The sequence below is a fragment of the Cupressus sempervirens genome, chromosome 4 (genome assembly GCF_028749045.1).
Source record: "Cupressus sempervirens isolate cs-2001-9-10 chromosome 4, ASM2874904v1, whole genome shotgun sequence".
Taxonomy (NCBI): domain Eukaryota; kingdom Viridiplantae; phylum Streptophyta; class Pinopsida; order Cupressales; family Cupressaceae; genus Cupressus; species Cupressus sempervirens.
The window spans coordinates 98,315,574-98,387,662 of NC_143121.1; the positions used below are offsets into that span (position 1 = coordinate 98,315,574).

The following is a 72,089-nucleotide window of genomic DNA, read 5'->3' on the forward strand; positions in this document are numbered from 1 at the left end:
TAAGTTCAATATATTCAAGAATAGAGTTGAGAATGAATCTAGTATGAAGATTAAATTTTTAAGATCAGATAGAGGAGGAGAATTTACTTCAAATGAATTTAACATATTTTGTGAAGAAAATCGAATAAAAATATAGTTGTTAGCTCTAGGAACTCATGAATAGAATGATATAGAAGAGAGAAGAAAAAAGTCAATTATAGAAGAAACAAGAGCTATGTTAGTTGAGAATGATGTATCTAAGATGTTCAGGAGAGAAGCTGTGAATATAGCAATCTACACTATGAACAAAGTGCAAGTCAGGAAAAACACAAACAAGACCTCTTATGAATTGTGGTTGGTCACTCACCTATAGTTAAGTATTTCAAAAAAATTGGTAGTAAGTGTTATATCAAAAGAGATGATCATATTGGTAAGTTTTTTGCTAGAAGTGATGAAGGTGTGTTTCTTGGTTTTTCATTGAAAAGAAAGGCTTATAGATGTTATAACCTAAGAACTATGACTATTATGGAAAGTGCAAATGTGAGAATTGATGATAACTTTAGGATACAAGAGAGAATAGTTGTTTACAATTCATATGATGATGTTTTTATAAGCCAAGGAATGATGAAGTATTCCTTAAAAATAACAATGATTTGCAGAATGAAGGAGAAATAAGGTAGGAAAAAATCTCATAACCTTTAGTAGAGCTATACGTTGAGATAGCAACTCCTACTTAATGAAAGAATATGATAAATAATCATCAATCTGAGCAGATCATCAGAAGAAAAGATAAAGATTTGATGAGAAGAAGCGAAGTCAATGAAGAACTATGTTTGATATCGCAAGTTGATATATATATATATAATAGAAGTCTCATGCTACAACTATTTGGTCATGAAGTGTGTCCAAAGTAATATAATTTATTATAAATCATTCATGTTATTACAATTATCTATAAGGATTTTTCTCATTTTCTCCTAAAGTGTAAAAGTAGTACAATGATGATAATCTAACATTAATAACAAATGCCAAAATTCTAGCTATTTAAATTATACAAAATTAAATGTAGCTAACTTTAATAGATTTTATTGAAGTAAATAATCCAACATATGGAATAGTAGAAATCTAATTATCTAATAGATAAGTTGGAAATGTATGTTAGGGATTAAATTATTCTTAGATATATTTTATAATATTCAAATTATTGACATTATACACTATTAATTACAAAATTTTAAATTTATAAAAATAATAATTTTTTTTTATTACTATATGGAAAAATAAAACATAAACTAAACATTCTATTTAACACTAACTTTTTTAAAACTTGGTGTTTAAATTTTTAGCATTCAACATGTTCTCATTCCTAAAATAAATTATATTTACTCAAGGCCTCCTATTTTTATTCAAAAGTGTAAGGAATTTAAGGAATTTTATATAATAAGTATTTCATATGATTTTTATAATTATGTATTATATAATTCAATTGTTAATCTAATTAATGAATTCTATTAAAAAAATTAACTTCCTATTCTTGTATAAGCTCATCCTCAACTATCGTGTGGTGCTTTGAGAAATTCACTTCTATAAGACCCAAAGAATATGAGCCAATCAAGTAAAAGTATAATGTTTTTTTATGATTTTAATAAGTAAAAATCTAATACAAAAAAAATTCTAAAACTTAAAATCTACAATAAAAAACAAAAATGCTAACATCTAATTGGTTGAATGAGAATAGATTAGTCACTACTAGGACCTAGAGTCCCGCCTTTTCTAGGAAATCATATATAACTTTATGTTTTGTACAAAATTGAAGATGTTTATGGTTTTATGATTTGCATTAGTATATGGTTGTGTTGATTTTGAGAGCATTTAATCTTGTTGTTTTGATTTGAAAGTCATCTTTGGGTGTTTTGAAGTGGTCATTTTTTCCTTGTCTATAGATGTACCTAATTATTTTCATGATGGAATGGGGATTTATAAATAGGTTTGGAAGATATGAAGACAAGTGGTACTGAATTTTTAAAAATATTAACTTAGCTAGAAAATTATAAAGAAAATGATGTTTAAAGTTTTTTTCAAATTATTTAGAGAGCCCTAGCCTTGTGTTCTACCAATTCATTTTTTTTTTTGATGAAAAATTTCAGCCCATTTGTCGATTTATGTGTGTCATCCTTGCGTAGGGGCCATGCTAAAGAGACCCAATTGATATTTTTAAAATAAAACGAAAAAATAGATTAGCAAATAATTGTTATAAATTCTAGAGAGTGAATTAGTTTTCCCTTAAATATATTAATTTCAATTTGAAGTTTAAATATAACGATAAAAGAACAAATTGGTATCATATTTATGATTATAAATATATTACATTAATTTAAATATTTTATATTTATTGATTAACAATTTTTAAAAAATCATCTAATTTAATTACTTAATTCACATTTGATTCATTTAGAATAAAAAGATAATAACCTAATTTAATTATTTAAGCTTAGATGGTATTCGACTTGCATGATGTCTCATAGTGAAGCAAACAAATTACAAATGTCAGATTTCCTTTTTTTTCCATCATACAATCTCCCAATATTCTCAATTCACATTTCACTGATAGTATCAATTAAGTTTAATATTCAAACTATAATTAACCTAGAGAATACTTGAACTTCTGGTGATTCTATTTTTCTTGACATTATCAAAGTCTTGGGTTGCGATTTCATACAAATTTACCCTTCTAATGTCTAGAAATGAAGGCAGATTCCTTAAATTTTTGACTCCCTACACCATTTGTTCTTGTCTGTGATTTATAGCTTGAAGATTACAACCATAGACATCATTGAAACTCCTCGTCCTAATTTTCCACAAATTTTCAAGTCTAGGGATCCTAACTCTTGAGAGGCATTCATGCAGAATATTTCTTTTAGAAAATTGGAACTAAAGTTTTTGCATAGGAGAGTACATGGAAATAATTTTATAAAGCCCTAAATATTCTTTTTTTTGTTTAGAACATCTCCAATTCTTAGTCAATCCAATTATTGAGGGCTAACAAATAAAAAATTTTCAGAGACTTACAATGGTGTGTCAAACTGCAATTGACTCTATCACACCATGAGTAGTCAAGTAGGTCAAAACTTCTCAACAACTTTGTGGAAGACTACTTAAACATCACAGACTAAGCTTCATTCCAACACTAAAAGCGTTAAATAGTCAAAGTTGACTTATCTTTTCCAAGATTAGTTTTCTCCTTAGTGTGTGATGTTTAAAGGTGGCCACTAGGTGGTAGGTTAGAGAGACAATCAATTTGCTAGACAAAAGATCCTCTATTGGATTAGTCAGCGGGATGGTCAAACTAGGCTTTACTTGGACAATAGCCTATCCAATAGAGAATTGGTTTCAATCATGCACCGTGTTCTAAGTTTTTGGGCCATTCAAAAATCTAGTCCTCAGCCAAAAACAAAAACAAAATATCTAAGATAGATTGCATTTAGACAAAATCTATGTTATATAATGCACATGAACACTATGTTTGGTTCAACTAGGCAACAACTTTGCCATTATAAGCCATAGGTAAAATTTCCGCTTTGATACATAGAAATTGGTAGAGCATTTTCCAAAGATTTGTAAAGCCCTTCTCATAATGATGCCAAAGCCAAATTCAATCTCTTTAAAAATACACTAGTCTACATGATAAACCATAATCATGTACTTCTCTATGTCTCCTTATAGCCATGAAAATTATATTGAGTGTGATGTAAAAAATGTCTAGTGGTAGATGGTTAAAGATTTTATACTAATAATAGCTTGATTCTAGTGTTTGCGCAAATCTAGAAAAATCTCAAGTTGCAATGACTAGGCCCATGGAGGTTTCTAGAAAAAAATTTCCCTAATTTTTAGGGTCACAAAAATCAATTTTATCCCTAGCAAAATTGTTGTTAACCAATCAAAAAATTGGACTTGCTGATTAACAATTAATTAAAAAATAAAGTAATTTTTAAACTTTATAGTAAGTTTATAAGTTCCCTAATTTTTATCATAAATATTAATTGTAAAGAGCATTGTGAAACATTAGTTCACTATCTGTATATAGACAAGGACTAAATAGCATTAGAAATAAACTATTTAAAAATTTCATAATAGTTAGTTCATGAAACATTATAATAGTTAAAACTTTCAGATGAAATAACAAAGAAAATGGATCGTTAGACATTAAGCTTTCTTTTTGTACCTCCCTTTTTATGGGTCATTGTTGGATTATTTTTTAAACTTGTGAGTATTTATTTTTAAGTGTTAAATTCATATTATGTTCTAGGAAATAAAAACCAGTCCCAAGAATAATGTTATGATTTGTTGACTTTATTAAAAGTTTATATGCTTTCAATTGCCATTAATATGCTTCTTACTTCCATGTGGATTATTAAAATGGGAATGGTTTGCACTCAAGTAATAGAAAACTAGTTGAGTATCCTATTAGATACCCCTTGCAACCCTTGCTCTTGGAATAAGGTGACTCAACTTTATCGTGATTTACTATTTTATTTATTATTATTAAAATGATGCTAAATGAAGATAAAATCTTCCACAAGGATGGACATGGAGAAGAAAATATAATATTTTCCTTCATTCTATGATTTATTGTCTTTCCTCTTTTTTTTAATGCAAGAGTTCTACATAAAGGAAGATTTTAAAATAATGTGTAGATGCATTCAATGTACACAATTTAGAAAGTGTTTCCTCTTGTATGAAAACTCTATGAATAAAAGAAATTGTTGTAGAGAATTATGAGGTAGAGAGAATTATTTGAAGAGCATCATTATTCTATTGGAAGTATTCTAGATTGAGATATCACAACTAATTTCTATAAGAGAGTTGCGACTCTAAAGATTACAATGTAACTTTTTTGCTGGTAATACAATTAGGTCTAGATGTTGAGTGGTGGGTTTCTTTCTAAAAGGGTTTCACGTGTATATCTTGTGGTATGTGTTTAATCTATTTCCTCTATGTGTTTATTAGTTTACTATATTCTAAGGTTTTGAGATAAATTTTAACATCAACTCTCCTATTAGATTTAGCATTTGGAAGCATTTCCATACTTTGGCTTCCTTTCAATTGGTATAAAGGTTTGGTCAACTTTGTTATTGTTGTTGGGTAGAATAGTTTTTTGTGTTGATCTAGTTTTAGTGTGAGTTTTGTAGAGGAGTTATTTTTTCATAATCTTATTGTGGGTAAGATATGATAAGTGTATCCAACAGAGTAGTGATGGATAAGTTTAATGAAAAAAAAATTGAGTTGTGAAAAATTAAAATGGAGGAGATGCTTGTAGATGAAGATCTATGGGGTACAATTTCTTCAATGATGTTAGGATAAACCATGGATAGAAATAAAAACTACATGCAAATATAACCAAATACAAAAAATATTAGATCACACATAAATGAACACAAGGCACCAAGATTTAACATGGTTCACCCAATCCCTGAGCTATGTCCACCAAATAGCAAGTCCGATCTTATTACAATCCAGTGATTACAACTTGATTATAATTTGTAATCCCTTACAGCTCAATATCGCCGCAAGAACCAATTTTGCATCACAAAATAATGAAAAAATACCCAACCCTAAACCCTTTTATACAAGTATTAAACTGCTTTAAGGTTATAACATGTCAGCCATAATTAGCCATAACTTTAGTGGAGAATCTACGAATGGAAAATAGTACCAAAAAAATTTCTACGAATGGTGAATAGGAACCCCACTAATTATGAAGTATGTATAGTACTTTCTTGATCACTCACCACAATCTAACAATCTCCCACTTGGGGACTGATTAGGCTCCACACTAAACAACAATCTCCCACTTGCAGACTGATCCTGTAGCAATACCACTACCACATGGGGCATCCACTGGATCAAACCACCCTGTACTCTACTATTCTTTTATTCATGTTCAGTCTAAAAGAGCAACCGAAGCTGAAGAGGAGTTTAGCTTGTACCTTGTTACAACCTTTGTCAACATATCTATCGGATTGTCATTGGTATGTATCTTCTCCAGCTTTAACTGTCCATCCTCCAAAATTGACTGAATGAAATTGTATCGCAACTGTATGTGTTTGGTCTTAGAATGCAGAGCTAAATTCTTTGCAAGATGAATGGCGCTCTGACTATCTGTGAACAAATAATTATCCTTTTGAGGATGTCCCAATTCTTCCAAGAAGAACTAAAGCCATATCATCTCCTTGGCTGCCTCTGTAGCAGCAACATACTTTTCCTTTGGAGTGGATAGAGCATTAATCTTCTATAACCTAGAAACCCAGCTCATGGCTGCCCCACCAATAGTAAAGACATAATCTATAGTACTCTACCTGGTATCAATATCCCTTGCCAAATCTAAGTCAACATAGCCCTGTAAATCAGTAGTAGAGCCCCCAAAGTGTAAACACTTATTAGATGTTCCTCTCAAATATCTGAGAATCCACTTGACAGCATTCCAATGCTCAAATCTTGGATGACTCATATACCTACTAATGACTCCCACTGCATGGGCAATATCTGGCCTAGTGCATACCATAGCATACATCAAGCTTCCTACAGCTGAAACATAGGGTACCTTGGACATCTTATCCTCTTCTTCCTATGTCTTAGGACACATCTCCTTAGTCAATTTCAAATGACCAGGTAAAGGTGTGCTGACAGCTTTAGCATTCTCCATAGAGAAACATTGCAACACCTTCTCAACATAATCAACCTGAGATAGTGACAATGTTATGTTCTTCCTATCTCTACAAATCTTCATACCAAGGATTTGTTTTGCTGCCCCAAATCCTTCATAGAAAATGCATGTGCTAATTGGCATTTCAGTCCCTTAATATGATCCATGTTAAACCCAACTACAAGCATATCATCAACATTTAAACATAAAATAATGTAGATATCATCATCCAACCTCTTAAAATAAACACAATAATCTGAATGACACCTGTTATAGCCATGCTCACGCATAAACCTATCAAATTTTAGATACCATTGCTGAGGTGCTTGCTTCATGCCATATAAACTTTTCTTCAATTTGCACACTAAGTTCTCCTTACCTTTGACCTCAAATCCCTATGGTTGAGCCATGTAGATTTATTCATCCAAATCACCATGAAGGAAGGCTATTTTAACATCCAGCTACTCTAAATGCAAATCTTCAGTAGCCACAAGACTTAAAACAATATGGATCTAGAAGCCATTTTAACAATAGGAGAAAATATCTCATCAAAGAAAATTCCCTTTTTTTGTGCAAATCCTTTTACAACTAACCTGGCCTTAAATCTTTTCTTACCTCCTTCCTCTTCTTTCAACCTATAAACCCACTTATTTTGTAAAGCCTTTTTACCTATAGGCAACTTGTACAAATCCCATGTCTTATTCTTTAGCAAAGAGTCCATTTCATCTTTCATTGCAAACTCCCACTAAATCTTAGTATCCACCTGCACAGCTTCATCATAACTTTCAGGTTCACCAGCATCAATAAGTAAAATAGAGTGCAAAGAGGGAGAAAATCTTTCTGGAGGTCTAATTTGCATCGTTGATCGTCTAACATTCACCGATGTGTGTGGTATTTGTTGTTACATTTGTTGCAGATCATGAGGAATGGTTGGAACAACAGCTTTTGGAGTATCATCCAGCACTACATAATCATCTTCTTTCTTCTCATGTTGCTGCAACAGATCTTTGTACTTCTAACAATTTTATGATTTTTAAAATCCCAAATCCTATAACCAAATTCATTAATTCCATATCCAACAAACACACATTTCTTTGATTTTTCTTCTAGCTTGGTTCTATTTTCAGAGTCTATATGAGGAAAAGCTTCACAACCGAAGGTCTTGAGAAAAGAATAACTCACCTTCTTACCAATCCATGTCTCCTCTAGAATACCACAGCCTAAAGGAGTAGAGCAACCTCTATTAATCAAATATACTGCAGTATTGATAGCCTCTGCCCACATGTGTAAGGGCAACCCAGCATGCAACCTCATTATCCTTGCATGCTCCATTATAGTCCCGTTCATACGATTAGCCACTCCATTTTCCTGTGGAGTCCTTGGAATAGTTTTATGTCTATGAATACCATTAGAGGAGCAATAATCTTCAAATTCATGACTACAATACTCACCACCATTATCAGATCTGAGATAGTTTAATTTCTTACCAGTCTCATTTTCAACCAAGCATTTCCATTTCTTAAAAGTTTGAAATACATCAGATTTATGTCTAAGAAAATAAACCCATACTTTTCTAGTTGCATCATCAATAAATGTAACATAATAATGAGAGCCACCAAGGGAAGATACTTGAGCTTTTCCCCATACATCTGTATGCACAAGCTCTAATTTCTCCTTTTTGTTTTCCTTCCCAGTCTTTACAAAACTCACTCTCTTTTGTTTTCCATACACACAACTTTCACAAAAATCCATATTAACACATTTCAGACCTGGTAAAACTTTCTTTGAATGAAGTACTTTCATAACTTTCTCACTCATGTGCCCAAGTCTGTTGTGCCATAGTGCTATATCAAAATCTATAGCAGTTAGTTGTTCTCCCTACTCAACTATAGCAATTGTTCCTGAACATTCATTTTCTTCTAAAACAATCAAAGTAGAAGGAACAATATGACCTGTACAAAGATATAAGGTGCCTACTTTCACACCTTTTGCTACTACAAGGGAACCTTTTGAAACCTTCCAATTTTTATCATTAAAAGTAACTACACAACCCTCATCACTGAGTTGTCCTGTTGAAATTAAATTCCTACTCAGCCTTGGAACATGTCTTACCTCATGTAGTAGCCAATGATTCCCATTTTGCAACTTAATCTTAATTTTTCCCTTTCCAACAATTTGACAGGGTTCAGTATCCCCCAAATAAACAAGCCCAAAATCCCCTTGGACATAATCAATGAAATAACCTCTATGAGATGTAGCATGAAATGAAGTACCAGAATCTAAAACCCATGAATCATCTACACTTTCTAAAGACAAAAGCAAAGCATCCTCTTTGGATTTGTTACTTACCACATTTTCCTCCTTGTCTCCATCTGATTTATCTCCTTAATTTTTCTTTTGATTCCAGCAATCTTTCTTTTTGTGCCCTAGTTTCCCACAGTACTATCAATCGTTTGGTCCTCTCAATTGAGACCTCCTCCCCTTTGACTTTCCTCTTGATTTCCCATGATTTTTAGAGTTACTTCCTCTCTCAATCATTCTGCCCCTACTTTTTGCATTCAAAGCACTTCCTAATGTAGATCCACCTGAGGATTTCCTACAAGCTTCCTCACCCAAAACAACACCAATCGCATCATCATATTTTAGGGTACTAGATCCTGGAATAGAATTACTCATCACCATTACCAAGCCATTCCAGCTTTCAGGCAAAGAACACAAAATCAAGAGAGCCCTCATTTCTTCATCAAAATTGATACCCATAAAAGATAACTAACTAGTAATAGTATTAAACTCATTTAAATGATCTACAATAGATCCACCTTCTACCATTTTCATATTAAATAAATGCTTCATGAGAAATACCTTGTTTGAAGCAAAGGGCTTTTCATATAGTGTCGCTAGGGTTTTCATCAAATCTTCTGTCATCTTTGCTTTTGTAATATTAAATGCCACCGATGGTGCCAAGCATAACAGAATGCTTCTGAGTGCCTTTATGTCCAAAAGATCCCATTCAGCCTTTGACATAGTTCCCTGATTCTTGGCTTTGCCTTCCAACGGCTTCCATAAATCCTTTTGTCATAGATAGTCTTTCATTTGCATCTTCCATAACTGGAAGTTCTACCTATTAAACCTGTCAACCCTCAACTTAACTTCATCTACCATTGCTCCCACTCAACCATGAGATTCCCACTCAAATGTGAAACTTTCCTGCAGAGGATAACTGAAAAACAACTAGGCTCTGATACCACTTGTTAGGATAAACCACAGACAGAAATAAAAACTACATGCAAATATAACTAATAACAAAAAATATTAGATCACATAGAAATGAACACAAGGCACCAAGATTTAATGTGGTTCACCCAATCCCTAGGCTACGTCCACCAAATAGCAAGTCTGATCTTATTACAATCCAGTGATTACAACCTGATTACAATCCATAATCCCTTATAGCTCAGTATCGCTACAAGAACCAATTTTGCATCACAACATAATGAAAAAATACCCAAACTTAAACCCTTTTATACAAGTATTAAACCGCTTTCGAGTTATAACATGTCAGCCATAACTTTAGTGGCAAATCTATGAATGGTGAATAGTACCAAAAAAAAATTTACAAATGGCGAATAGGAACCCCACTAATTATGAAGTATGTATAGTACTTTCCTAATCAGTCACCACAATCTAACAATCTCCCACTTGGGGACTAATCAGGCTCCACACTAAACAACAAATGAAACTACAAACTACATTGTAAGAAGATTGGGATCAAAGTAAGTATGATCTTGAAAGGTTGGCTTGAAAGAAATTTGATTAGAGTTCAAGTTGGAACTTGACCAAAGGAGGTTTCTTGAGACAAGATCAAGAAATTAAGCAGAAGCATGGGTGATGTGGATAGCCAATTTGATGTGTAGCAGCCCCAAACTTAGCATTATGATAGAGAAAAGAGTAAAAGTGTGACTCTAAAATACAAGGACATGTTAATAGATTATGAAGTGAGACTGGAAGTATTGGAAAATTCTAACATAGGGGAAAGGTGTGAAGATAGATGGACTGAAGTGCTAGATAAACTCAATGATTAGATGTACTCTTTGAATGAATAAGTTTGTGTCCAAGTAAAGAGTGTCAATAGATCTATTATGCGTTTTTGCAAGGAGACATGAAAGATTCTATGACAATAAGGATTAGTTCCTATGATGGTGAACACACTGACACAATACTAAATACCTTCTTCTGGGATGTAGAAGACTATCCATCATGCACACCAAACTTAGGTGATGATGCTTAAGTCAAGGAGGTGGTGACACATTTGATTGAGAGTGCAATTTTTTCGTGGTGAACTCATTAGGTAGATGATTGTGTAAGAAAGCCTATGAAGTTAATCAATACTTGGGTAGATTTGAATAAGATGTTGCATGATCAATTCAAGCTATAGAACTCAAATTGGATCATCCAAACATGCTTTGATGATTCAAAGCTGCTAATAGTATCTGTGAATATGTGAATGCATTCTATGTTCTGGACTTAGAGTGCACCAAACTCAACGATTTTGAGAATCTATAAATTTTAAACAAGGGACTGCATCCTTAGAACAAAGATGAACAAAAATACCAAAATGCACAAATTCTAGTTGAAGCTATCATAGTTGTAGATAGCTTGCTTGATTACAAGAAGAAAATTGCAAAATTATTTGGAGAAGCCTAGAGTGGAAACCATGTGAAACATTTCTGCCAAAATGACAAGAAGGGTGGTACCTCTTTGAAGCAAGATAGTGATAAAAAAGGCAAGAAGAGCATTGACAAGTCAAATGATGGAGACAAATCTAAGAAGGATCATTGTCTTGCTAGGAAGAAGAAATATTATGATCTAGATTATTTTATTTGTAACAGGACTAATCACTATGCACGAGAATGTCTAGATTGGAGTAGAATCAATGCACTATTGGTTGATGAAAGGATATGCCTAGGATGAGCACCTTGTAGCTCCTTAACTCAATGCATGGTTCTGTATGTACACATGGATGATAAGTATGGGATTTTCTATGTTGAGACATTCTTTTCCCAAAAAGAAAATGATGGTGATGGTTGATTTAGGGGTAACACATAGGTCTTCATATTGGTTGGGCAAGCTATGAAGCTTGGCCTAAAAATGGAACCAATGTATACTCATTTCAAAGTTGTTATAATGCCTGCATAGAAGGTGATAGGTGAGATCATGAAGGAGCACATTTTTATTGGGACTTGGAAGAGTGTTGTAGACATCATTTCCATTTAGATTGGTGAATTTGATCTCATCATTGGATAGGTACTTCTATGTAATGCAACTATAGAAATTATGTTGCACATGTGATGTGTTTGGTACTTAATCTAGGAAGACCTTGTTTGATCCCGATGGTGAAGAACAAGAATTTGGAATGGGTACTTAGCACACTGAGTGCAAAGTAGGTTTTTCAAGAGTAGCCAAGATGATTTGTACTTAGCCACATTTCTTGGAGGATGGGATAAAGAAGGGTCATCTAGGACTTCAAATAACTTCACTATCCAAGATGTTTTGCAAGAGTACACATATATCATACCTAAAAAACTTCCTATAGTACTACCATCATAGAGACATGTGGACTATAGGATTGAGTTGGAGGCTAGGTCAAGGTTGCATAAAAATTCTCCTTACCATCTTTGAGGACTTGAGATGATTGATCTAAAGAGATAGTTGATAGGGATTATTGAGGTAGGATACTTGTGTTTGTCTAGATTTCCCTATGGTGTCCCAGTGTTTTCTTAGTGCAAGAAGGAAGGGAAACTTAGGTTGTGTGTTGACTCTGAATCTTTTTACAAGTTGAGAATAAAGAACAATTATTCACTCTCCCTCATTGTAGATAGTTTCAACTACTTGTTGGATGCATGAGTGTTCACTAAATTGCACTTGACACATGGATACTAGGTCAAATCTAGAGAAGCTAACAATATTTAGTGATTGTGATCCACTTAATAATGTTTATGAGGTGAGGCAGTTCCTTGATCTATCTGACTACTACTGGAAGTTCCTAGTAGGATATTCCAAGATAGTGAGACCTCTCACTAGCTTACTAAATAAGGGAAATTTTTGGAAATGGGGAGACAAGCAACAACATGCATTTGATATATTGAAGGAGAAGTTGATTGATGAGCTAGACTTAGCCTTGCTAATATATAAAAATATATTTGAAGAGAAGGACATGTTGAACCTTAGTGAAACTTCCATGAAATATGGTATGATATTTTCCTAAAGTCTTTGGAAGGTAAAGAGCACAAGTAGTAATGAAGTGGTTGTAATTCTATAGCTTGGGGAACCTTAGAACAAACAAGCTAACAATCACATCTCTAATATTTATATTGGTTGGGTTCTATTTAGATAGATGATAGGAGGCTCATCATGCCTATAAATTGATTTTAGAATTGAACACCATCTTTCTAACCTAATAGACATATTTTTGAGGAGGGAATCTTAGATAGATGAGAGCATTGATGATTATTTTCTTTGAGGTATTATATGATTCTTGGCTATGGTGCAAGCATATAATCTATAGGATGCACAAAAGCCTTAACACTTTTGGCTAGTTCCTTAGAGGCCCTTGATTGATGTATTGGGATTGTCAAGGTTATACAAGATCCTTTGAGAAATAAACTTCCAAAAATGGTTGTGTTTCTTTCTCATGAATTCATGTGTAAGTCTAGGTGGTCATTTTATGAATCATTAGTAAAACATGGAGAAGTATACTTGGATGATGTGATGATCATTTTTTGATAGGAAGTGATCAATTTGACCCAACCTAAGAGAAGTGTAAGCATGAGATTGAATAGTTCTCATATCATGGAGCATGGCATTGAGGATGAAAAAGATGTTTCTATTGTAGCTAAACTTCAAGATCCATATGTAGAAAAGTTAAAGATTTTTCCTCATGATGTAGACAAAGCTAACATACCTTTGGAACATCATGAGGCAACTTGGTAATATCTCATCACAATATTGTGATGATCATGTAGAAACTTTTTCAAGCTTCATTGGTTTCAATGATGGAATTTGTGAAGGTGTTGTCTTGGTGGCATGGGATCATCACAATTTCATTAAATTTGCAGACCCAATTCACTTTGGAGAGAGTTCAATTATTTCTAACATGGATGGGTGTAGAGGAGCATCAAAGATCTTGGCACATTATGATGGTCATGAAGATACACCTAGTCAACTATTAAGGGACACACATGTTTTCTTGATGGAAGCAACACCAAAAGAGGATGAATTGGCTTGTGGCATTGATGATGAGATTACGTTCCTTTAGAGAAGGAACATATCCTTGTATAAATAAAGCATACATGTTTGACCTCCTAGTCCAAGGAATACATTCTCAAACATCAAGGGAACTACCACTAATTTAGTGGGGGAGGATGTGAGTGTTGATATTACAGTCAAATAATTTGTATATTAGTAACTTAACACTTAGTCAATTGGTTTCATTGCTACTGAGGTGTACAGTTACTATTGATCTTATCATTCTTCTAACAATGTTAACCAAGTGTTTCATTTGATACTGAGTTGAACAGTTAGATTTTAGTTCATGTTGAGCTTCATAGTACCTACAGAGCATCTGAGATAGGTTGTAGTTCTTTCTGAGTGATTGCTCCTAATAGGGCAAGTCATTAGAAGTGACCAATTATAAGTCTTAACAAGAAAAAATTATACTACAGTACTAAAGCTTGTGGGTATCATCCCCACCCCAATTTTACTTTCTATTTGGAAGGTTTCTGGGTAACCATATCTTATGTCCAAGTGTTATGAATGTTTTATTACTTTTGTTATTTCATGCATGCAACTAGATCAGATTATGTGATGATGATTTAATTGGTGAATTAAGTTTAGAGATTTTATTGGTTTCTAATTCACCCCTCATCTCTTAGTAACCTAGGCTACCTTATATTTCCAACAATTGTTATTAGAGTGTTTGGCTCTCAAATTAGAAGTTTAATAGCTTGAGAAAAGATCAAAGGCAATGGAGGTATACATGCTATAAAAGGTTATTGAAAATGAGAAGTTGGATCTAGAATTGACCATTGGAAATCTCAAAAAAGCAAAGGAGCATCTCTCTGAATCATTGCAAAGAAGGAAGGAACTAGTAGTACAACTAAATGACAATGTCTATATTAATGAAAGAGTTGAAGACTCATGACAAGAGAAAAGTTTAGATGAAGCTAATACAACAATTAAAAACCTACTTGAGAAGAATCTCAATCTTCAAGAAGAATTTAGAAAGCTAAAAAGAGAGTAGAAAATCCAATTAGTCAAGATGTGTGAAAACTTGGAACAAATGGAAAAAGTCAAAGAAGAGAAGATATTTCTTATTGAAAGGATAGAAGAAAAAGATAATGAAATCCATCAACTACCCCTTTAGAAACCAGATGTTATTGATCAACTCAGTGGCATAAATGAAGAGCTCATGAACCTAAGATCAGAAAATGAAAAACTACAGAATGATCTTAGCATTGAAAAGAAAACCAATGAGAGGATGATGAAATCTCAAGAAAGGATGAACGAAATGGATAAGAAAATTCAATCAAGACATAAAGGTAAAGCTAGATTAGGATATATAGATGAAGGTGAATCATCTCAGGAAGGAGCTCAAAAGAATAAAACACCTACTCACAATCATCATGGTAAGATAGGTCATACATCAAATAAGTGTTGGAACAATGGTAAGTCAACGTTCAGTGGAAAGTGCTACAATTGCAATAAACCAAGACACCGAGAAAGTGAATGCAAAGAGAAATCTAAGTTTGAAGGAAAGTGTTTCAATTGCAACGAACAAGGACATAAATCATCAGAATGCAAGATCAAGAAGTTGAAGGCATCAAAAAAAATTGTGAAAGTAATATTTGTTTTGGATTATAATACATGGTGTAGATGTCACTATTGTGGTGAGTTTGGGCACATTGGGGCAAATTGCATAAAACATAATATGAGGAAAAGAGACACTACAAAGAGATATTTTATTTGTACAGAACTTGGACATCATTCAAAAAACTATAAGAAATGAGGAAGATTTGAAGATGAAAAGAAAGCAAAGGCTAACAATATCATAAAATGAATGAGGCAGCAATCGGTGAAAAAATCTCTAGAGAATACAAGCCAAAGTTTAGAAATTATTGACACCCAAGTTAATGAGTTGGGAGGCACAATAATTTCAACTTAGACATCCATGGAGATTATTGGAACTATGATTCAAAATATGACATCTCACATAAGTTCTAGTGAGAAAGAAAACAATCTATATCAACATTTAAGATGCATGAGAATCACCAAGCTATGATGACAGTTGAAGAACTTGCCAAGCAAGGTCGAGTTGCACATATTTACCAAGTTCTTTCAAGAATTAAAGAACTAATATAGTGCAAGACAAACTGTCACCAAGAAAACATTTGTATGATGCATTAATGGAAATTGTAAAGATTGAATTTCGTTAAAAGGAGGAAATTGAATGTTTATTTCACCACAAATTTTTAGAGCACAGTGTGAAAGAGTAGTTTTAGAGCCCCCTAGAAATTCAAGCAATTATTGTTGAAGATTTCTCCCATGTTCAAAAACCTACCAAGCGATGGCATCTTCTAGTAGCAAGATAAAGAAAGGTTATGAGATGTTGGTTCATGGAATTGATTGCAAAGCCCCCAAGTTCAAACTAAGTTTAGCATTTGCAGAAGCACTTGACCCTGCTCAAGTGCAATCTCTAATTCTGCAAAAGGTACTTCTTGTACATGAAATTCGTTCATTTTATCATTGTTCTATTCAAGAGCTAGGAACCTTGGAGATGAACGAGGCATACAATGAGTTATGTGTGGATGGTGTTTTGAAACCTGAGCATAAACATTTGGAAATGAAGGGTTTGATACATATTTTACATATATTGAGGGATTTCCAAGTAAAGTGGACCATATTCATCTTGAATCAAGTCCATGACATGTAGTTATGGTCGGATCACCCTATTGTGATAACGAAGAAGATGATACACATAATCACTAGGTTGTCAATGTTGAACAAAGTGAAGACCATGAAAACCCTAGGTCAAGTTAATTTTGGTAAGAGGATTCTTGCCAAGTGGGATGGTAGAAGAATGAAACTAAGTGGAGTTACTAACATGGAAATAAAGTTTTGCATTCATTTAATTGTGGAAAAAATCAATAGCTCAAACTGGTTAAATAACATCTCATGTGAACCATTTGACCTAACATAAAAGGTGGTAAAGAACAATTTATCCTTCAACCTTGTTGAGTTGTAGCTAAGCCAATTAAGTGAGAATATGGACAACATCTGAGTCTTGAAGAGAAATCCATGTAAGTTTTTTTCTCTTTTGACATGTTTATTCTTCTATATTCAAAAGTTTTTCCCTTTAAAAGGAACAATGGTGTGGAAACAAGATACACTAGTGTTATATCATATAAATGAATTTATAGTAGAGATAGGATAAAATTTGATAGTATAATGGATAACTATTTTGAGACCTTCAAAGAGAAAATGCAAAGAAGATATAGGATACCAAGTAAACTAGTAGAAGACTATGAGCAGGATATCTATTTTCTAGTCAACTATGACAAGGTCTACATCCAAGTGGTTAGGCCTAGGGTGGCATGGGTATAGCCTTTGGAATATGAAATTTACATAGATAAAACCAAGGAAATAATTGAGGCTCTCCTGAAAGATCTAGTAGATCCCAAGGCTCCATATTTTGGAACCTATAAGGAAGAAAAGAAAGAATTAAACTTGAAATTAAGCTACCCCAAGTAGTAAATAGAAGAAGAAAGAGGACAGAGAAAATGATGAAGAATACCAAAGCATTAAGCTCTCCTCTAACATTGAATAAGGGAAAAGGTGATGATATTGAAGAAGAAGAGGGAGAAGAAGAGAGAGGAGAGGAAGTAGAACCTGAAGAAGAGAAGCATCACAAGAAGAAAGGGAAGGTCATCATAACAAAACCTATAAAGTCTTCCTCTGTTATGTTCACTAGAAGAATGTCATGCCCAAAAATATTCAAGGCAAAACACACTACAATTTTTTTTATTTTTTTTGAAATATAAATTAATCATATTACTGTTATTATTATTATTATTATTAGGGTTAAACCTTATTAGTTATATCTGATTCAACGTCTATTCGACTAGCCTTTCAAATTGCTCAAAGTTACTTATGCCTCTTCCATTATATTATTGAAATGCAATGGTTATGAATGAAATAAATGATTACCTTGAGTTACTTAATTATACATTTCTTTATCACTCGAGAATCCTTAATTGTAGGAGTTGACATCATAATAGGTTCTTAAATACGAATCAATTCCTTAACTTAAGTGTGATTGAAAGCTAAATTCTAAGTCTTAATACTATAGCCCTAACCATTCTTCCCAATCTAATGTAATAATCTAACCATCCTGAAAAATGTTATAAAGTCATCTTATACCAATTATATGGATCAATTTGCTATAACATAAGTTCTATTGAAATCATGATGTACCATATTTTCCTACGACTATCCAATATCGATCTTTGCTCATTTAGCAAGGTGGATCCTAGGACTTAAAATGTTCATATCTTAGCCCAAGATTACGTTACTATAATTTTCACATTTTAATATTTTATCACACCTAAAGCATTTCCAATATATTTAATTATCATAACTTAACCAAGTGATTTTTTGGCATTCTAGATCCAACTCTCCCTAACACACGAATTCATATGAAAATTTTAATCACTGTACTCCTAACATTTTCTACTAACTATTCCTAAGCCATACTATAAACTACCCCTTACATCTTACTTAACCACTAGCCACTAACCACAATAAAATTAATAACATCTAAACCACACTTTTTAATTTACTATACCTAACCACTTACAAATAAAATTTTACACATAAATATGCTAACCCTACTAAACTCATTTAACTCCTAACTAATCTAAAACTTAACACATATATATTACTAATTCTAAAATCCTAATTACTTTACATCTACACACTACACCCTTTCCCAAATGACCTCAACTTAAGTGGGTGCCTATGGAGAGGGTCCCATCATTAACATGGTGGCATGCTCTTCCCAAGTGCCCAACTCCAAGGAAATACGGAAGTTTTCAAGGTAAAAAGGATGCTTGACAAGTGTCAGCCATAAGGGAGTTCCCTTTATACAACATCATACTCTTCCTAAAGGATGGCATTAGAGTTTTAGAAGTTTTTCGCTTTGCTAGGGTTTTCTTGCTTCATGCGAACTTTCAATTTTTTGCGTACGGCCCTTCACTTGCACTCCCCTTCTGTCGGCACTTGTCATACCGCATTTAATGCGGGAGCTTTAGGTTAGGATATAATGGCTCCGGCCAGCAGTGAACCAATTGTTTCTAGTATTCACGCTGCTGCTTCAGACTACCATGGCCTTGCCACCAAACAAACACCCGCGCAAGTTTGTCCTGAAGGTCTTCCACGAGGTAATCCTAATATTTTCCTTCCTTTGCAAGAATTTGATGCTGCATGTGACTAGTTAGAATAACATACCTTGATAGGGTATTTTGTTGGTAGGACTCCCCCTGAAGCTATGCTCAAAGAATGGGTTAACAAAAGCTGGACTCCTCACGGAGTCCGCCTTGATGCTGTGTAAAACCTTACCAAAGGTTTTTTTTTATTTTGCTTTGGTAACCTGTATCAAGAAGATGCCATTTTTACCAACGGCCCTTGGTCTGTGCATTCCTCTCTGCTTATTTTTTAGAAATGGTCCTGAGACTTCTCTGTCTCGGATGATAAAAAGCTTAGGGTTCCTATTTGGGTCGAATTCTCAGGTCTACCCTTTCCCTACTGGCCTTTTATTGAGTCTATTGCCCAAGCCCTTGGCAAAGTTGTTACCAAGGAGCTAGAGAAATTTTTTATGCTCACCCTCAGCGGCGTGTTTGCATTGAAGTTGATCTTTCTAAAGATCTCAAGGATTCTGTGGAAATCCAGATTGGCGCTCAAACCTTCTCACAGAAAGTGCTTTATTTGAACCTACCTAACACCTATTATAGGTGCTAGTCTATGGAACACAAGATCAGGGATTGCCCTTTGGCTATGCCTAGGGTCAAACCCTAGCCTAAAGCAATGCCTGTCAAATAGGTCGAAGGAAAAAAAGAAGAATGGGTTACTCTTGGGTGCAAGGGCAAGCCTGCCTTGAATCCTTTGGCCCCCAAGCCATCCTATGTGGTAGTTACTGCGATTCCTCCTGTTTCCACCAAAGTGTCTGCGCCTGCTAGCGTGGAGACGCCAGTGGCTTCCATTACACTTGTTTCAATTTTGTAGGTTTCAAACCCTACGGGTTCGCAGGGGATTAAGGTGACCGCCAGGACCTTGTCCTTGATTGGGGCTTGTTCTCCTCTTGTAGTCTCTTCCATAGTAACACCAACAACAAGGCATTCTATCAGTCCTCTTGGATGTGTGGAGATATCAGGGGTAAAATGATAGGCTGTAAGTTCAGAGGATTTCCCATCTGACTTCCACCTGATTTCTACCTTTTTGTAGAATAGTTACTCCTCTCTGGAGGACGAAGATGGTATGGAAGAGTTCTCATGAACTTCCTCTCTTGGAATGTTTGAGGTCTTACAGACCTCCCTAGAAAGTACTATGTCCGGGATACCCGTCATAGACTTGGGAATTTAGATTTTCTTTGCTTGCAAGAAGTTAAGATTTTTGGTTTCATGCTTTCTGCTACATGCCGTGTCATTTGGCAGGATAGCATCATGTTTTCTTCTTAGCATGAAGCTGGCCGAGGTGTAGTTACTCTCCTGTCACCTCGCCTTCATTCTACTATTATCTCGCACAGTTCTGACCCCACTCACCGTATTATTTAGCTTTTGCTTTCCATTAACAATCATTCTTTTGGAGTCATTAATGTTTATGCTTCCAATGATGCTGTGGAAAGGGCACAAATGTGGGTTTGGCTTGCTGCCAACTACTTGGGTCCTGTGTGGGGACTTCAATATGGTTGAAGTGGCCTCTAACAAAGATGGCATTTTGCCTTTCCGTTGGACAGCTGGGGAAAGAGAAGCCTGGTTTTACATGCATCATAAATTGGGCCTTTTTGATCCCAATACTAGCTGCCGTCATGATAGTGGGGCCTAGCACACTTGGTCCAATTTTTGAGCCGGTCCTGACTGCATATTGAAACGTCTTGATTGTGCTATGATCTCGGCGCAATCTTTTTTTTCCTTTTCTAAAGATCGTGATCTACCTGTCATTCCCCTGATAGATGTGACGTTGTTAGACCACTATCCCATTTCTTTTGGCATTTTTTGGCAAACAGTTATCCCCAAAGTGGCCAAGCCTCAATTCTTCCTCAACACATCTGTGTTGTTGCATGCTTCCACCATCTCCCACATACAATGTGTATGGAATTTATAACCACGTCCACATTACCATCGAGGTTGGATTCAATGGTGGAATGATGTCATTACCAGAATGGCTCAATTTTTGGGCATCTGCAGGCGTTAGCTGGCAATTTTTAGAAAACAGTCTTATGAAGCCAACACCCTTGCCCTCAAAAAAGCCTCTGAAGCTCTCACCTTCAACCCCTTTGATGTGGATCTTCAAATTCAGCTTGCCAAGCTTCGCCATGAAAAGAAAATTGCTAATAACTATGCTGCCTGAGGAGCTCAAATCAAAGCCCATCTCCACTGGTTGGAGGTTGGCGACAAAGCCTCGAAGGAGTTCTTCCAGGCTCTCCGAGCCCATCATACCAATGTTGGGATTAAAAAGATAAAATAGGGAACTGATGTTCTTTCCAGTCTGCCTGGCATCCTACAAGCTTTTCTTCTTCACTATGAGAACGTCTTTGCTTCACAGGGCCATTTGGTTGCTCAGGAGGAGGCTCTCAAAAAGTGTATTACTGTTACTCCAAACTGCCTCGCGGTTGAGCAATGCACTTTCTGTGAGCAACTTCTTTCCCTCTGAGACCTTAAAGAGGTAGTTTACTCCATGGCAGATGACAAATCCCCTGGGTGTGATGGATTTCGCTGTGAATTTTACAAACATCTTTGGGAGAAAATTGGTCCTGATCTGCACAAAGTCTATCTTGAAGCATACCATTCTAAAAGCTTAGGAGCGATCATAAATAAAGGCAATATTAAATTCATACCTAAAGCCAGTGATCCTAAGGACATCTGCAACTGGAGGCCCATCACCCTCCTAAATGTGTCTTATAAGATCATTGCTAAGGCGCTCTCTCTCAAAATCTGTCATATGCTTCCTCTAATTGTGCGGCTTGAACAAACTGGCTTCATCAAATCCAGATATATTCTTGACAACATCATTGTTGTCTGGGAAGGTATGAAATGGGCTCATAAGTCCAAGCAGTAGGCTATCTTTTTAAAGATAGAATTTTCTAAAGCCTATGATCGCATTGAATGGCCTTTCATTTTGGCTATGCTTCAGGCTCTGGGTTTTGGTCCCAATTTTCTTCAGTCCGTGGAGATGCTCTTTGGTGATGCTAATTCTTGCATCACCATCAATAATTCGCAATCTAAAGCTTTTGGACTTTTTCGTTCCATCAAACAAGGTTGTTTGCTAGCTCCAGCGCTTTATGTCCTTATTGCTGAAGGTTTTGGTTATTTACTTGCTCACTCTATGTCTTCAGGATTGGTCTGTGGCATTTCCTTGCCTAATTCTTCCTCCTAGTTAGTCAATGGGCATTTTGCTAATGATTCTTTTCTTACTCTTCTTGAAGATAAAGAAAACATAAAGAAATGCTTTAATTTGTCTGGACATTTTTTGTCAAGCCTCTGGCTCTGCCATTCAATGGCATAAAATGCTCTGCTATCGACAATCTTTCTTGCCAACTCCACCTTGGTTCAGACAATTCCAATGGAAATGGGTTACTCATGGAGAAATCTTTCACTTTCTTGGCATTCCCTTTGCTTTCCAGGCTTCCCCTATGGAACTTTGGAATGCTATGCTTACAAAGATTAACAAAAAGCTTTATTATTGGATCACTAAGCCGCTTTCTCTTGCTGGTAAATTCCAGATTTGTTCTAAGATTTTGGCTACCACCCATGTGTATCATTCTTCTTGTTGGGCTCCCTCCAAAGCTTCCTATCTCAAATTAGAATGTTTGCTCAGAGATTTTTTTTTGGCCTCTACTTCTGACCATCATGGTTTTCATAAAGTTGCTTGGGATTTCTGTTGTCTCCCAAGGGAATCTGGGGGTCTCAACCTACTTTCCACTCGAAAGCAGGGCCTTGCCCTCTGTCCTAAATGGATCATCAAAGCTATTTTTGGAGATGAAGCCTGGAAAATTCTTGTTAGGCATTGCATCTCTTCAGGCTTCCTTGCTAACAGTCCGGCGTGGAAGGGGATTGGTTTTCAAACCCTTCTCACTATGCATGAACCAGTGGTCATACAGGGCTCTTTTGTTATTAAGAGCATCTGGAAAGCCTGGGAAGCTGTTAAACCTTGGCTTCATTGGGCTGGTGATGAGTTTCACAATGGGTTGTCCTTAAATCAACAGAACATTTGGTGGTCTCCCCTGTTTGCCTTCCAGGGTGCTCCTCTTGCCAAGACTCAAGGTGCTCTTTGTTTCTTTAAACATGGCATCTGCACTACCAAGGACATTTTTTCAAGAGTCACCATGAATTTCAGGTCATGGGAGGATATGCAAGTTCAATACCGCCTTGTTCATGCCAATTGCAAGACTTATGACCTTCTGTTGTCTTCCATCCCTGTGCACTTACTTCATAAAGTGGGGATTCAGTCTATTCGTCCTTGGTGGTATGATTAGAAGTGGTTTCCTGCCACTCCATTTACCAATTATAAGCCTACTATGGGATATAGATGGCTTTCACCCCACCTTCCAATGGTGGACACGCTTAATTAACGGTGGCATTTGCACTCTTCACTTTCTCAATGGAGAAAATGGTTCGACACCATTTGGAGTGCCATTACAGAACCTAAGATTGCACACTTTGCTTGGTGCCTTGCCTTCCAAGGTCTTCCCCTAGGGCCTCAGCTCAAGAACATTCGGGTTCCTGATCCTAGATGCCCCTTCTATGGCCAACCTAAGTCCTTTTTGCATATTTTTTGGTTTTGCAAGCATGCTCAGAAATATTGGCACTGGATTCATGATTTTTTCAAGCCTTTTAGGCTCGAACCTTTTTCATGGCACATGATCCTGCTGGGTGATTCCTCCAGATTTCCTCAGAAGTTCTCCTAGATTTGGCATACTTTTAGGATGGGAATTTTGTTTTCTCTATGGAAAGATAGGAATGCATTTTTATTCACTCACAGTTTTTTGGATGTTAACATTGCAATGTACACTAAGGCATGCATTTGTAACAATGTCATTATCCAGATACAGGTGCAAGCTAATAAAGTTGCCCTAGAGGTTGCACACTTATAGGAATTGTTAAATCATTGGGGCAATACTCCTTGTACCATTTCTAGAGTGCCTCTGAATGCCTCCTCGTCTCGCAGTCACCATTCCCGACGCCAATCCTTTGGCTGCCATTCACACACGCCATGCTCCCAGGGTCCCCGCCACCACTCTCCCAGTGGTGGTCATGGCAGTTGGAGGCACTACTCCACTTCCCCACCACATCGTGGTTTTGGCTGGTCCCCAGCTCCCCCCCTGGGTGGGCTTCTGGCCGGTCTCTGGCTCCTCCCCCTGGACGGGCACACCCTGGCAAGTTTCCTCAGCTAGCCTTGGCAATTTCTCCTCTACAGCTAGACAAGAAGGATGCGGAGACTGTGACTATCCCAGACCCTGCTGATGCTGCTGACGGGTGGACTGTTCCAAGTCTGCCTCACAATCCCACCGATGCATGGGGATTTCCTGATAAAGATGATCCTCCTCCCTCTGTTGGTATTGCCTTGGCAGCTTAAAATTATTATTATTTTTTTTTATTTTTATGAATAGTTTATAGTTTCTAGCTGAGGCCATGTTGTTTATTTCGACTTCGGCTGTTTGAACTCATTCGTGGGGTGATCCCGTATCCCCTAACCCCTTTTTTGTGAATTGTAATCTTAGTAAATTTTATTAATTGAAAATTACTATTCATCAAAATAAATAAACAAAGGATGGCATTAAAAGGGGGACAACCTATCCCACCGAGTTCCTATGCCCAAGTCGTTAGCACATTTCGTGGAAAGATGGTTGCTTGTTAACTTTAACTTTTCCATGGGTTTTAGCAAGCATTAATATGCCTAATCCTTATCAGCATGTGGCGCCTCTTTTATGAACTTTCAAACCTATTTATGTTTATTTTATTGAGTATTTTTTATTTTACTATTTCTCATTGCATAAAGGACTGCTTGGTTCTTGGCGCTTGTCCAATGTCTTATCATGGGCAAGTGTTCAAGTTTATCCTATGTTTAGAAAGGGTTACGGTTATAATGTGAATTTATATTATTATTATTTTTGTATATATATTTTCTTTTTAATTTTATTAATATGTAAAAAAAAAATTAATTAAGATGTAGATGTGACTTAGGGGTCACATGATTCAATTAGTACCATACTGTCACTTAGGACAGATATTGCTAAGAAAGTTTGTCCAGGATATATTTATTTATTTATTTATAAGATACTTCATTTTTGTAGGACAACCTAGAATTCTAAAGAATATTCTACTAATATTTTATTTCTCTGTATTTGGGAAGGATTTATTTTCCTTCCCCATACATTTTCTAGAGGGGAAAAATGTAGACCTACAACAATATGTCTTGTAGATTTGCATTATATGTTTTCTTTCACAACCAATCCTCATTCCAAACTATAATGGGGTTTAGTTGATGGCTCTTCTACTTAGTAAGTGTATTAAACTTTGGAAACTAAAGGAAATGATATTAATGCAATCAACAAAACCACTTTCTTTTCGACATTATTGGGTGCACACAGGAATTGTATGAAATCAACGAAGTTTTTAATTTGTACAATAACAACCAGTGGTAATACTTTATCTATGAAATATTACTATCTATTAGCCATCTACATACAAACTTTCCTCATAACATATCAATTTAACATAAAAGAGTTTCTTATAAAATTAACATTCCACTAAAAAAAAGAATGTGCAAGCAGGACAAGAGAATGGATATCAGTGTCGATTTCATCAATAAAATTTACAAAAAAGATTGTTTAATTAGCAAGGTGTATACATTCCCTAAATTTTCTTCACATTTACCAAATGATAGCAATGATACCAATGTAAATCTGCAACTTATACCAATGGTTTCATTACACAAAACTCCAAATGATCATTACTTTACAATGAAACATATGTGTACAAGATTCACAATACACCTTTTCCCTTGCTCATATAGTAACAAAGTATACCCTTTTACATCAAATTGGAGCAACACAAGAGACTCTCAAATTATGTACATTGAGATAACATAAACATTGAGCTATCTTTACACATTTGGAACTTCTCACTTGACAAGGTTGAAACCCTAAAACTTCATGGCATGAATCTTCACAACCTGCACAAAACACACAAAATAGGAACCATGGAGGGTCACCTCCCAACCTAGGCTTCTTTGAAGCCACCCACCGAGTAGGGGAAACAAGAACCAAATAGGTTACACACATACATCACAAAATTTTGCATGAATACACAACACAAACACAAATCAACACCCTTCCATGGCTTGCACAATGATTCACCATTGGAATCATAAAATGTTGGGTGAAGGTGGGCTCTTCAAGGAGGAGAAATTCTAACAACATAAATATCATATTGCCAATGCATTTTGCCTCTCAAGGCCACCACAACATAAACAACATATTGCCACTACATTGCCTCTCAAGGCCTTCAAAAACAACCATCTTCTCCTCATCCACCAAACCTCCTTATACCTCCCAAACAACAATATTTCATGGCCATGATGGAGCCCATGCTCCATGATAATAACAAACCTCATCATGAGGTAAAAAAAAAAGATTTCTTTTCTCACCTGCAATGTCAAGCCCAACTTGTGCCCTTCACCCAATGCTTCTCTACCCTCCCAAGGTTGAGTGAAGCCTTCACACCCATAATCACAATCAACTCTCACATTCAAACAAGAAACAACAACAAAAAAAAACCAAGAAAGGATCTCCAAAAGCACAAAACACATTCACTTCTTCCCAACACAATGACAAGCTCATAACACAAGATTGACAATGCAATGCATACTCCATTAATAACTTTTCACACTTGCAAATTTTCTTATCCATAGTAAATAAAAGGAATAAAAGAACATTTTTAAGTCACCAACCTTGGTCCAAGCTAGGGTAAGGATAGTTGTAGAAGAGCTGCCTTTAATCTCCCTCCAAAACTTAGTTATCTCTAAAATTAGAGAGTGGGTGAACAACCTACTAACTTGTCACCTCCCACATCAAGCCTCCCTTTCTTACATTGTTGGTCCTCTAAAATAAGAAGGTTGACCAAGTGGGGTTGTGAGGGTTCTATCATGGAAAAACTCCCAATTTCGAATTGGTCTAAGTTAGCTTTGTTTAAGGGGTTTCCAAACTAGGAAAACATTAAAATAATTAAATTTAGGCCCCTAACCTACTATACTACCATTAGGGTGGCTTTTTAACAATAAAATAACACCTTAGAATCCCATTTAGACCCCCTAAACTCCTTGTCAAGTTTGAATTCGAATTCCTACATGATGTGCCCATCCAACACTCTCTCCCAAATGGGAGTACTTAAGCATTAATATGAAAAGAAGGAAGAGGACCAAGATGAGTAACCTTGAGACCAACAATATAGGTGACATGTCATCAATACATAGACTATACAAGTGTCAAGTGACACACATAAATAAAAATACATTAAATTTTCCTTGGCATGCCCTTAATGCACCTAGGTTAAGATTAAACATATTCACAAGCAAGCAAGAAATCATGCAGTTATGAAGAAAGTTACTTTCACAATGAGGCTTTTGAATCTTCCATAGATTTGCCTTGGTTAAATTATGTTCTCAAAATTTTGGAACTAGTTTCCCCCAAGAATTTCCATGGTTCCACTTCCTGCACATTCAACTCGAGCATCAGTAGTCCAAGGAGGTTACATAAATAAATACCATAATTTGCATAGAATTTCTAATGTTACATAATATTAAATTCAAATAAATTATTCAAAATGTAAGAATAGCAAGATCTACATATTACAAATTATCAAAATCAAATCAACATCTATCTGCGTATCACATTAAATCATCATGATCAGATTAACCTTTATCTTCATAACAAATTATCATTTATCTACATTTAAATCATAAATCAACATGTAAAAATATTACATCCTACAATATCCATTCCTATCATAGTAGTCAAATTCATTAGTCATCAATATGATTTATCAACAAATCGAGCCTGATGTAAAAGTGTGTCAAGTGCTATTATGGGATCAAGGTGGAGCCTTGCACCACATTTTATCCTTTTAGATCAATTATTCCTCACGAAATTACTTAAAATAGTCAATCATCATAGAGAGGTAAGCACAAAAGGGTTAGGAGTATAACTCATAGAAACACTTAACTAGCTAGGATGTGACATAATGATATCAACATATGTTCGAATTCAATCATTAAGAAATACATCCTATGTTTCCAATATACTTTGAATAATAAACACTAGCATTTTATTACCATCCAATATTCTTACCTTGCAAACACTTCTTCATCTAATGGAATTTCTATATACAATTTTTAATGATCTTTCTTGTCCAAGTAACCATATGCATATTCATACAAGTAAACATTATCTACAAAAATTTTAGCATTTGGTTACCATCTTTATATTATTAATTCATAGCTTTCATAATGGTATAAATCACACCTTTCTAAGGAAACTCCCTCATGAACTCATATGTATCTGGAAATGACTATAGAGTACCTAAAATCTAATGGCATCTCATCATCATAGTATGGGTTCAATTGCCATTCCCCAAAACATTTATTCGGAGATAAATCGATTAGGATAATGTTCATAACACACATAAACCTAAGTGGAGAATATAGTTTTTTAAAAAAAATATATGTTTGATCATTACATACACATAAAATTAGGTCCTTAGAGCATTTTATAATTACAAACACTACTAAAATAAGACATTTTCCTTCTAAGTCTTGAATATCCAAATCTCGAATATCTAAAAAGCAAGTAGCCTTACCATTTCTTTAAATTTTCTAATTGAAATGATTTAGAACAGGAAATAGAAATCATTAATCTAATCAATTAGGTCCTAATGTGCGGGTCATCGAAAAGCATATATTAGAATGATAAGCCTTATAGTCTCAAAAGTGTGCGAAGATGTTGAACTAGAAGTATCACAATACAAATGTGTCATCTATGCCATGACGGTCCGGTTGAAGCCTCACAAAGAACATCAAGATAAGGAAAAAAGCTAAAATTGGGTGATGATGAAGATGAAGATGAAGCAAAGTAAATCATATTTTAGAAGAATGCCCCTACCTTTGAAGAAAATTGGAAAATACTAGAAGAAGGAGGAGGTATGCAATCTTTCAAATATGATACTAGGAGTGCAACAAAGAAGAAACAAATAGAAGATGCCCTAGTGGTAAAGATGGAAAAAATGGAAGTATTCTCGTGATGAGTTGGTCAAACAAGCCCTTGATAAATTTTGAAAGCTATAACACCAATATGGGAAAATGCACTAAAAAATGGCAAAGGACATTAGATATAAGACTTTAAGCCATCCAATGCCTAATCTACCAAAAAAGGAAGTGAAGGAATCTTTAAAAATGAATGAGAAAAATCTCACACTAAAATTCAATGCATTACTGATCAAATCTATGGTAAAATCAAATACTATTGCATGGAAAAATATCTATGGGTTGCACAAACCCAATGATCAAGTTGTGCAGATTGATGAAAAAGATGATGAAGAAGATGCTGAAAAAGATAATGAGGAATTTGATAACATAGAAGATGATTCTGATGAGGAACAAAACCAAGAAGCTACAGGAGGAAATCTTCTTGAGATTTAGAGCATTCAAGAAATTGATCTACAGAGAAGATAGTAGAAGAGGATGTGACCTCCCTTCCTCATTCTCTGAGAAAAGCATTAGTGCAACCTATCTTAGAGAAGGCTTCTATTGTGTTAGTTGGGGTAAAAAATGCATTACCAAGCACCCAAAAAATCACTAGAGCAACATTACCAAGTGTAAAGATGAGTGAACTTTCCATCACTGCATCTACTAAGTAGCATGCTTAGATCATTCCAACATATGGCTTGACCAATCAAAAGCATGGTATTCCTGTTGTTAGTGTTATTTCTACTATTCCTACATTTTTTGTTGTTCCTACCTTTTCAACTATTGTTTTGATATCAAGTGTGTCTATAATAAGTGCAATGACAATTGATGTCAAGCCTCAATCAAGCATAAAAGTTAAGAGCAAAGAAAAAAAAATTGTTTCTTCTATTCTAATAAAAAAGGACAAAGAAGAAGAAATTGATTTGAATGAGGTAATTTTTATTCCAAATTGGGATACCTTTGACCTCAGTCCTGAAGAAATGGATACCCTAGGTGAGTTATGGAAAAAGAGGGCTAAGCATAAAAAGCTTAGAGAAGAAAAGAAAAAGAAAAATTAAGTACTTAAAGATACCAAGAGTATATTTATTGATGCTCCAACTATTGGGGTTGATGAGAAGTAACCTATTTTGGATCAACTAGATAAATTTGTTCACAAATTCAATGAGGAGTCAAATGGGCAAAAAAAAAATCTATAGAGGGTATAGAGAAATTTTGGAAATAGAGTTTTCAAGCAAGTAGCATAGAAGATAAATATTAACCAAGTAGAATTATTGACTACTCTTGCTACACTTGAAGTATATGTTAATAATGTTATTAATTTATTTTTAAAGTTAAGTGATACATTTATCTCTACTAAGGATATAAAAGATAAATTTTCCAAGATAGATAAGGATGTAAAGGCAAGTTCCCAACAATTGTCACTTGATCCTAGTTGTAGCTCTGCACATTTTTTGAAGATCATGTACTTGATAGATCTTCAAGAAAAATAATAGAGGGAAGAAGCTAGGACTAGGGCCACACTTGTAGATATTCAAGGCATGATCCTTCCCAACATGGATGCACTAAAAAAGCATATTGCACATGAAAAGACTGGTCCATGATAATAACTTCTCCATAGCAAACAACATGATGGAACTTTTAGCAAAAGTTCAAATAGCCTTCCATGCATCTAAGGTATTGCAAGATAATTGGAACAAGACCATGGAAATCATTTTGAAGGTACACAATGATTTCTTCTCACATTTTGGTAGTCACTTGTAAAAATTTTGCACCTTTCGCATTTATGTCAAAAATGGGGAGAAGATAAGATAATTTGAAAAGGGGGAGAAGATTATTTGTATAGAAGGAGACTATTATCATATTCTAGATATATGTATAGGGAAGAGATATATGTACGGGGGAGTACTGATATGAAAGGAAACACATGTAAAGACAATAGAAAATATCTTCACAAAAGAAATTTTGAAAAATAAAAGAAAATATAGTAAGAGGTTACCGAGCTACAACAATAGACAACTGTCAAAACTAAGTTGTAGATCTAGATAATTGATAAAGGGAGTTTTTACTTGTAATTTTGAGAATTTAGATTAAGTTTTTTTGTCACTAGTGCCAAAAGAGGAGATTGTTGATCTTATGGTCAAATCATTTGTTTATAATTGACTTGACACTATGTTAGTTAGTTTCATTGCTACTAAGCTCTATAGTTTTTATTGAGCTTATCATCCTTTTAGGAGTGTTAACCAAGTATTTTAGTTGATAACAAACTAAACAGACAGATTGCAGTTCACACCAAGCTTCATAGTATCTACCAAGCATCAGAGAAAATTGGAGTTCTTTCCAAGTTCTACAATGTCTACTAAGTTTCAAAGGAAATGTACAGTATTACCTAAGTGTAGTAGATTCTACCAAGTGTTTCAATATAATTGATGAAGATCATAGTGTTAATCGAGTTCTATAGACTTAACCAAGTATATTAGTGTTTACCAAGCTCATAATTTTATTGAAGTGAATTCAATGTTGACTGAGCTATGTAGTATCAACCGAGTGATTCAATATCTACCAAGTTTCTCATTTTTTACCAAGTCATATAGTGCTAACCAAGTTCCTTCTACTCAAAGTCATCACTATGGACTAAGCTTCAAAGGCTAACCAAGTGCTAAAGTTTTCTAAGTGTTGACAATGTTTGTGAAGTGTCAAAACATCACTGAGTTGTCTTTTGAACCCAAGTTACAATAGTGGGTTGACTTTGTGAATTATTATGAAATTGATATTATGGGTATCATACCCACCCCAAACTTACTTTCTGTTTGGAAGGTTTCTGGATCACCATATCTTCTTTCAAAGTGTTATGAATTTTTTATTTCTCTCGTTCTTTCATGCATGTACCTAGATCAAATCATGTGGTAATGATTTAATTGGTGTATTAATTTTAGAGATTTTATTGCTTCTTGTTTCACCCCTCCCCTCTTAGTAATCTAGCCTACCTTATATTTCCAATAGTAAGGGGTCTACACTTTGAGTCAATTGGGTAGGCTCATTTAACCTTGTTGGTGTACCATTTGGGAAAGTTTCTTGTTTATGCAGGAAGACTAGGATATCATATTTGACCAGGTTCCAAGATGTGAGGCTGATGTGGATGTTTTTAGAGAAAGGATGATTGGGTCCCATGGTGGGGTTCCTATTCTTTATAGCATAGGCTATTGGGTGCACTTCATTAGAGGCATGTAACTATTGTTTTACCAAAATGATAAACTATGAAAATCTTAAGAACTTAATTGTCAAAACTATTTTATTCAATTAAAAAAAGTGATATTTGTTTACTTGTGATAAAATTTCTGGACTATTAAATCATTATCAAATTTATAAGAGTAATTGTTAAAGTCATTTTAATCAATTAAGAAGAGTGATCTATCTTTACCTTTGTGAAGAAATCTAGTCTAATGAACATTTATCATTTATTGTACTGTCATACGCATTACTATTGCATTCAGTTTGCCTAAAGTTCAATTAAGTTTAACCAATCACAAAACTTTTTCTTTTCTTTTTAAATAATAATAGTTTTTACAAAGTCTATATATATATAAAATAAAAAACTATTTATTTGCACTTTTATTGGTTCAAATTGTTGGCATAAATAAGTATTTACTTATTACACTTACTTAAGTTTACTTAGGTTAATGCATTATTTTATTTTTGAGACACTTAGGAGTTTTTGCACTCTTGTGAGTTGTCATGATGACATCACAGGGGTCCGCACCTCTTTTAAGCACATGTTGTCTACAACACAGGAATCTTCTACATGCATATGACACTTTGTCATTCTTATCCATTCATCTAGGATGTTGGATAAGATGCTTAGTTGTCTTATCTCCTGGTTGTTTCTAGAGATATTCTAGGTGCTTCTTGAGAAGCCTTTATATATAGGCACTCCTAGTGTACTCTTAATCATGGCATACTGAATATATCATCATTCAGATCATACTCTCTCTCTTGGTCTACAATTGTGCTTGTGTTTGAGTTCTTAGTTCCTAGGTGAATTTTTTTCTTAGGCAAATCCTTACATGGTATCAGAGCTTGGAGACTTTCTCATCACATAGTCATTTGAGACCACACTTGCTTTAGCACCTCAGCCCAAATTCGGAATACTATAGAAATTGAGAGCATCCAGAGCTAGATCTAACCTCACCATTGCATCTGGAATGCTAAATTGGTGAAAATCGATTATAAACACAGCTACCTTGGCCCAAGGTTGATCGTGAGGCAAAATCTTTTTTACAAATCGGAACTCAGAGGCCCTGATTTGTTGGTCGGGTATGCTCATTTATAGATCTTGTTAATTTATTTTTGGATCTATATTAATTTTCTCTGCATTTTTGCTACAAATTTTTGAATTTTTTTTTCCCTTCGGGCACCCCAGCGGAGAAAATCTTTTAACAGACCTGGGTAGTGACACCTCGAATCTGCCATTTGGAGGAATTTATTATGTGTTCGCAAGGGAATTTTATTAAATCCACAAGTATTATAGTGCCCGTACTGCACAACCTGACAACCTTCATCACAAGTTCTAGCGACTAAATATCCCAAATTCGGCAGATGGAAATACTTTCTCAGGGTCTAAATCACCTGGTGGTAGCGAGCACAATAGACTCTGGCCATTTGCAATTTTCTAGCAGTGCTGCCAATGAAATCCAGCACCACACATTCATGAATCCAGCGATGCGCAACATTTTCAACCTTTGTGTCATTTTTCAGTAGCAGCAGGTATATTTCGACAATGTGGTCAACTTCCTGGTGAACAATACCTCTCACCTGCTTGCTAAAGAATTTTTGGCAGCATTTAAAACTACCTCCCAGTGAGTTTTTCTAACTTCCAGTCGGTGCTACGAAATTCAGTGGAAATTTTTTGGACCCGAGTCCAAAGACGCCACACGACATTCTATCTGCACTTAATTTTTGGCACTCATTTCTCCTATGCTTGTGGGAAACATATATTCCACCAGCTTAGACCCTCCTACCCCCGCACATGGACTAATCAACAGCCTCCACATATACACCCTGCTACATCAGACTCTGCCCAGTCAGCAACATGCAGGTACCTCCCTGCTCAACACATGTACACCTTGACACATTAGCAACCAAATTTGCCACATCACCCATAGATTTTAGACTCAGATAGCCACATGTACTTTTTTGTATAGTATAGAAGCTGAGTCAGCCTGATACGTCAGCAAGGGGGATTTTTTCACTGATGTCATCATTTTACAATGTTAAAATTGATAATCGTTTGACCATCATAACAGGGCATTTTACAACTATTGCAATGGCCATTTGAATGTCAAATTTAGCCTCACAATTTTTACTACAGACCCCTCTCTAGATTGCATTTCATTTTCATAGCCTGACTTTGTGAGCCCGTAACTTGGACATTCAAACTTCGATTCATGTGCAATTTTTTTTTGAAATTGGGTAGAATTTCCTCAGTTTTCTAGTGGTGGTATTATTTTCTGATTTTGGTGCATAGATTTTGTAGAAATTGCATTTTTTGGTGATTGTACTTGCATAATCCTACATTTTGCAACTTTAAACACTCCATACAGGCACATCTGGTCACTTTTTCAGGTTCCATTTTTTTTGAAAGTGTGTATTATTTTGTCTACTTTCTAGATCTAAAGTTAGATTTTGGGTTGTGTGGGCCAATTTTTCACTTTTAGAACTAGGCCTTTTTTGGCATTGTAAAGCTTTGATTCTTTTTAAGAATTTTTGTAAATCTAAGCTATGGTGCTTAAGTGATAGATTTAAGTCTCATAAGGTAGTTGTAAAAGAAAAATTAGAAAGTCTACGTTGTTCATTTTGACAAAGTTTCCCATTAGAAATGTACTACTTATAATGTGCCAAAAGCATCTTTTTAGGGGGTGCCTTTTGATTGAGTGAAAAGGGGGGATGTGTACTATGTTTTTATGTCTCTCTATTATGCTCTTTTCATTTTCTACATCATGGGTTTTAAATTTCCTCCTCTAACTTCACACAACTATTCTACATGGAAAGATATTGCATGTAGTAGATTAATGGAAAAAGGATATAGTTCTTATGTTGATGGTACAATTACCAAACCTACTGATGTTAAAGAACTCATTGATTGGAAAAATCAAGACCGAAAAGCTTTAGGAGTTCTTAGGAGTTGTGTACATGGGGATCTTCTCTTCCACATTAAAAAAATTTCAAACTCTAAAGAAGCTTGGGATAAACTTGAACAGATGTATGGTAAGGTGGATGAAGAAAAGGGATTTCAAATTAAGGATGATCTACTTCTCTTGGATCCAAAGAATTTTGACACAATTCAAGATTACATCATGAAAGCCAATGAGTATAAGACATTTCTTAAAGATTATGGAAATCCCATGAAGAATGATAGATTGATTCATCACATCCTGAAGAGGCTACCTTCTAAGTATGCTAACTTTTTTTTGAGTTTTAATACTCATACGTTGACCATGGGATTTTCTTACCACAAGCCTTCCTTTGATGCATTTGCAGAGATGTTGATTGTTGAACAATCTCACTTGATGGATTGTGGACTTCTCAAGTCATCAAAGACCAATTCCTTGGTGGCTATTGATGAGCACAAATCAAGTCAAGGAGGAAAAAAAAACAACAAAAAGAAGCAGTGGTAGCAGAAAACACAATTTGAGACCCAAAAATCCTCCTCCCAATAAGGCAATACTTCTTCAAACAAGAAGGTAAGTAATGAAAATAAGGACAAACTCTTTTGTGCATATTGCAAAAAGCCAAATCATGACAAGCATCATTGCAAGACAAAAAGAATCGATGAGTTAGAGAATCTACTCAAAAAGAAAAACATTCAAGTGCTAGGTACTTCCAAGGATTCAACTCCAACCTCTTCAAAGGGTAAAGGACAAGCACTTATGGCAAACACAAGTTCTTCTTCGAAATGGATACTTGACTCAAGTGCCTCTTACCACATGGGTTCTTCAAAGGAAGACTTTTCTTCATTGAAGCAGTCAAAGGTACCACACATCTTTGGGGGAGATGATACTAAGATGGAAGTTGAAGGGAAAGGACATGTGGAAATGGAAAATGGTGAATTCAAAGATGTTCTCTACATTCCAAATCTTAGTTCTATTCTCCTATCAATTTACCAAATCACTCACCTTGGAGATGGTCACAAAGTTGAGTTCCTTCTAGATTCAGTGATGGTGCGAAGTCTCAAAGATGATTCATTGGTTGTACTGGGGAAAGTCAATGATGACAAGAGGCTTTATTCCTTCTCCCACTTTGTGCCTAAGAGTTCTTCTCAACTACTTCACACATCAACTTATGGAATTAGTAGTTTGGTCACCTTGACTTCCGCTCTCTTCAACAACTTTGCTCAAAACATATGGTCAAAGGTCTACCAAATATCAACTTTACTAAGGGATAGTGTTCATCTTTTTTAGTGGATATGAATCTCAAGGTGAAGTATGATAAAGGAAATTCTTCTAGAGCTCCAGTTGTTCTTTAGCTAGTTCACATGGTTTTAGCAGGACCCTTCGTAGTGACTTCAATCAGCCAAGGCCGCTACATCCTCACATTTGTTGATGACTTTTCAAGATTCACTTGGGTCTTCTTCCTTCATCATAAGAATGAAGTGGTTTATAAGATTCAAGACTTCAAGACTCATGTTGAACACAAGTCAAGGAAATCCATCAAGATACTAAGGGTGGACAATGAGAACAAATATTTAGACAGAAGACTTAAGAACTTTTGTAGAATTGAGGGGATTGATCTTTAGAACCCACCAACATTTAGTCTGCACATGACACATGTTGTAGCTATGAGGATTAGGACTCTCAAGACCATGGAAAGTTGCATGATTAAGGCCAAGTCTCTCAATCCTACATTAGAAGTTGAAGCCATTAGCAGTGCTACTCACATACTTAATAGGTCTCCTCATTATGCCTTAGATGGGAAGACTCCTTTTGAGGTTTGGTGCAGTAGAAAACTAGTTGTGAGTCACCTTAGAGTCTTCAGTTGTCTAGCATGGGAAAACCTATCTTCTAGGAGTTGCAAGACACCGACACCTAGGCCTTTTACCTTCATCAGTTATGAAGACAATGCAAAGGCTTACATACTTATGGATCCCGAGACACATGAGATCTTTGTGGAGAAGGATGTTCATTTTGAGGAAAATTCTCCCAGCTTATCCTCTACTCTTCTCTGCACATCATACAGTGTGGAAACTGATAGTGACACCAGTAATAGTGCTTCAATAGATTTAGACATGTGTGGTTATATCGACAGTTGCAGTGAGAGGTCACTTTATCTATTTAGTCTACATGCATAAATAGCCACAATGATAGGTCTAGAACAACAGGGTACATCCAGTCTTCCAGATACAAGTTCAATGATAGATTTGGGGGATAGTATTGATGATCTGCCTCTTCTTCTTGATGCAGAATCACCTTCTTTGGTTGTCATGATGGTTCCATTTGACTCTCTTGTTCATTCTCTACATGATCGATCATTACAAGTTGAAGTGATTGTGGATACTTATGATCAGTAGTTGCAGCAGGGTTCTTCATCAATTGTAGAGTCAGATAGTTCTTTGAGATAGGTTCTTTAGCTAGTTAAGTAGGTTTAAGAGACATCACTTATTCATGGGATTCTTTACATGCATAGTGGAAGCATCTCATTTGTACACTTGGCATTGTTTCTCCCTAAGGGGAGGAACATCATTCTGCAGTCTTGGATCAGCTTCTTCATCAAAGAAGTCACTTGTTGGCTTTCTTCTTTTGGGGGGGAGCATATTTTGTCTCTCTTCCTTCTCCCATCATTCTCTTTTGTATATATTAGATGTATGTTGTAATGGGGGGGTCTTGATTACTCCATCCATCCACGCATCCTCTTTCATCTCTCTTTTTGGGGGAGGGTTTTTCCCATGAGGTTTTCCCTCTTTCCCTGCTTTATGAGAGATTTGCATTTTTATTATGTACATAGGTACCTAACATGGCCTAGTAGCCAGGACCCATCTTGCATATCATCCTAGATTTCGTAAGCTTAAGCGCATTCCCCTAAGTTGCACTTGAGGGGGGGTGTTGGTGTAAATAAGTATTTACTTATTACACTTACTTAAGTTTACTTAGGTTAATACATTATTTTATTTGTGAGACATTTAGGATTTTGTGCACTCTTGTGAGTTGTCATGAAGACATCACAGGGGTCCACACCTCTTTTAAGCACATGTTGTCTACAACATAGGAATCTTCTACACACATATGACACTTTTTCATTCTTATCCATTCATCTAGGATGTTGGATAAGGTGCTTAGTTGTCTTATCTCCTGGTTGTTTCTAGAGATATTCTAGGTGTGTCCTGAGAGGCTTTTATATACAAGCACTTCTAGTGTACTCTTAATAATGGCATATTGAATATATCGTCATTCTGGTCATAGTCTCTCTCTTGGTCTACAGTTGTGCTTGTATTCGAGTTTATAGTTCCTGGGTAAATTTTTCCCTTAGAAAAATTCTTACACAAACCAATTTGTGTTATAGGGATGCTTTTTTTGGACTTCTTCCATTGCATTATTTTTGGTAAGATTTTCATCCACACTAAAATTTGTAAACATTCATTTTTGTGATGTCCTTTTGTTGTTTTCTAATTTTTCATACAAACATAATAATATGAATATATAACTGTTAGTGTAAAATATATAATTTCAAATGCAAAAATATATATATAAATCAAAGCATTAAAATTCAAATGATTCCAACAAGGAAATAATATTGTAGAGGATAGTGTGAGGGGAATAACCTAAAAAAATTGTAATGGAAAATTTGAGACACAAATTAATAACTTAAAATTTGAATTGCTTCATGTAGAATTAAATCGTATACTATCATAATTTTTTAATTATATAAATTTTAATATAATTAATAAATATTTTAATAATTATATTTTAAAATGATCTAATGTCTTTTTAATTATCATTAATTAATAAACTAAATTAAAAATGTGATAACAAAATCATGTGAATAATTGATGTGTGGGTGAGTAAAATGAAGGTATCATATTTTTCCTTATTAGAAATTTTATCTCATTATTGACTTTAATATATACTTTCGAAAAGACTAGCTTAATATCAATAATCTTTTGATTGCATTGTAATTCTTAAGTTGTAAATTGTAGCTTGAAATCATGTCATTCTAGTAATAATAGTTCAAAAGTAATGATTTCAAATGTTCAATCAAAATATTTAAACTTGATGAAATATGTAATTAGAAATTATAATTTAAAAATACATTTATATTTATATTTTTACTTTAATCAATATATTAAAAAAATAATTCTAAAATCATATGAAATAAAAAATCAATCTTAGATGAAGATATATGAGATATAATCTATAGTATTATTATTAAACACAAGTAAAATAAATATATATGAATTCACTTAGTGAATTATTTTTTATAAATCAAATTATTTTATGAACACTTCATATAACTAAATTTATTTCTTTATTATCAACTCTATCATATAACTACAATTAAATGAATAAATGAATAAATTAACTTATTCATTAACTAATATTTTAATTATTTATAATATATGAAATTTTGTTATAAAAGAAACAAATAACTTTAATTAACTATATTAACTATAATAAGAGATAATTATAATATAATTTAACATATTGAAGAGTATAAATTCAAACAAATGATTTTAAAATTTTGCATACATATATTTTTACTCTTTTATTATACTAAATTTAATATCAAATAACTAAATAATCGAATACCTTTAGACTATAACATAATTATTTTAATTATATTATAATTATTTATTAAACTAAAATTATATTATAATTGGCTTCTAAACTATGAAGGCAAGTACATGCCACTACATGGCACTTGTTTAACGTTAAATTTATGCTAGTTCTCAACATGTCATACTCAATATCTAATCATTCTGATTTTCATGATTAGAAATTACATAAATGTGATAAAAAGAAATTACATAATTGTAATAAAAAATTTACTTACAAGAATATCAAATATCTTATCCCCAAAGTTCTCTTACTTCATTGAGAGTTTATGTTCAAATTTTAGATTGCTTTTTAAATTTTTGATCTAAATTATTCTATAACATAATTTCACTATTCCATATTTTATTAAAATGAAGAATTTTACAATATTAAAATAAAGAATTTTACAATATTAAAATGAAGAATTTTACAATATTAAAATGAAGATTAAGTAAATATATTTATTCATCATTATTTAAATAACTAGAAAATAAAAGATATGGTTGAAAATACCATTTAAATTTTTTAAAAATTTATAAAAAAATTGACAAAAACATCTAATCATTTAATTATATGATGGTATCTTAAGTTTTAATTATAAAAGTTTTACCCAGAATGAAATCTAAATGTACTTCTTACAAACCATTTTTTTTAAATTGAACAAAGTAATAATTTAATTTGTACAAATTAATAATTGAAAATCAATTATTTAGCTTCATAGAATGTTGATCATGACCTATGAATAAGAGTGTGTGAGATAAGATGTTAAATCATGTTATATGCATATGTTAATAATTTTTTTACCTTGGATTTATTTTGATACTCTCTATTTTTCTCTCTTATTCTTTATTTAGTAAGAAAAATCTAAATTTATTATCTATAACAATTTATAAATAGTTTATATAAATTGTGAAAAGTGTACAACTCATAGCAATATAATATTATGAATAGAATACTTTATCTATCATTTTTTGTTGTTTGTTGGTATTGACTTTTTTTAATAACAATTTATATATATACTCTTATTCTACCAAAGTCTTTTTTTTTTTGGTTTGTTTTGTCTTATGTTATTTACTTTCACTCTAAAACACATATTTTACATTACAAATACAAAATATGAAAAGACAATGTGTTTAATCACTTTATCATTATTTTTAAAACAACTGCATTTTAATATGATAATTATATATTTCACTAAACAATATAATAAATATATAAAATAATATATACAATAAACTTTAAAAAATTAAAAATTATTAAGCAAACATGTTTATCATTGAAAATAAAAATAATAATTTTCAAATATCCATAGAAATTACAGTAATTGTATTGACTTCTTCACATAGTAACATGGTTGAGCAGTGATAATGGTATTATAGTCACTATAGCTCAAACACTTGTTGAGCATTGTAATGGTAAGGTGACAGTCTTAATCATTTCATATATATATATATATATATATATATATATATATATATATATATAATGTAAGGTAATAGTCTTAATCATTCATATATATAGTTTGCTTGTGAAGACTAAAACCTGATACCATCTCTGAGCGTCGGAAAAGCTGTCAGTGGCAAAGCTTTTTGTAGAGTAATAATAAATGTGTCAGCCACGTCAATACCCGCCTCACTATCCAGAGGAATGGACCAAGTAAAAGCTTGCAGCAGTGATCCCACTACGAAAGGAATCAGCCTGTGTGCCAGAGAGAGCCCAATGCATATCCTTCTTCCTGCTCCAAATGGTATCAATTCAAAATTCTGCCCTTTGTAATCAATGTTGGATTCCAAGAACCTCTCTGGATTGAAATTTAAGGGATCTTCCCACACACTCGGGTCTCTTCCAATGCCCCATGCATTCACAATCACTTGTGTATTCTCTGGAACTAGAAACCCACTAATCTCACAAGGCACATCTGATATTCTAATTATCAGTGGAAAATGAGGGTGTAATCTTAACACTTCCTTCACCACTGCTCGGAGATATGTAAGATTTGCAATGTCTGTCTCCTCCATTCTTCTCTCCAAACCCACGACTTTATCCAGCTCTGCTTGGGCTTTTTTCATCAGTGTTGGTTTTCTCAGAAGCTCTGTCATCGTCCATTCAATTATTGATGAAGTTGTGTCGATCCCTGCAATAAACATGTCCTGCCAAAGAAAACGAATTTGGGCAATATGCTTTATCTGAAAGTGGTTGCACAATCAGCATCTCAAATAAGCTCATATGACCCAGATGTTGAAACAGATGGACAGTGCATATATATAGAGAGGTTTCATTTTTGGTAATTTGAATTATTCATTTTTGCTAGTAGTTTGATGGGCTTGTAGAGATATTGTATTTTCAAATTTGTTTGATAATAGCATGATGGCACGATGCGGGGAGTTCAGAGAGTCATAACTTTTGACTCGAATTTGGGTTTTCTTAGATTTTTTTTCGCTTTTTTCAAAATCTATAGTTGAGGTGGATTCCAACTCAGCCAGCTCTGTTGGGGTCATTTTGATTATTTTTTCCAGAGCCAAAAATTCCATCTTGACCTCAGAATTTTAATTTTAAAATATCTTAGGTGTTTTTGATTTTTCTGCTTTGTAATAACTTCGAAATTTCTTTCTAAATTTTGGAGATTAGTTAGCAATTCACTTTTTTGGTTATAAGGGTAGATTTAGGAAACTTCGAAATTGCTTTTGGAGGTTTTTAAAAGTTACCAAAAATGACATATATTTTCTATTGTTGAAATCTGTCAAATTTGGAAATTTAATGATTTTTGTAGTAGTTGTTATTTAATGGAGTTAGAGATCCATATAGAAGCAATTTTAAGAATGAAGAATTGAGAGTTTGAAATTGTATTATGTTTTGTTACGAATTTATTAATTTCTCTATGAGTTGAGATTGGCCAGCTACATCATGACATTGCTATTTTATCAGTTCTATGCTGGATCTAGTGGGTGAAGTTTGTAAAATGATTAGTTTGTTTGTGCTTGTAGGCACTGAGCACTGTGTGCTCTCTGTTTTGAAAGGATTATTGTAGGAGTTGATATGCAAGGTATTCAGGATAGTTATGACAGAGAAATACATGTTTCCTTATGCTGCAAATCTAAAAGGAAAACTTTTAATTGAACAACTATCAATATGTTTAGAAACAGAATTATTATTTGCAACGTTGCCTATCTCAAACAAAATCAAATATCAAGTTAACATTTTCCTAATGTCAAATTATTACGGATAATATCTCTTACCATCATGACTGCTTTGATGTTCTCCAGAGTAAGTTGTGTGCCATCTTCTCTCAAGTCCAGCATTACATCCAGAAAACCCTTCGCTTCGTTACCGTCCAGTGGCATATCAGCTCTTTGTGCTAGTCGCTCCTCAATGATTATGTCAAACATGTTATCGAAGCCTTGGGCCAAACTCTTAGCTCTAGCATTCAGCCCCTGAATATCAAACCTCTCTAGAAATGGAAAAAATCCTGACAAATCAGGAACCCCTGCTAACTCTAGGGTTTTTTTAACCATGTTCCTAAACTCGGCAGCTCGTGCAGACCCTGTTTCAAACAACTTTTTGCCACAAATCATCTTACCCATAATGCTAAGAGAAATCATAAACGCTCTTTCCCCAATCTTCACACCATTCCCCTGTTTACAATCCTCCGTGATCTCATCAATAGTGTTAAACACCTCATCTCTTCTCAAATGCTGCAGAGCATCCAACCTTCTGGGGCTAAAAATCTCAGTGTTGGAGATCCTTCTAAGAAAACGCCAGTGAGGGCCATAAGGACTCCATAATAGACTTGTGCCTTGGTAGGAAAAAACCCTTATAACTGTATTCATTGGCCTGCTTGAGAAGCTCTGGTCATTGTTCTTTAGTACTTCTCTTGCCATGGATGGAGATGAAACAACAATTGCTGTCTGGATGCCTAATTTGATTGTCATGAGAGGCCCATATTTGTGTGCGAGATGGAGAAGAGATTGGTGGGGATTTCCCCCAACCTGAGGAAGGTTTCCAATGATGGGCCATGCAGGAGGACCTGGTGGTAATGATGAACTCCTTTTCTTCTTCAGAAAAATGAGGAGTATGACTAGTAGTAGAACTCCTACAGCTAGAGAGTATGATGATGATGAAGAAACAGTGATTGAATCCATGGCAGAAAAGGATTTTACTGAATTGGTAGCTATGGGAGACAGAAAACTTTGAACGCTGTCATGCTCAAATGGGTATATAAATAGATAAAGGCATTCGATGTATTGCATCTATCTATTTACTCTTCTTGTCGCATAGCTGAAAACCCAACAACTTTGAAGGTACAAAATAATATATTAATCTTAAAAGATTATGGAACTGTGACAAAAGTATAAAGTAAAATAAAATACTGTTTCTGCGCTTATGCTTTTGAAGATAAACCGTGTATACAACTTTGAAAGTACAAAATATCTTATTAATCTTAAAAGATTATGGAATCCTCAAATATAATGATTACAAATGATATAAAATTTCATATCATCTTAATTTTAAAAGATTATGGAACTGTGACAAAAGTATAAAGTCAAATAAAATACTGTCTCCGCGCTTATGCTTTTGAAGATAAACCGTGTATACAACTTTGAAAGTACAAAATATCCTATTAATCTTAAAAGATTATGGAATCCTCAAATATAATGATTACAAATGATATAAAATTTCATATCATCTTACAAATTTATTGAATTGTGATCAAGCATAAAGTAAAACAAAATATTATTTTTGTACTTGGATAGTTTGATAATGAGAGAAAATAGAGTACCTAAAAATATAGATTTAATACAGAAATAAAAGTTTAATATAAATATAATTTATTTATTAAAATTGTACAATTTTCCTTTTGTTTTTTTGCTAACAGTCCTAATGATGAATAATATCTCTTCTTGGCAACAACCCTGATGATGGATAACCTTCTTACTAACAACCCTCATGATGGATAACTTCTCCTCTTCCTAGCAATCCTTATGGTAGATAATGAAATTTGATCCAAAACTTTGATTTAAAAAGATATGCATAGATATAACCAAAAGCTTCAAATGAAACATTATAAATTGTAGGACCTTAATATATCTTATTTTAAAATGTTACTACAAAATAATGAAAGTTTTCAAAACAATATAGTTTTAAAAAAATTAATTGTAATCTAAAATATATTATACGCTTATAATTAATTTGTCATAGCGCCAATTATGTGGCTATAAAATCGTTTCCTAAAGTTTAAATATATTTCTTTCCCAACACTATTAGAAACTCAAATAATTTTTACTAATTTCTCTCAATTAAATCAAGTTGATGACATTATTCTTAATGAAGATATGACCTACTTCCACAACATTTGTTGGTAGGCACTGTGGGGTGGACATATGAATAATATGAGCTGCTTTCTATTGAATGGTATTGATATCTTTATAATAGTTGAGAAATTTTATAGGATAATCTTAAATCGGTGCAATAAACTGCAGCGTGCCTGGTAAACTTTTTAAAGTATAACTATTTTGATAGTAATTATGGGTGATGGTTTATTTTTTATAGAAAAAATTTCTTGCAATTAAAATAATTTGGTGTTCTATAAATTATTTAAAATTAACTTTTTTCATTTTAAAACATGTAAAATAGTAGTTTTTTCTTTCAAACTATATTTACTTTGACATATATTCAATAATTTTAATTAGATAAAATAAATAAATAAATAATATTCAAAAAAATTAAATTATTGAAATTATTTTTGAATAAATACCAACAAGACATAAACTAATATAATTTTACTGCTTATATCTAAACTTATTAAATGTTTCATTCTATATTACTTTATTCTTTAACAACTATTTTGATATTGCAATATAATTCCATTATCATTAAATCTACTTAATTATTTCCTCTCTTAATGCTCTATTTGGTTTAAATACTTAGAATAGGATACCCTTCTGTTTTGGGAAATCAACGATAACCAAGATCTTGCACATGAATGTTGTAAAGCTGTATATGAATGCCAATATAAAACGTTCTATTTCTATTGGCTGATTGTACTTGGATTGCTAAATCTAGTCATAACTCTACAAGATATTATTGGGTAATATGGTAAATTAAACTTTCCGAATAAGGTATTCTTGGACCGCTATATAATTGAACAATAATAAGCTTATTTAATACGGTCATTGTTAAATTAGTTAAACTAGAGAGCGTCATGGATAATTAGCTTATTTAATATAGTTAGGTACCTCGTCGCTAACATAAATCATGTTCGCTGTAAGCTCAATATCAAATTTAGAATAGTCAACCTAACTTGTTAGGTTAGAGTTGAATCTGGATAGGAATGGGATGCGCAAGCTAGTCATGTTTTAATGGCTCAGCTACTTTATTGTTGTTAGTCAAAAGAATGAGTAGTTATATAATGGATTTAGTTTTTAATTGTTCTTCAATCTCAAATATTTCTTCTTTTATCTTATTAAAGATAAATTTTCTTCTTTACGTTTTTATAGAGTAAATTTTCCTCTTTACGTTTTTCAATAGTTGCTGATCGTGAAATACGAAAATGTCATAGTAGTAGTCAAAGACGTCAAACCTAAATGCAAATGCTACGTCTATTCGATCAATATGTAGAAATATGACCTAAATTGTTAATTAGCCGACAGGCTTTGCCGGGATTCCCTCACCTCCACCGTCGGCAAGGGCATGCCAGGCCCTTCTTGCCTAGTGTTTGAGTGATGTTTTTAATTTATTACTTTCCCAACTATTTCTTTTTTAATTTATCAACTACCCAGCTCTTCAAAGTTCAAACACGAAAAGGAATTATACGTGTAACCCTGAGAATCAAAAACATCTAAACAAACACTTGTGCTTTGTGAGCTCATGCAAAATTACTATTATTCAATTCTGATAATATTGGTATCAGACTACATTTGATCGAGGGATCAGTTGGTTGAGAATTGTGTTCCTCTTGGCAGCCATCAAGGCTATTGAATAGTTGGTGCATAGTCAAGGTAAACAATATGGCCTAGTTAAATCATTTTGATCTTTCGCCAACAATGTGTAATCTTCTTGTATGCTAATTTCATTTGTGAATCATGTTCTCCTATATCTAGTATGCATTTTCATTTCTATTATGAACTCATCCCTTAAACATCACACATCAATGAGAGAATAAAGTTTGGAAAAAACAAGTCAACTTTGACTATTTAACACCTTTAGTGTTAGAATGAAACTTAGAGTGTGATGTTTAAGCCGTCTGTAATTGATATGTTCCCCAGTAAACATATGATGGCATTCGCTTTATAGAAATCAGGTCTAATATAAGAGATTTTTTGCCCTTAGACCTGAATAGAGGCAAGAACAGACCACAAGGTGGTTGGGACAAGAGATCAAGCAATTTAGATGATCATAAAGCACGAAAGATTTAAAATATAAAATGACTGATTTTATTGACTCAGATTTTTTGGATACATTCGGATACAAATTGAATTGATACTAAATGTATGACAATGATATGTGAACAACTATATATAGCCTCATTTTCCCTTACAACAACTACTTTTAGGAATAACTTCCAAGAACTAAATATTGATGTAAGTTATTTATTTATTAGAAACCAACCTAATTTAATGTAATTAATCCAACATTCCCTCTTATTACATTAATCCAAGAGGATTGAAAGTTGTAAAGGTTTTAACTAGGAACTTTATAAAGCTGCTTTCACCAATTTTCTTAGATCTCAACTTTAGACTATAAATCCTAGAGTTGTCGTCATAATAACATCGTTTCCACCTCCCTTGCACAATGAGACATAGTTTCTCCAAAATTTCACATCTTCTTGGAGTGTGTCTAATGCCTCCTTCGGTGTTGCACATGAGACACCTTTCCTCCAAAAGTCCACATCTCCTCCAAGTGTGTTTAACGCCTCCTCAAGTACCATAGAAATAATCACCACTAATATGTTTGCACATGGATGCCTTTCCTTTGAAAATCGACATTTCCTCCAAGTGTCTCTAACGTCATTCTTCAAATCTTTCTCCCCTCACTCTATAGAAGGGCATTCATGCAGCCAAGCCCCTTCTTTTCTTCAAGGACACAAATCTATCAAGTCCACTCTTATCTTTAGGGATGAGTTTGCAAAGCCCCAACTTTACAGGGATACAAATAGTTGCTTCCAATGCGATAATCATCTCTGAGCAAGAAGCTAGCTCGAGATGATTAAAAAACCTCCAACCTCCATTGTCTCTAGCATCTTATCTTCAATAAAAAATGTAGAAAATCTCATCTACAAAAGTTAGGGTTAGTCATCCAAAATCAATTAAAAGAACTCTTCTCCCCATTGATCAACTCACTCTAATACCAAATGAAAGAGCTAAAATATAAAATGACTATTTTTATTGACTCGTATCTTTTGAATACATTCAGATACAAACTAAATTTATACTGAATGTATGACATTGATATGTGAACAACTTTATATAGCCTCATTTTCTATTACAACAATTACTTATGAAAATAACTTCCCAACAACTAAATATTGAACTAATTTATTTATTTAACCTAAACTTAGAAACTAACCTAATTTAGTGTAATAAATCCAACAGAGCAAAGGATGAAGAGGATGATTACAAGAAATACTTAAAGAAAATATACCTGAAAATAAAGCAAAAGCTGATGCATAAATTTGAAAATACAGAATAGCAAAGTGGGAAGAATTAGAAAGGGACACCATGAGGTCATCACTATTGGTTTTACTAAGCTAAACCTGGAAAGATAAATAGATTACTCACACTTTCTCCATTCCCCAAGTATACTTGATCTCAAATAAAACATGCTAGATGATGCTAATTCTATAATATTGCTTGTTTGAAAAGCTTTGTAGCAATACTAGATTGGGTTGAAATCCCTTGAAAGTAGGTCATAACCAATATTCTTTCCCAACTTGTTTGTTTTCACTTGTAGAGTTGTTTTAGAACTTTTTGTTTGTAACATTTTACTAAAAAACTATTAGTAGTTGTAACAACACTGATATATCCTTGCACAACCCAATGAAGAGTGTACACTAAGATTCAATTATATTGGCTATCATACACTATATGAGTCAATTTAAAATTGAAGCTTAATATATGAGAATACAACTTGATAGTCTATTAATGTATATGAACTTAGATAATTTCTCTTCAATGAAAATAACATTTGATTTTTAAAAAGTTTATTATCTTTGATAGATCTTTTAGTACTTTAAAACTAATCTGTCTTTCTCAATCACCAGAGTAAAAGAGAAAATGAGCCACACTTTTCAGTGCTCATGGTTCAAGTAAGCTAATGTTTTACTTGTATAACTATTTTACAACTTTTATTTTTATTTTGAAAACATTTCATTGAAAAAGCATTAGCACCTGTAGCAGCACTGATATGCCTTGGAAAGATGATTTTATTTCAAACTTAAGAAATACCATGCCTACATAACATGTCAGCTCCTTGGCTTCTAGCCCTTACAAACATCACCTTCAAACTTTTTTTTTTCATAACATTGAAATTTACTATATACATTACATATAGGGACTTCTAATAACCAAAATACAAATGTATATATTACTTTACTGTGTTTACTTAGGATTTTAGGGGTTACATATAGGCAATATTTTTATACTATATGTTTCTATACACATATTTTAACAAATAAAATCTTTTCACAATGGTTAACCTAGGATTTACGAAGGTATAATATATGAGTATATTTTCAAACTATAATCTTAGTGAACAGTTTCATTATGGCCTGCATGTGACTTCAATTGTTTTTTGCACCGAAGAACACCCTATTGTTTGTAACTTGTTAAGGCTTCATTTGGTTGGGGAGGATGAATTTGTCTCATAACTAGGTTATATCATAACCAGGTTTTCAAAAACTTAGTTATACATTTTAGGAAGATATTTGGACCATTTGGTTGACATGAAAGATGAATATACAAATTCATATTCTGCGTTTGGTTGCCAATTTAGAAATTTGAATTGGAACAGAATATAACTAAGAATATCTTTTTCTTGCATTTGGTTGTTCATTTTTTAATTGGAATTGGAATTTGAAGTAATTTTTTTAAATCTTATTTTATTAATGAAACACAAGTATTATAATGAGTAAAGTATTAATATTTAATTTAATATTTATGATTACTAATTTATTTATAATTAGACTACATTATTATTATTTTTAATTATTGAATATTCACAGTTTTATTTTGTTAGTAAAGAATAAATAAAGTGATTATTATTTTTTATTTTAATTCTATTTATTAGCAAAGAAAAGTAAAAAATGATCGTACTCGCAATCATTTGTACAAAGTTTTAAATTGTCCCATAGTTGGGAATTGTGATCATATATATTCAATATATTTTTGGAAAATTATATATCATGAATTTATCGTCAAATTTTTTTTCAATCTTTTTGCCTTGTTGAACTTCATCTGAACTTTATAGTTGTCAAACTCGAACTCGAACCTTGTGACTTAGCTGTTAAATATGAGAACACTAAGAAATCCACGCTCTATACCTTTATGCCCCACATTTAGCAATAAACCCTCTCATGCTGCCCATTCTTCCCATTACTGTCTGTATTGTTAGATGGTCGATCCTGCATATATAAACTATGTATAGATCAAATAGATACCAACATTCAAATAACAATGTCATCAAAATATGATCAAGTTATGAATGTGATCCAAATATATTGAAATGAGGTATGTGATCAATAATTCAATGTTACATATGTAGCATAAGATAGAATATAGAAAAACAATATACATGGATTGATGAGAAAAGAATATAGAAAAACAATATACATGGATTGATGAGAAAGAGCAATATCCATGATCTAAATGGTGGTGTGAAAACACACTATTAAATATGGAAAACACTAGGAAATCCATGCACTATACCCTTATGCCCCACATTTAGTGAGAAACCCTCTCATGTTGCTCAATCTTCCCATTGTTGCCTATATTGTTAGATGGTCAACCCTACATATACAAACTAAACATGCTTGAAAAATTAAAACATGATTATTTTTTAATGAAATACACCAAGGAGTAGCATCAAAAATATTGACCGTTTACAAACATGCATAGTAAACAATCATTAGATAGCTCATTTTTTATCAGCATGTGTGGTCTCACAATATCAACAAATCAGGAGCAATAAAAAAAATAGAAAAGAAAGACACTTTGTCAATACCATTGACAATCTTATCAAGAAGCACATACATAGGAAACCAAATTGTAGAAGAAAGATAAGAAATTTAAAATATATTCAAGAAAATTAGGAATATACATATAACATGTGACAAAATCATGAGTTGTACAATCATCTACCAAAAATACTAAATACTTTTGACAATCTTGTTAGTGAGAACATACATAGGAAATAAAATAGAGACAAAAAGACAAGAAATAAAAACATATGCAAGTAAATTAGGACTATAAATATAACATAGGACAGAATCATGAACTATACAATCATCTATCAAATCAAATTTCTATCAGCATATGCTCTCAAGTTCTACAATTGAGCATTCATCATTTGCCACTCGTGTATTCCACATGTGTATGGTTCAATTATAGCTCTAATTAACAATGCAATGAACAATACCAAACATTTATGAGATCATAAACATATAGATTAGGTATGTATACATCAAGTATGCTTAGGAAAATAGTAAAAATGTGCTCAGTAATGAGTTCCAATATAGTGTTGTGAGAGATCAATGCAATACCATTAAAAAAAGCCAACTAACCATCTGGAATTACTTCACATGCCAATCATATCAATGCCAATGAAATGAACAATTAAACTATGCATAGATCAAGTATGTATACATGCGTGCATACATGTGTGTACATACATATGCAAATACATATATACATACATACATACATACATACATACATGTTTGTGTACATATATACATCAATGCAATACCACTAAATAGAGCCAAGTCAAAAACTAGAATTACTTTAGATGAAAATCATGCCAATGCCATTGAAATGAACCACTGAACTATGTATTGACCAATACCAATCATGCCAATCAAATGAACAACTAAACTATGTATTGACCAATGCCAATCTTGCCAATGAAATGAACAACTAAACTATGCATAGATCAAGTAATTAGTTCCAATTTAGTGCTATGAGAGATCAATGCAATACCATTAAATAGAGTCAAGTCATAAACTATGTATGGATCAACTATGTATAGATCAATGAAAATCATGGCTTTTATCTATACTTAGTCAATATGTGCTCAATAACAAGTTCTAGTATGTGGTCATGTGATTACCTTTGATTATATATATATATATATATATATATATATCATAGTGCCAATCCTAAAATAGAATTACATCATAGTGCCAATCATAAAATAGAATTACTTCATATGCCAATCATACCAATGTCAATGAAATAGTCAAAATGTACTCAGTAATAAGTTCCAGTATAGTGTTGTGAGAGATCAATGCTATACCATTAAATAAAGCCAAGTGGTAAACTATGTATGGATCAAATATGTATAGATCAATGGCAATCATGGCTTTTATCTATACATAGTTGACCTATACATAGTTTATCATGGTTTTATTTCTATATACTATCTACTTAGCAAAGCAGTCAATATATGTTGTAATTGGGTATGTGCAGGATCATGGTGTGCCAAAAAGTGGCAATGTGAAAAAAAAAGAGTTTGAAGACGCCTAAAAGCGCTTCAAAATCCGCTCTGACTTTTTTTCACCTATCCAGGAACTAAACCTGGAAGCCAAGCCTTATCGGATATCTAATATAATATCGGATATCCGATAATATCGGATATCCGATAATATCGGATATCCGATTTTAAATCGAATAACCGACATGTGAAACTATTATTATGCCACTATTATTATTATTATTTAATATTATTACAATAATTATTATTATTATCATATAATAGTATGATATATTATTTAATATTATTATTATTATTATTTAATATTAATATTTACTACATGATATTATTATTATTTAATATAATATTATTATTAAATAATAATAAAATATAATAATAATATTATATTAAATAATAATAATATCATATGAAATATTATTATTAAAAAATATATCATATTGAATAATAATAATAATATTAAATAATATATCATGCTATTATATTATAATAATATTATTATTATAATAATTATTATTATACTATAATATAATAATATTATTATTATTATATTATAATAATAATATTATTATAATAATAATTATTCTACTATAATATAATAATATTATTATTATTATATTACAATCATATAATATTATACTATAATAATAATATTATAATGTATTATATTATAATAATATAATATTTCATATTATAATATATAGTAAATTAATATAATATATATAAAATATAATAAAAATATATATAAAATGTAACATAATGTAATATATATCATATGTTATATGTTTGGGCCATATCGGATATCCGATACAATATCGGATATCCAATATAGTATCGGATATCCGATACCCATGCATTGGATAAATAAAATCACAAACTCGCGGGCCCTCATTTTATGTGAATTTGGGGCCAGTATTACCACCGTGGATCAGATATCGGATACGAGCGGATATCAGATATTTGGGTATGTTTTTTTTCCCCCCAACTCATTTTTAACCTAAATTTAATAGATTTTAGGATGATTTTATTTGTTTTAGTTGAATGTAGGGTTTTTTTGACAAAATGGTTAAAATTTAGTTTCTTTTTAAAATATATATTACGTTTTGCAATTCAATAGGAATGGCTGATCAAAATGATGATAGTGAGGCAGGTAATAATATTCCTCGTAACCCACCACCAAATGATCCAGTATCCCCACAAAACCATCCACCAAATGATCCTCTACCTCCTCAAAACCCTCCTCGAATCAAGGATTTGATAAATGAAAATCTCTTCGAGTTAAGAGGTTTGCATAGAACATATAATAATGTACCTGCACTGGCTCCTATGTTATCCACGTTAAACACCATAGTGGATAACATTGAAACCCTTACGAACCAACAAAATGCTGCTCTTCGTTGGCGTGATGAAATGCACCAGATGTTTGATGATGGTTTGGATTATGATGAGGTCGCGACCCTCAACATAACCAAAGATGATTTGGCTAGTCTTTTTGCTAACCCAAAAATGGGTATACCAGTTGACCCAAAAAAAACCAAACTATCGATTAAATGGTGCACAAATGACGCCATACGTGCAAATTTTTGGGATCGTTGGTGGATGGTCTTTGATATCCCTCCACATGGCAATTTAGACATACCATTTTATTTCCTTAGAAAATTATATGCAGAATTTGTGTTGAAACTTAAAGTGAACTATTGGAGCATGAAGCCCAACATGGGCTTAGGACTAGGAGCTCCTTAGGATAGACCCTCTTCCCAGCGGAAGAAACTTGGCACTTTTGTTCCTCCCCTGATATCTCCCCCCCTCCTCGAGTGCAACATCTAGATATTATGGCAGTGGCTAGCTCTCAGACCATCAGAGCCATTCATAGGCTGAGTAGCCTAATGATATCTCAAGCTAGGTCAATCCTACCTCCTCGTGTTGATGATGTTTGTGTCAGTTCATCATCAGCTAGCTCATCACACATTTGTGTGCCTCACACTTGCATTACATGCAAGAATATTTTCTTGGGTCCCATAGGTGGTCTTCCTGAGTATCATTTTGTATTAGACAAGGATACCCCAGACACACGTGTAGAGGCTACAAACCCTGATGCGAGAGAGGAGGGGAATGCAGAGGCATGGACTCCTTCGGTGTCGGTACATGTATACATTTTTTTGTTATGAAATAAGTGATTTAAAGTTAATTTTTATAATAGAGTAATTTTAATTTTTAAGCCATACTGACTTTTACATGTATGTGATCCTCATTCCTGTTTAGTTGATGACCGAGGAGGAGCTCAGACAGATAGATGATGCTACACTCTTGGCCATTTCATTTGGCCTTGAGACATCTACGATACATTATGTTGTGTTCACATTTTTTTTTTCTATTTGATATTGTAGCATATATGGTTGCTAATCTTTCTTTTATCTTGCAAATACCACCTGCCCCGGGGGGACAAAGTGCAGGGGGTGAGCCAGGATGCACTAACAAAGGAAAGGTAATTAGATGTTTTCTAATTGATTAAATATCGATGCATTCTTGTAAAATGTTTGTGGTAATCTCATTTAATTACATTCTTTATTGTATATAGGGTGTGGCTACTAGTGATGAGCCTGTACAAGTTTAGCGTCCTAGATCATCAAGGATTTCCATTCGCACAGAGAGCCCCATTGTATGTATAAGTATCATTTATTTTTTATTTTTCTTATTGATGCAGAGGAAAGTATGATTGTTGTTCCATACAATTTCTGTGATTTTTTCCATACCAATAATGATTCATGTCTTGCATATGTTCATTGCAACTTAAATAGGCTTATATGCACCTGTCCAACCAACCAAGTTGGTTACAAAGGTTTATTTAATCAAAAAAATACCAAATTACTACTTTCCCTCCAAAACTAATATGACCGTTTGAATTTGAAATTCAAATTTTAAACTATAGTTTTTATGCATTCCCTAACTTTCTAAACTATTCCATTGACTCAAAATTGGTCATATAGATTTATTAAATGCAACTAAGTATGAAACTATACTAAGACTACCCCATATGGCTCTTTTGGCCATTTTACATCATGTTTCCCTTAGGTCCTTACTAGGACTTTTATGACTTTTGTCTTTCAAAGTACATTGTTTATTACATAATTCTATTATTGGTTTTAATATATCCCAATTACCAATCAATGATGTCTTTGATCCTCTATCTTCATCTGGTACCAAGGCTTTCTTAGATGATTTAATAGGTACCCCTACACCAAACACCCCACCTTCAAAGAAACCCTTGTCCCAAGAGTTAAGGGCTACTATCTTCTTTCCTCCCATCCTTCTAGAGGGATGTTTGCAACTTTGCACTTGCAATGTTTTATCCTTGACAAAGGCTGAATAACTTGTTTTCTGAGGTCATGCTGACCCTGTCTCTTATCCTCCATGGATATGTTCACTTCTTTGTTCACTCTAATCACCAAAGGACACCATACTATTCCTATCATCACTCCTTTTGGTGTCACTGTCTGCTTGTAAGCAGAATTCTGAGTTTTGTCTTGAACAATCTCATCCTTCATAACTAAAAGAGATGGCTTCAGTGGAAGATCTATCATATCATGTTTACTCTCCCTCTACTCCTACAAGTACACAAACTCTTTCTTGCCAAAACAAATAACTCTTTCCTCATCATGACCAGTGAAAGGATTTAGCTTAAACTTCACACCATCTTTGTGTACTATATAAACATTTGATGAGCCAAAATGAATAGTGTTCCTTGAGGCTTGCCAAGGCCTTCCAAGGATTACATGGCAGCATGTCATTAGAATGACATCACATATAACTTGATCTTTATATTCTCCTATAGAGAAATCCACTATTGTACATCACTGACAGAAGATGCCCTATATGGTCTATCAATAGGATACTTCTTCAATCCTAGTTTATTTACCATTTCATAAGACACTAAATTATCAAAGGAACCAAAGTCTATTATCATCTTACAAATCTTACCATGGCTCATGCAATTTGTCCTGACAATGGATGGTCTGGTCTCCTTTTGCTGCTGCATTTGTGGTCCTCTTCTCACCATCAAAGATTCTCCTTCAAGTTCAAGGTCTACATTATCGTACTTCTTTTCTTCCTCTTCTCCTTGGGTCAAGGTGACTCTCCTCTCCTCCTTCTTGAAATCCACACCTTTCTCAGGGAACTTGTAGGATTGATTGCCTACTCCTCCACATGTGAAGCATTTACCTGTGAAAACACTATTACCTCTTCCACTTCCAAATCTTCCTCCCCTGAAACTTCCTCTTGTCTCAGATGTAATCTCCTTTCCTTTATCTTTGTCTTGATTGTTTGAAGTGTCAAACTGACTTCTTACACCTCTTCCTCTCATTGTTCCACCTCCTCTCTGATTTGCTTTCCTCTCATTCTTTCTTTTCAACTTCTCCTCTACTTAGATTGCCAACTAAAAACATTCTCCAAGTGTCCTTGGTGTATTCAATCCTATTTCATCTTGAATATTGTACTTGAGGCCATTAATGTATCTATCCACCTTCTCATCTTCATCTTCTAGTCCTCCCCTAATACTCAGGGTATGGAATTGCTCAATATAGGACATGACATCCATATCCCTCTGTTTCAAATTGTTCCTTCTTATCTTTATTTGGATTGCTAAATCAAATGGCAAGAATTGATTTCTCACCATGGTCTTCATTCTCTCCCAATCTAAAATCTTATTCAATCCCCTTTTGATGTAGAGTTTGCAGCAACTACCTTCCATAAGCCAATAAATTGCTATCACAATCCAACTTAGGATTCTAGGACTTCTCAGAAGTCCTGTTACCCCCTCCGGGTATACTCAACCTCCAAGCCAAACAAGGCAATCCCACTTCAAAAGCCTCACCAACTGTCACCAAAAATGGAGACAGTCATGGACATACTATTCCAACCCAAAATCATCAATTTGTTTGGTTCCACCAAACTCTCAACACACCTTTGCACTTCTAGGCCTACAAACCTTGTAGGCTTCCAATTAGCTTCTTTGCACTTTGCTCCCAGTATCCCTTAACAGCATAGGGACTTCTCCATAGGTCCAAACACCCTTCTTGGCACCTACTAAGAATCCAAAAGCTTTTGGGCTGATCTTGCTCCAGCACCCTCCAAACTGCTTCTTGGTACCTAGGCCTAGTTGATCAAGTTAGGCATGGCTTCAAGGAAGAATGGGCAAGGTGGGTTCCAAAGACCCAAAACACTCAAGGAAATCTCCAACATAGTCAATGCATCCAAATCCAGCACTCAAACTGATCAGAAGTTTCTGCAACCATGAATATCACCAATTACCTTGCAAAAACTAGTTAAGCACATGGGCTTGCATGACCTAGGGCCGACTTGGAAAAATAGTTTCCCTTCTCTCCAAGCCTCCAACCTCTAGCATTACATTTCCTAGTTTCCTAACTTGCATATCCCTTAATTTTAGAGGGTGCCACTGGTGGGAATGCAAGTTAGGGATGCATTTGTGGAAGGGTCTAGGAAACAAGGCTTTTCAGACCACCTTCTACTAAAATGCAGATAAATTTTAAACCCCAACTCCTTTTTGAGTCAAACCAAAACAAAAAGTTTCCTAACTCACCCTTGCAACTATTTCATACACTTATCAATTATAAAAGTTCCATACAGATCTATACCGGTGTAACAACCGAGCGATTACCAGTAAATTTCCAGAAAATTGAAGCTTTTATTGTTTTTTCTCCAAACCACCGTGCACTCTGATCTCCCCCTTTCAACTGAGATCACATATGACATATATAAAGGTCTACATGACCATTGGAACAACCATATAGGCATTCCCAACGATAAAACAAAAAACCAACCACTTTTTGCTAATATTGTTAGACTCTAAATACCCTATTCTAAGGCCTTTTGGTCCCATGGAGTCACTTGGTTTATAACCACACCAAAATTCTTGTGGGCCTTACATGTGCCTTTATTAAAAAACATAGACCAACTTGTAAAATATGGACCAAACCTTTATTCCAACTTCCTAATCTACTTGAATCCTTGCTTTCATGGAGTGGCAAGGTGTTTGGCAACATAGATACTTGTTCCCCCCTGCCACATAGGTTAGGTGCCTTACACCACCTTTCCTCTCTCACATTCTGAACACTAGTCCACCAAGTGAGTGTTGTTCCTCTCAGTCTTGCTTTTTCTATGTTTACCTTCTTATCTGCCTCTATGTCTTCAAGATCAAAGTAGTTCTCAAGGGCCTCTATCCACCCTAGCACTTCTTCACTATCCATTTTACCCTAGTATATTGGAATATCAATATGGTTCTTCCCACCATTACCTTGTACTACCTTAATAATTCTCATATATCTCCTTTCTTCAGGATCATCTGTTGTCTCATGCTCAGGCCTTGCATTACCAACCTCTTCTTCTTCATGCTTCTCTCCATGATTTCTTCCTCTAACCTCTTCTCCTCTAGGTTCTTGCCTTTCCTTTTCTAAGGATTCTATCCTTGCAATAAGCTTTAGCCTCTCTCTTCTCATCTGTCTTTCTTCCCTCACTCTAGATGCTTCAAGTTCTCTCCTCTCTCTTTTCTCTCTTGCCAACTCTTCTCTCAATTCTTCAAGTTCTCTAGCCATTTGATTTTTAGGAGGCATTTTCACAACAAGTTTTCTTCCTTCCCAAGGGCCAACTCACTAATTCTCTTTCTTTCCTCACCAAGAAATCTCTGGACACCACTTATGTACCTTTCAACTCTGGGACACACAAGGAGGAATTAGACACGCCAAGGCTTCAACAAAGGGACCAGCACACTAAGGATGACAAAGACTCCTATGATGATGAAACCTACAACTTATCTACTCCCAAAAGACCTTGTTGATGCTCTGATACCATTTGATGCAAAGGATGGAGGATCTAACCACAAACTTGCAAATTCAAGCACAATATGGACCCAACCCCTATGTTTCAATGGTGTTCCCAAATGCACACAATGCCACCAAAGACTCCAAACTTGGATTTACATTCACCAAATGTTCCCTCCACCTCTACACACCTTTAAAAACTTCAACCAACATGTTTTTAAGGTTTCCAAACCCACAAATCTTTAGTAGATACAAAAGAGACCAATTTTGCACTTTACTAGGCTATTCTCTTCTTTGGATTAGCAGACTCTATTTTCTTAATTTTTCTCCCAAACTTTACAAAACAACAAGAAAATAAAATATCTTTTTAGATACCCTTTTTTTAGTTTTATAACATATCCAAAAATTAGATATCACTCCTTTGGAAAGATTGTACGGAACAGGGCAGTTTGTCTCAGAATTAGGCTTAATTAGACCACTTTTACGAAGCAAGTACCCTTCAAACTTGTAATCTGACTTAATCCTTTTTCATAGTCTCTATTAATGATCTAAATCAAAGGATTTTAAAGATTATAGGTCTTTGTCACACTCCTAAACACCCAAACTTCAAAACCGTCCTTAAAATGGCTTAAAACCCAGGGCCTGCTTGTTCAAACCCCAAAACTCAATTCTAGAACTTCTCCTTCAGCATTCACCATGCATTTACACATCTAAGATGATATTACCACTCATTACATTATCATAAAGCATTTACAAAAAAAAGGATTCTTCAAGTTGCTCTTGAAAACCAAGCACTTTCATTCAATTTTCTAAGACAGTCCATACAAATCTGACCCTCCAGGTTGTACAATCAAAATTTATAAGTTTCAAGGGATGGTTAGTGACCCCCTCAACTACCTCCAATCGGTTTCATTTGTTAAATCTTCATAAAATTTAAATTATGGAGTTTCCCTCCAAAAAACACATAAGCATTACTATTCAAATTTCTAACTATTAAACTATGCTTTTAATGGTCTTATTGAATGTTTTGACTTGTCTAATGACAAGATATGATCATGAAAACCTACATGAACCTATCAAATGACTCATTTACCATATGAAATCGTAAAATCCTATCTCATGCCCAATTACAACTTTTTTCCACATATGAGTCCAAAATTATAACTTTGTATTCTTCCATGAGCCATAATTGGTGCAAGGATTGCCCAATTGACTTCAAGAGATGCTCCATGACCTCTGTGATGCCTTGGATCTTCAATGTTCCCCTGATGAGCATGGGATGCTCCTGCATCACTTATCCTCATAAATAAATTCAAAACTAATTTTTGTGATATTAACAACTACTATTTTGTATCTCATAGGAGACTCCTAGTGCACATGAGGTTCGACAGGACAGTTATGTAGATTTGATGATGCAGCCACTCACTCCTGAGGAGGAGCCTACAATAGTAAGTTGTAGTTTGAATTCATGATTAAATATGTTATAGATTTAGCATGCTATGAATTATAATATTATAGTTTAAATTGTAGATTAATCTGACAAAGGTATTTGAACATATACAGCCCACAATCAGAGAGGTACCAGCATTGCTGAGGGCATATGAGAGGACTCCTGAACAACGCAGGAGGTTGACGAGAGAGGTATTTATTATGAAATTTTGATAGTATTAATGTCCATTACAGAAAAGATCATTATGCATTTGAGTAATTCAATGTTAGATACGTAGAATCATATAAATTTAGTAGTATAACTTTGGGTTTTCCTTTTTTGTTTATGTAGGAGGCATATGATCCACCTAGTGCAGCAAAGAGGCTACATTTTGATCATCCACCAGCACCCTAGGATAGTATAGTTTTCATAGGATGCATCATGAGACATTTTGAGATGGCATATGCCACATTGTATACAGAAACATTGATATTATACACATTCTGATGGCATGATTAGCCACATTTTGTATATGGATCTATGTATTTTGATATATATTTGAGTACTTTGTCTATGGATACATGATCTTTGATATATATTTGTGTAAAATTTTGTCTATGGATACATGTATTTTGATATATATTTTTGTCATTTATGTGCTCAATGATATACATATTAATTTAGTATCTAGTATTGTTCAATTTATCATGGATCATGTGTCATGCCCTAAATTTTTCTAGTAAAAACACAACAATTTTTTATTTTTTTTGTAGCTTATGAAGTTGCATAAGAAATTACATATTGTAAAACAAGGTTATCATTGAATAGGAGTTTAAGACTCATGTGGATAGTGTCATCCAGTTGTAACATTTTAGTCACAGGTGGTTTTCAAATAGATTGGATGATAGTCTAGTTCAAGTTAGCATCATGAATCAAATGAGAAAGTTCAAGATAAAACACTCATAAATTAGTGAGGTAATTCATATCCTAACAAGCCTTTGATACTAATATTCTATTAGGGTCTGTCGGTTGTATCATATGGACTAGGTCATGATTCTAGCATGTAAGGGAAGGGGATCAGAATTACTTATTATCCTCATTACCAATGTACACACATTCATTAATCATTACAATACATATTAATGTGACAATTACTATATGGTGTGGAAGTGTAGTATATCTTAATCGATTAAAGACACATATCTAGAGAATTTAGATTTAGTACTCATCACATGAGAACTCTTAGTCAAATAAGAAAATGTGCACTTATCTACCACACTATATTAGATCTAACCATTGAAAATTAGAAAAGATATGCCCCAAAGGTAGCTTTGAAGTCTACATGATGGAGAAGGGGCCACTTGCATTGATAGTATCCATCATTCAACACAATAGTTACACAACTTATGGAATAAATAATTTTTTTTATGTGCCAAACGTGTATCATGTGCTTGCATCCATATCTTACTGGTTATAGGTCCTCTCGAAGATTGGACTAATACTGAGTCATTTTCTCCCTCTTTACTCTATTTAGTCATCCTTGTGCATTCTATCAACATTACTTCCTCACCAAACTAGCACTCACTATAGTTTCCTAAACACAAAAATTACTATTTCAATACATAAATTAAACTCACTCTAAGAAAAGACAATTACTAACTATCTAGCTCATCAACTACTAACTAATCTAGCTACATTGCCATGCTTCTAAATTTACTATTTTAATTACTATAATTACTATACAATTACATTTACTTTTTACATTATTACATCTAATTATTCACCATAAGCTCACTTTCTCACTATCAATATTGTTATTATCAAAGCATGTTAAGATTCAAAGTAGTTTCATAGTACGAATTAGTAAGCACATAAAATGAGGAACTCTTAGTAAGTATAAGGGCTAATTCAAAGTACTTAACTCAATAATAATTCATGATCTATATTTAAACACATCCTACTACACCATTGTATTGAGTGTGTCAATGTAAATTTGTTAGGTGAATTGTTTATGCAAGGATTAGGTGCAAGCATATAAATAAGGTTTGTATATAACATAGCTTGTCATTCTGACATATATGTATTCATCATTTCATGCAACTAACGTAGTAAAATGTGGTGTACATGAATCATATTATCATTAATTATACATAGGATACATGAGTTGACGAGCTACCTCTAATGACATGCCTATCGACCCTTATTACATACTAGCTAAGTAATGCTTTATTCCTACACTACATTTCCAAATTGGTATTCATATTCTATCGACTTTGATATTCTACTAATATCTTCAATCGAATCCACAACATTCATTATCTAACTAACATTCCCTCAAGCCAAATATAAAATTCACTTGACATTAAATCCAACATCTACACAGGTTTGTCATGCATTCAATTCTATCTAGTAACTCTTATATATGAATGTGCTTTATTGACTAGATAAAACTAGATTTGAGTTATTATTTCAATCCATCATCCATCCTTATCCTTGATTCTCCAATCCCATCATTTTGACAACTTACTTCATATTAACCCTGTTATATGTACATCCAACTATCCTAATTTACAATCTTAACACTAATTTAATTAAACCCTCTGTACTTAACATCATGTTCAATTATATATGCATTCTCGTAAACTTATTTATTTTCCTATATTGAGCTTTTCCATTACCATATGGTTTAATTTTTACATGTTTCTAAATGAGCCCCTTGATATAAACATTACCCTTAAACTAAGCTCAAATACACTAAGTGTCATCATCCTCTATTCAAGACTTGAAATGATTAAATAATTATCTGATAAAAATAAAAACAAATCTAAAGGGTGAATCTCCTATCTATCGTAAATCATCATCATTCCCTAACTCTTACCAAGGCCACATTTCTTCCTACATGTGGTCCCCACAAGGTCCCACGTGGGTCATGTGCAGAATTTTGACTAATCCAAGCCTTAGGACATCTTTTTCTCATTCCTCCAATCAACAATCCTAATGTGAACAAGTCATATTAAATGTCAACTTGACATTCTCCTAAGTACAAATCCCTTGGGATTGCTATCCCACTCCCCCTTAATTTCAAGTCGACTACCTATGCTTGGGAACACATGACCACTACTGCAAGGAGGGGATGACTAGTGCATAAGACAAGGATGTGACATAAACCCTTTCTCCTATGCACCCAAGTATATTAATGGGGATGAAACCCCTTTTCAAGGAGGCAAGCTCAAGGATAAATTTTTTGACATGAAATGTCAGAATGAATGTCAGATTTAACAATACGCCTTGGGGAGTGGAGAAAACTTTTTGCATTATGATGGCTTAGGAAATGTTGGGGGCTACTCTAGAAGGGCAGTCAAGATCAATCTTGGCTTTTATTTTATTTTTGAGTTAAATATTTAAATTTGTCATATTCTCTAACATCCACACTAATATGCCTATTTTTATTTAATTACTAATTCATTATTTGAGTGTTGGATGTGACTTAGAGGTCACAAGATTGTAATGTGTACCATTTTGTCACTTAGGAAATATATTAGTCTAGGACACTCATTAGTCTCTATATACTATTATTATTTTTATTTTTATTGGATAGCAGTCTAGAATCTGGGAATATTCTTTAATATTTTATTGCTCTATATTAAGAAAGGGATTTATTTGCCTTTACCATACATTTTCCAAAGAGGAAAATGCATGCCTACAATAATGTATCTCATAGATTTTATTATGTCTTCTCTTACAACAAACTTCATTTTGTTATGTCATGAAATTAATTTGATGATTTCCTTGCTTAGAATTGCTTTACGCTTGGTAATTAAAATCAATGTTATCCATGCATGTGATATGAACATAAAATTTTCCTTCCAAATTATTGAGTGCACAACAAGATTGTAAGCAATCTACTAAGTTTTAAATTTATACAATCAATGGTATCACATAACATCTATGGATTGTTATTATCAACTAGTCATTTACAATACCACAAGGAGAAAACTTTCTTTCACATTTTCAAATGATAACAATGATGTCAAAGAAAATCTGTGACTCATACCAATGCTTTCATAACAATATAAACTCCAAATGGAACATGCATATACAACCTTATCAATTATTTCCTCTACATGTACATTAGGTAACAATGATACAATCTCCTTCCATCACAATGGGGCAACATAAGGGACTTTTCAAAATCATAAGGAACATGAACATTGAAAGATATGGACAACGAGTCACAATACAACAAGATGCACAATGGTGTCACACTAATCTACATGGAATGAACACCATTCAAGCACTCACATGAATGCTACTCCACAATGCAATGTAATGCATACTCCATTGATAAACTCCACACTCGCATATTTGCTTAACCATGCTAAAAGAAAGAAATGGAAAAGAAGCAAGTTGAGATACCAACCTTGGTCCAAGCTAGGGTAAGGATAGTTGTAGTAGAGCTCCCCTAATCTCCCTCCAAAACCTAACTGTCTCTAAAATTAGAGAGTGGGCAAACACCCCACTAGTTTGGCCAAGACCCTCTAATAAAGCCTTCCCACTAACTTATTTTAGCAAAAACACTAAGCCACTCCATCCTTACAAATTTTTCTCCTCTAACGATTCATTGATAGTCCTCATGAGCTCTGAGTTATGACCCTCGAAGGATCAACCTCAAAATGCACTTAGAACACCTTGGAGACTCCTTGGTATGGGGTGGCAACAAATGATGGATGGTCTTTGTGGCCAAAAAAATGGTGTGACTAGGGTTCACCCGCCCATCTGGAGCTAATGGCACTGACGATTCGATGCCAAGATCATTGGTTTCAAAGTTACGCTGTGGTGCACCTATGAACTAAGGCACACTATGAGTTTTGGCATCGAGCGAGATCATTGTGCTAAATCCAAACAGAATGTGATCTCTCAAAAATGAGATAGGTTATTTTAGGCCACAATATCGCCGTCCTGTAGCATTTAACAGTTCATCGATAGCCCTCACGAGCTCTGAGTTATGACCCTCGAAGGATCGACCTCAAAATGCACTTAGAACACCTTGGAGACTCCTCGGTACGGGGTGGCTGCAAATGATGGATGGTCTTTGTGGCTAGAACAAGGGTGTGACTAGGGTTCACCCACCCATCTGGAGCTAATGGCACTAACGATTCAATGCCAAGATCAGCGGTTTCAAAGTTACATTTTGGTGCACCTATGAACTGAGGCACACTGCAAGTTTTGGCATCGAGTGAGATCGTTGTGCCAAATCCAAACAGAATGTGATCTCTCAAAAATGAGATAAGTTATTTTAGGGCTCAAAATTAGCATCTTGCAGTATTCGATAGTTTATCGATAGCCCTCACAAGCTTCAAGCTATGACCCTCAGAAGATCAACCTCAATACGCACTTAGGGAACCTTGGGGACTCCTCCGTACGGGGTGGCCACGGATGATAGAGGGTCTCCGTGGTTGGCACAAGGGTGTCACTATGGTTCACCCACCCACTCAGAGCTAATGGCATTGACTTGTAGCTTTTAGGAGTTAGATTTTGAAAAGTTGTCAAGAAAGGTTGACCCCTTTGACTTGTATCATGAAAGGTTTCTTTGTGCCTTGCTTGATTGTTTGAAGACTACTCCATGTGTCACTATCTTTCTTGGAAAAAAAATTGCTTTTGAACATCAAGCTTGCAATATTATCAATTATTGTCAAACTTTTTCAACCAAGTCAAAACATCAAGTGCAAATATTTGTTTGCATTTTTTACTAAGGGGAGTTTCATAAATTGACTTTGATTTTCTATCTCTAGTGCTTGAACATGCTTAAAATGGCTCTTTGGTCTTAGAGCTATTGGTATTTTCTAACTTCATGGTCTATGATATGCATACTAAGAATTTCTTTCACTAAATGGTTTCCTTGATCTATTGACTACACTTAAATTTGTTCACTTGTCATCTCTCTTTCTTTATCTGCATTGCTATTTGGGATTTTTTCGTAGCTCTTGACTTGAGTCACTAGTGTTGTAACCTGCTTGGACAATTTGTTTGACAAGTCATTCATTCATTTCTACCTCTCTCTGACATGTGAACACTCTACCTCTCTAGTTTGGACATCAAGTTATCTTGTGTCACCTTATTAGCTTCCTCTAGTCTCCTTCATGCTTTATTATCTATCTACCACTATGGTATTCAAACCTTGTGCTACCAAACCTCAACCAAATCTAGATGATCATGATATCCTCCATGCCACTAAAGAATTTCAAGATCTATATGTTCAATACAAAGAGCTAGAAGAGACAAATAATCTTTCTTACCTTCATCTCTCTAAGCACATGATAGAAATCAATTCTAAACTTGAGAAAAGGTTAGAGGAGAATATTGCATTCTTAAATTAATCTCCCTTAAGACCTTTGCATACACACGGGTCATCTTCTTCAAGGTCTACATATTCTATGCCAAGACATCAAATATCTTCATCTTCTAGATCTAAAGACCTCTTTAGAGAACAAACAAGTGATGTGATACCTCCTTTGAGCCTATGCCAAACTTTCATTATGGACCTATCTTTGACCAAGATAGTGATGAAGACATGGATGCATTCTATTCACTTAAGAAACAACAAAATTATCATGGAGAAATTTTTGAGAGAACTTTTACTCCATTGGAAGATTCTCATGATAACATCTTGCAAACACTTCTTGATAATGAATCCATCACATTACTAGACAACTCTAGACCTTATGAACCCAAAAATCAAACCTCCATGGTGGAGAAATTATCATTATTGCCACTTCCATGGAAGAAAATTTCATAAAACTAAAGATTCCATAGTGTTGAAACATAAAATTGAAGATCTCATTTATGATGGGATTCTTGATACCTCTAATGACTCATGTGTCACAAGATCATGTTGATGAACCTATGTCAAGTGATGATTTCCTTGACATCTTCACTTTTTATAACACTAATGAACCTCCTAAAGTGCCAAAGCTTTCGAAAATGCCTCCAGCAAACAAAGAACCTAATTCTTTCCATATAGACCATGCATACCCTCAAGGGCTACAACTAAAAGAAAATCAAGCTAACCTTCACTTGTCTGCAAACCTTTTCTATTGATGACTTTGGTCATGCTACTCACTCTAAAGATGTTGAAATCCCTAGTCACTATCCCTTTGCATTTCGTAATTCTATCCTTGGTCCTTATCCATCTAATCTAAAGTCTTCAAACCTTCTCCTACACTTTCTACTTCTAGCTCTCCAAAGTCTCTCTTGAAAGACTTTAATATTGAACATAAATCTAAGTTGACATTCAATATTCCGAAGGCTTCCACTCCATTTTCTTCCAAACATCATTCTCAAAAGCTTACAAATATTCCACTCAATCTTCTTCTAACATTGTCCTACCAGCTCATACATCTAAACCTTGATCCATTTCCTCCATCATTCAGAAACCCTCCAAGGTGTGTGTAACTGTTGATCTTCCCCACTTTGTCACCTACCCTTATGCAATGTTTTCAAAGCTACACTTACCTACTATCCATACTCATACAATCCTTCCAAGGAATGAACTCTTATCCTACTATCATATCACTTCCTTCACCCTATCAACATCATTGAGCATACTTATCTATGGTCTTGGCTTATCGTAACTTATCTTTCCTTTAGGAACACTATCTAACTTGAAAATAGTTGACCTATTTCTAAAAAATTAAAAGAAAATAGAAAAGAAGATAAAAAATGTGTCTTGGTGAAAACCATTATCTTATCCATGAGATTCCCTATTTTACTTTCTCATTCACTCATAGCCTTCATATCAAACTTCATATCATGTCATTATGCATGTGCTATCTTGCTTATTGGCTTTAATTGCATATCCTACATGCTATCTTCTTTCATGGATTTCATGGCTTATCCCAAATGTGCTTCATACAACTTTTCAATATGAAAGTCTTTCAAAACATTATACAATATTATGACTCTTTATGCTTTCAAATGCTATGATTGGTTGCAAAATGGAAGAAATCAAGTATTCTAATTGTTCATCCATACTTTCAAGATTTTTCTTATTTGATTAGTTTGATAAAAATAGTTTTAATAATCATAATGTTAGCTTTATGTCAAATAAGGAAAAAACCAAATTTGTAATAAGATATCCGCATACAATTATCTTTCATATAGTTATAAGTTCTCTTAAAATTGTCCTTATAGCCTTGTATCACATGCAAATATGATTTGCAAGAACTTGTTCAATATCTTCCTCTTATAATTCTTTACAAAGATCCTACCAAAATACAAAAACCATATACAAAAAAAGTACACATTTTGCATCATAATACATCATAAATTTTAGAAATTCTCCCCAATACCACCCCCCTCCAACTCTTCATGATGTCCCTACATTCCAATATCATAAAAAATTAGTAACTTATTGTATTAAACAAGATAATCATCAATTCATTAAATCATTATGAAGAAAATAACATAAGAAGTATATATAGCTAGTTGAGTATTCCAATAGGGTCCTCTCTCTATTTTAGGGTCTCCAACAGGGCTTCATTATCAGCATTAATAATAGTAAAAAGTTCTTTTACTTTTGGTCTTCCTTGATGCTTCAATAACTTTAAATTTGTTGGATGCGAATATATGAGAATTACTTTGTGCTTCTGATAGTCTTCGAATGCAGGAATTCCGTTCCTTCTAAGCATGTATGTCCGCAGCCATGTTCTAGCAACAATCACTGAACTAGTAGGATATGTGAATTCATCATCATCTGTGATCGGTTGTGCAAGTTTTTTTTTGCCTCTTACACAATGTGCTAACCAATAATCGAATTTCTCATCATTCCCCTGTGGTGCAACCAATGCAAAGACATGTCCTAGCTGAAGTAGATATGATAGATGGTTATGCTCAAGTGAACTTTCCATGTCATCATTTTTTATAGAGGGTATGATAGAAAATGGAGTAAGATAATGTGGAGCCCATGTGTCCACCCACTCACTTGACTCACAGTGATCCCAATCACACTGAAAATAAGTACGACAAAAACAAGCTAGTTGTCGTGTCCAAATGGTCCATGTACTAGAATCAGAGCTCCAAAATGAATGCATTTTTGATGAGTCTCTCACTGTAGCACAATCTAATCTATCACCTATGGACCCTTCCTCAACCAACCAAAAGAACCTGCGTACCACTGAATCAAGAGTCCCCCCTTGTGATAATGCTAAACTACACCAATCAACAATGCTACGAGCATCAAGAAGCTCTGTTGTTGAAATCTTTAGTTGCTCCTTAACTAGAGCTCTCTTCACACATGCCCTTACTCCATCATGTTACCCTTTTCCATGGTTGGACTCAAAAAAACTCCAAATATGAGGCACCCCTTTCTTTACGTGCATCCTACACAACCAATAAAACATGCGAGCATTTTTGAATTGACCTGTACAGCTATCTGACCAAATTATATGTCTATCCATAGCAATTGCATGCTCATGTAAGAAATCAAAAAAATTCTCAAAACAATGTTGCACAAACTCGTGAGAGTGAGATCTATCATCACTCATAAAAAAATGATACTCTCTAATAATCTTTCGATTATCTTTCGCACTATCAGGGGCATGTCTATATGTTATGTGAACAAAAATTGCAATCTCAATGAAGTTGTAATACTGAGATTGTGTCTCATTTTGAGGTTGCAATGTATAGTTCTCAGCAAACTCAACAACTGATATAATAGTGCCAATGGGAAAAGTCTCCTTACACATTCTAAATTGTTGATCCAACCACTGAGACCTGTGACTATGTCTTGCATACTTGTAAAAAAGATTTGCCTTGAAATCTGAAATAAGATTAGCCACACTGATATCTTTTCCAACCAATTCACATCTAGAGCTCTCACTCCCACTCTTCAATGTGTATTTCACCATTTCATATACCGTTTTTTTAGTATTGTCTTTCCAAGATCTTGTTCGCACCCCTCATGGAAACATGTGTCAAACTTGGATAAGCCACCACATTTTGAACACTTCTCATTTAAGCAAGAATTTCTATAAAAGGAACAACCATCAACTCTACGACATAAGAGTTGATCTAGCAAGTCTCTTGATGATTTTGGAAGCCCACTAGCCCCACAATCTTCCAACATTTCTTTACTATGCAAAGTAGAATGGATGGACCATAATAGTTCATGGTGCATAGTAAACTCAACATGATATTTGCAACAACATGTATTTTGAATTTTGAGTGGCACACAATAAAATGGCTTCAAAGATTCAAAAGCCCTTTGTGATAAATGAAGACTTGGATGACTCTCTCTAAATTGTTTGAACAACATAGTTTGACTTACCTCTAAATGGTGTTTAGGATGTGGCGTGTGGTCTCTGATGCCAATTCTCAACTTTAAGACATATTTAGCATTGGGTGATACTCTTGAGTTAGAGTGCCAAAATTGTGTAATTTCTTCCTTCACATTGTCGGATAGCTTCTTATCAAAACGTGGAAGTCTCCCACCAAATGCCCATGTTTCATTTTGAAGAGGATCATCAATTTTCTCTCGTTGACTAAGTGCTCTTCTCAAAGTAGTATGATTTAGATTCAAATCAATACAAGTTTGTCTCATATATCTACCCTTTCTCAAATGATGACTTAATAAAGAGGTTGTAATGACCCTTCGAGCAGCTCTATTATCCTTCTCTCTGCTATTTTTTCCAATGCTATTGAGAGCACTGAAAAGATTCTTCACGATAATGGCATTTCTTTCCAACTTTTTATTGACATGAATCTTTAATTTGGAAAGCATAGGTCTCATCTTTTGCATTTTTAATAAGTGCATGAAAAGCTGACATTGCTGTACCACTGTCTTGTTGCCGAAAAAAATCTGATATAGTCTTGAAGCCCATAACCCAATGGTTCTTTTTGATTTTTTTCCTTCCAAACTAGTAATAATCATTTCATCTGTTTCAATTATCCATTTTGGTATTTTAGAACCTTCATGTTGATTATAATTAGGAGATATGTAAGGTTCTTGTGCATAAGGTTCATGTGCATTGTCATCTTCGACATGGTCAATTATCCAATTTGGATTATGACTTGGTGGCATT

At 34.0% G+C, this 72,089-nt stretch overlaps 1 protein-coding gene across 1 annotated transcript; it reads right to left on the reverse strand.

Annotated features, from left to right (window-relative positions):
* Window positions 1-41,567: 41,567 nt before the first annotated feature.
* On the reverse strand, window positions 41,568-44,277 carry LOC149560114 (geraniol 8-hydroxylase-like). Its single transcript, XM_089823545.1, has 2 exons — window positions 43,287-44,277; window positions 41,568-42,200 (listed from the first exon to the last, which is right to left on the reverse strand). The coding sequence occupies exons 1-2, from the start codon at window positions 44,187-44,189 to the stop codon at window positions 41,586-41,588; spliced, it is 1,518 nt and encodes a 505-aa protein (XP_089679671.1). The 5' UTR covers window positions 44,190-44,277; the 3' UTR covers window positions 41,568-41,585.
* Window positions 44,278-72,089: the final 27,812 nt, after the last annotated feature.

Excerpts from the sequence above, each read along its gene's own strand:
- LOC149560114 (XM_089823545.1), bottom strand. The coding sequence starts at position 44,189 with ATGGATTCAATCACTGTTTCTTCATCATCATCATACTCTCTAGCTGTA. Across the intron at positions 42,201-43,286 it reads ACATCAAAGCAGTCATGATG|GACATGTTTATTGCAGGGAT; the intron begins GTAAGAGATATT and ends TTTCTTTGGCAG.